Here is a 72,089-nt window from a genome sequence, read left to right on the forward strand (position 1 = left end):
AAGAAAACCATATGAATAACAGAACATGAAAGGGCTAATAAGGCTGTGATGATAGCGTGGCTCATTTTCATTGCCTTTGACAAGAGAAGTGATTCCTTGGAAGCTTCTCCCACCCTGTGACCTTGCACAGTTCCCCTGAGGAAAGGCCTAAATTTGTCCTGCAGTTGGTCTACTCTGGAAATTATATTATTATATCAGGTTTAATAAGGAGGCGGTCATGGTCAGCTCAGCAGCAGACAGGTCTGGGTCAGTCTGATTTCACTAAACCAGGTTTTTGTCGTCCTGCAGCTCACACACAGCCACAGTATCAGGCCTCACTTCACCTCATCTTTTGCTATGACCTTAGATGACTTACATGTTCATGGGGTGAAGATTTTGTTTGCTAAATATGAAAAAATCTTTGTCCTGTTTATTGAGTTGTTTTAGAGACACAGTTGTTTACAAAACTGATGTTCTGTATTTTAACTCATATTTAACACAGATTAAATCATTTCTTTGTTTTCTCCAACCCAAACTTTTTCTACTGAATGCTCAGAGTGAGCAGCTGCCCAAGTGTCTGGTAGAAAAAGTAAGTTTATCAATCCATCAACATCATATCAGGATGTGCTGATTTTCACTTTGTGGCTAAGCTTCCTTTTTTTGTGGTGTTAGGTGCTGTTCTGCTGCACATTGTCATCTGAGGTGAAGCATTTGTTTACTTCCTCAGAGGGTGGCTTTAATTGTCTTAACACTGAGAGGTATTGAGCCCTCCTCACATGAACACAAACTATTAAAAGCGCAAAATACACAAGGATGTAGAGTGTTTAATTTGGGTTCATTCAAGTCTCTCTGGTAATTGAATACCTACTCAGAGAGGATCATTAGTCATGTCACTCATGGCCTGAAGAGGCCTGACTAATGATTCAAACAAGATCAGCATCTCCAAGTCTGACCTGCTTTTAGCATCATGATTAGTATGTGACACATGAAACCAGGGCCAGAGCCAGGATCTTAGACCTGCAGAGGTCGGGAGTCTCACACCCACTGAGAAAGTTTTAGCCAGCCACAAAAAAAATTATTATTCATTGAATTGTTCAGTTTTAGGTAAACAAAAAAATGGCTCTATCTTCCTACGCGATAGTCTGTGTTCTAAAGTCATTTATGTTGGAGAAAGAGTTTATTTCCTTTAGATTATTAATTATATATATTTTTTGGAGGGGAAAAGTCAAATTTAAACATAGTTAATCTAAAACTATCACAGCTTTGAAAACATATCACATATAGCTCTTCCTCAGATCATTATACCACTGAATACTGAGGAAGGAGTCCTCGCATTGGGCTGTCATAAAAGCACATACAGCAAAAAAAATAACACTAGATCATGTAAACACAGGATCCTTAGGTCACACATGCTTGCTATGTTTTTCCTCGAAACCAAACAATTTCATGCCAACTGCTTAATGAGATGAATATAAAACTGACAGTTTACCTAAGCAGGGTTAGCTGAAGTCATATCCCAGCATGAATGTTGTGTATGTGTGTGTGTGGCCATCAAGTACTATACTTTCTTGATCGTCCACGTTGTACATACACACAGCGTGTACATTATAGGAAGACAGGGTCGTATGTCACGTGACAGGAAATGTGTTTGTGGTGCCCTGAGCGGCCTCTTGTGCTGAAGGATGTGTTGTTACTACACTATTTGAACTGCAGTTTAGTTTCGCTGCATGATGATGATACTGTATGTGTAAATAAACTATATGTGTAAACATGTACTTCCGTAACTTGCACCATAATCTATGATACACTGTGAGGCTGCAACTACCAGTTATTTTTAATAATTGTTCAAAATTGATTTCTCAAATGATCAAATTTAGGGTCCAAGGTGACATCTTTAGACAACGTGTTTTATTTAAGTGCCTTAAATCTCTGACAATGATAGGCCCAGGAAAAACATGTTTATTAAGGAGGTTGGTCGATTATTGGTTTAATTTCTAATTCATTTAACAATGTGTTTGAGGACAAAAGCATAAGAGGAGAGTTTAAACCATGGTATTGGTAATCTTCTAGGTTTGTTTGTTTGTTTGTTTGTTTGTTTTCTGAAAAGCTTGATAGCAGGTTGGTTTTTAGTAGATAAGAGAGAATACCATGTGACATGGGCTGTTTCATTTCACAAAACTTCATTTTTGTTTGTTGGATATCACCGCTTTTACAGCAATCTAATTTAAAAACTGAGACAGAAGTGGAGCAATAAGTTGATGAACTGATTAGACAAATGGCAGAAACTATTTTTAATGTTTTAATGAAAAATATTTGGAGTTAATATTTATCAGTAACTGATGCTAGCTTCTGAGAGGTGAGGATTTGCTGCTGTTGTTCAACATGTAACAGGTAAACTAATCATTGTTGGGCTTTGGACTGTTCACACATCACAATGGGCTTTTATAGACCACATGATCAATGAACTTATTCATAAAATATTTGCAGCCTTAAACTGAGTGCACTATTTTTTTTTTTTTTTTAATTTAGGCTATTTTAAGTCATTTAGGGGGAATTGTTCGTTTTTGTGAATGGGGATGACATATAGCAAATGTATGAAGCTGGACTTCCATTGTATCTATGTCTTTATTTTACTTTGTCAACCCATATAATATTAAACATTATGCATGTGAACACACTGACCACTCCCTGTTGTTTTAGATGTAGTACCTCACATTCACCACTAGGTGGTGCTAATGCCTAAGGAAAGCAGCACTACCTTTGACTTCTGAGGTAACTGGGTTCATGTTTGACTGACGGGGGACTTGAGCTTTGAGAAACCACAAAACCATTTGAAAAGTTTATTTCTACCATACACAAACTGTACAACACAGCGCATATCTGTTTATTATGAAATAGTAAAAGTAATAGGAAGTTTCAATTTACAAACTACTTCAACTGAAAAAAGCATTACATTTTAATGTAAAAGAAAAGAAATACAATACAATTTCATATCATACTAATATCGGTCCACAAAAAAGCATTTCACATTACAAAACATCAAATACTAACAGGGAAAAATAAATATTATTCACAAAACTTCCTGAGCAAACGATGTGTGGTATAGGAATTAAATATACGAAATTATAAATAAAGGATTGTTAGGTTTAAAGAATGTGATTCAATTTTTTTTAAAAGATTAAAATTCTTTAAAATGTATTGAGTATTTGGATAAAATAGGGTCTTATTTTTTTCTGTAATTTGGCTCTTTTGCTGTTACATTTGTTTCTTCGCAATGTCCTAGGCTACATGTCTTTGACTTCTTTTTGCAGAAATGAAAAATGTATTGCTCAAATGAATTACTGTTACTTATTTATTTTCTCTTTCTTTTCTTGGGATTAGCCTCATGTTAAATTGAGACATGTATAGTTTGGTTATAAGACTACAGTGTCCCATTTCTCTCTTTTTGTTGAAGTCAAGGGCAGTGTGGTGGAATCTAAAAATACAAAATAATCAAAATATAAAAGTGCAATTGATGCAAACAAACAACTGATTAGGCAACAACTATCATTTGTCTATGTTTTCATTTCTTTTTTTCTTTTCCTTTTTTTTTGTATTTTTTTGTTTGTTTTGCATTTAATGATCAAAACGGAAATGCGAGTTGTAGTGGTAGTCAGCTCGGTTTTTAAATAGCTACTATTCAAATCTGCCCCAAGCGTTACAAGAATATTCAAACTGTAAGACTGGTTGAAATGTTAAGGCTTGTAAAGCAGTGTAAGATAGAACAGAAGAAGATGTTTTTTGTTGTTGTAATACACTCCTTTCTTTCTCCCCTCTCCATGCTAGCAAAAGTTTAAATAAACACCAGACTTTTCGATCTCAGTCATGATATTTCAAAACCTGACTCTGAGATTACAGCTACTGAGACAACGGTATTTAAACAGTCATCAGGAACATTTTCCTCCTATGAAAATAATTGTACTGTATAATAAATTAGACACCATCCACATAATACTGTCCTACCACAAAACATAGTACTTGTATATTTTTATGGATTCATATACATTTAGGCACATACTATATGCACACTCCAAAGTGTGTGCACAGAAGGCAGTTTAATATCTATATTTTAAAAAAGAAAGACATCTTGACAAAGTGGATTCTTGATTTTTGTTGCACTCTTCTTGTGGCACACTATGCAAAGCAGAGTTGGACATTCAGTTCACCGAGTGATGTTGCATTTTTTTCTTTTTTTTTGCTCAGTGTCACCTCCTGGTTGCATTCAACTGTTATTGGTTAAGAAGAAAAAGGTACAGTACAGTTGCATTGCATTTTTTTGATCTCAGTGTTCACTATGTCTTACCATACATTCAGTTTCCAATAAAGAAAGCAAAAGCAATGCTTAAAAATATCGATGCTTAATCGTTTTAGTAAGTTTTTACTTTGAAGGGAGATCCAACTTATGGTCTAATAATAATAATATAAGTTTTTCAACACTAGATGGCAAAAGTATGCCATGAAATTGGAATGTGCTTCTATGTAATTTACAATGTGCAGAAAGTCAAACAGATTTCTCAGATATTAAGCATTTACAATTCCAGAAATAAATAAAAATCAAGGAAATAAATACACTGATGAACAAATATAATAATAAATAGCAATAATATAAGAATGACATGAACACATACAGATTAAAATCAAGCAAACCATACAAAATAATTAAGTGCAAGAGGGGTAAAAATCTCACCAGGATAAACATATCAAGTGAATGCAGAAACAGCAAAAGCATTACAAGTCCGGCTGGTAATTTTCTCAGTGCAGTGTATTTACCGGGAAATGCCAAACACATTTCCAAAAGCCTTGTCTTATACATGCAGCCAAGCCAGCACTCTTCAGTAAAATAGAGCTATCTAGTGCCATTATCCCAAGTCAAAGAAACCTCTTGGTAGCTTAAACATGGATGCCCTTAATAGCCTGTTTGATATTATCCAAGAGGGCCTTGCACTCTGGAGAGTATTCATGCTCCGAGTTGTTGTACATATCAGTTAATGTGTTCACATAGGCTTCAAAATTATGCTCACTGATGGGTCCCTGCAACAAAAACATGTGGAACTATTAGTGAAAGCAGCACAGAAGAAATGGCAATATATATACTGTATATATATATATATATTTATAGAAAATGACATCTTTCCAGGACAGGTTATATATAATAAGTTGTGGTGGGGTCTGTGGTCAAGGCTTACTGTACCATTTGAGGCAGCTGAATGTCTGTTAGACTGTTAATGAGAGCTTGGCTAAGGCAAGCAAGCTCCTTCAGAAGGCTGTCGTTGTGCTGTTCGATCATCTTGTTCTCCTCTTCAATTGTCTTCAGGTTACATTCCATAGACGAGATCTGCTTTCGGGTACAAAGGAAAAAAAAAATCATCAAATTCAGCGAGCAAAGATCTCCAGCTGGTGTCCATAAAAACCAACTCGTGAGAGTAAATATTTACCTGGGTTTGGAGTTGCATCATATCTGCTTCTATCTTCATATTGGATTCATTCAATTCCTTTATTTCATGATCCAAATGTTGAATATCTTCTTTGTTTTCAACGCCTGAGTTAAAACAGATCTCTTTTATTATGTTCAAACGATAAATACTGATACTTTTTTTTGTAAGCATTGCTACACCACACAGCATGTCAAGAGTAGCTTACCACTGCTGGCCTTCAGTTTGATAGTCATCATCTCCTCTTCAGAGTGTTTTTTCTTGATGCCCTGTGCGTTCAGTGGGCAACCCGACAAGCTAGTTCAGCAGGTCACAAATGACAATGTTAGGAGCGAGAACATCCTCAAACTTAAACATCTACAGATACTGTGAATGGGAGTGCAAACGGTGCCCATTGTACAGTAAGAATGCAACATGTCGACCAGCAGTATTGTTTAGAGATAAAATGGAGGACAGGCGACCTCACCTTCTGTGAGTGGCAAACACATTATTGGCATGTCCAAGGCCGTTGCAGCCAGGCAAGGGACAATGGGGTAGTTCCTGTTTATTGGCCTTCCAAGCAAAGGGCAGCCCATTGATGGACGACTCCTTCTGTCTTTTGGCAGCAAGTGGACAACTGCCTGCACTGCGGTGGGATGTGTATTTTCCCGATATATGGCCCTGTCCGTCACATCCAATAACTGGACACCTACCAGAGAAACAAACAAAGAGTCGCACACGTTCTGAACCTGCACATACCATGGTCCCACATGGGGGAAAAAACAAAGAAATTAGCATCTCTATGCTCCGGACAAAACAGAGACGTTCAAGTGCACGTAAATAACAACTACTTCATTGTTAAACTGCAATTGGGAAAAAAAGAGCGAAAACTAAATCATTCTGTGGTATAATTAAAAAAAAACTCCCTTTCAATAACTAGACCGGAAGATTTGTTAACCATTAAGTTGATTAATCCAGTCAAATGCTGATTAAAAATGAAGTCGCCAAAACTAGAGATGGAATCAAATAATCGCATTAACTATAAGTTACTAATCCACCCAAACTTGAGTGAGAACGAGTGCTGTGTTCGGTGCATACATTTCGAGGTGACTGATATTTGTGCTTGAAAAACATAAGCACAACTCGCACTGAATATCATTAAGAGTTTGTCGGTTGTATTTCCAGGCCTGTTTTCTGCAGGTCAGTAATGGAGTGACATGAATTACAGATAATTGTCATGTATCCCCTCATGCGAAAGAATGTAATTTGAAGGTGGCTAACCCTTCCCTTATTGATAAAGGTGAAAGGTCACCTGAGATGATACAAATGGCACACATGCTGTAGAGTGCTGCTGCAAAAAGCCTGTTTCAGCATTTTGTTGCTCAACAGCACAGCAGCACTTAGAGGACAAAACAACACCAGTGCCATTACTTGCATCTACCACAGGTAGGTAGCTTGATGCAAGGCACCAGGACAATGGAGGCATGCCATATGGCCTACTATTTACAATAATCTAGGGACATTTGCTACCCTCCCCCTGTCTCTCCCTGTCTCTCTTAATGTGTATGAGATCTATTCCAGTATAATTCCTAAGCTCATGCCCTTGCATTAGTAATTAAAAAGAAAAAATCAGTGTCCAGATGTATAAGTAAACAAGGGCTCATATATCTGACTTTGGATTTAACCTGCAAATCAATTACATTATTTTTTTTTCAATAACACTTTCACAGACAACAGTGATTAAGCCGCAAATGAGTGCAGTGCCATCGGAGCAAGCAATTCAGCATTTTCTTAGTATACTATAATTATAAGGAAAGCACTCAGTGAAGAGTGATAAGCCAGATATTCCATTCAGAAAATATGAAAAATACAAACCCTGGGAAAAAAAAAATCCCTCAAAAACATGCTGCTAATCCTTGGAAAATAATTCACTAATGTTCTGACAAGAGAAGTATTATTTTTCTTTGTTTAACTTAATGGCCTCCAGGTATAATGCCCTGGGTACAAAAGCATGACGCATTTCAACAATGTTTTCTTGTTTTATTTTTGAAACAAAAAAACATGACAGCATGGGATGAGAAAAAAAACAACAACTCTTACTTAAGCTCTTGCTCATCTTTGTCATCCTTGTTTGGTGTGAGCTTCAAACCTCCCTTTCTGGCACGTGGACATCCTGACAAGCTGGAAACGGTTGGAAACAGTATGGGTTAACTTGAAGGGAAACTATAAACTGAATTAAGAGTGAAAACAAAGGCTAAAGGCGAATTAGCAGCTACGAAGAATGTGGAGCTTCAATTACCCTCATTTAATTAAGCAAATCTAAATTTATATATAATTCAATGTTTCCATAGTGAAAAGTTGTACTCTATGGGCATTTATCTACTCTAGCTCAGTATTTACTTATTATATAAGTTGGACCTGGTGTTAGCACATAGCAGCCTGACGTAAACTTGGACTAAAACCGCACTGATATGTGAAATAGAATATGAAACAGACAGCCTTCAAACTGCATGTAATTTGGATGATAAAATAATAAATAAATGCATAGATGAAAGGCAGCCAACAAAATCAGTAAAAACAAGAACTCAAAAAGTGCAGCATGTTTGCAGTATAAAGTGAGACTTTCACCATCTGTTTGAATGTCATGCATCTGACAAATGTATTTCATGCTCAGTTGCGATGATTTTTCTCTGCTACCTTCTGTGCGAAGCATAGTTCCCAGTCACGTGTCCAGATCCATCACAACCAGGTGTTGGGCACCTGCAGGTTGGGAGACACAGAGACCAGGTGCTTTTTACAGCAAAAGACTGAGAGTAGAGAGCAGTGAATTCAGACTGATATGTAGAGATGTGGTGCAAATAGCATACAACTTCATGTGGAGCAGATAGAGACTGTGCCTAACGTGAAGCAGCAAGGAAAAAAGAAGAGAAGAGAAGAAAGGAAAGGAAAGACAGGAAAGGAAAATGAAAGGAAAGGAAAAGGGAAAAGGAAAGTGTTGACCTGAGCTGATCTCCACTACGGCAAAAACAAACTGTCTAGTTTAATGTGTAAAATCCTTTTGCAACAATAACAGTTTTCAAAACACATACTTTAGTTCCTGAGAGTTGGCTGCCATCAGTGATTTGAGTGTTTTGTCAGCCAGAGGACATCCAGACACACTGAAGAGGATAAAGAGCTAACAGTCATTTTAATGCACTCTTTGATCACAGCTGAATTAAATAATCTTAATACAATGTCTCAACGCATATTTATACAAAATTGTTTGAAAACACAATTCCACTTCCTCCTCATAAATAAAAATCTTTTTCCTGTCACCAATACGGGGGAAGAAATGACATAAAAATCTATCCATACGAGCCGTGGGACTAGTTTTCAACTGTAAAAATAAACATTATTAAACAATAAGCACAGGTTCCCTTGTCTGTATATGCGTTGGCTGCGTCTAATGAGAGTGTAATTAATTACAGTACCTCCGATGTGAAGCATAATTCCCCGTCACATGGCCACTGCCGTCACAGCCTGGGGTCGGACAGCTGCAGGGGAACACAAAGCATTTAATACACAGATTACTCTATTTCCCACAGACTCCGCAAAGCTCCAACTGAATCTTTCTTTCACATTGAGAACCTTTTTTTTTTCATGTGCATTAAAGAAGTTAGTACAGCGGGAAGTTTAGTAGAAAATTATTATTTTATTGCTCAACATTCAGTTTAAAAATGTCTCTGAATGTCGGAGGGGGGTGCTGTGCTGTGGAAACTAGAGGGTCCTACTTTTCTCGTGGTGTGATTCTCAAGAGGAGACCCAGCAGAGCATGCACTCTAACTACAAGAGTCAAGAGTTGTAAGCTTGTACAGGACATACAGGGAGACAACTCACTTTTAAATAGATACATTTCTTCTCCACATGAACCTGCAGACATACCAGTTACAGTCATAGATGTAACACAGTGAGTTTCATATGTGTGTTTTGACTCACTTATATCAATCTGTCCTACTTAAACAAAGGTACAGTTTGGAGTTACACTTTTTATTATTGAAACTGACCATCTGCCAACTCAGCGGGAGGCCCACATTATGCACGGCTGGCTGAATAGAGATGCCTCGAGAGTTTCGGTCTTTAACGTGACATACCTCAAAAGCTCTTTCTTTGAATCTCGTAATAGCAGCTTGGTTTTGGGGCTCATCATGCTGCCGTCTCCTTGATAGTGCTGGTCCTCCAAGGAGACCTGATCGTAATCCTCCTGCGGAGAAAGAAAAGATAAAAACATGGCCTTAGCTGTCCAAAATATTGAACCTGAACACAATGTGCAATGACCTAAAAGTGAATAATTAATGAAAAATCCAGTATAATACTCTTAAAACACAAGCCCTCAGGGTTAGAGTGCAAGGAGAAGAGATTATGCTTAAGGATACTTAAACTGTAGTAAACCATACATCCATTTAAAGTCATACTTAATCCAGATAGTATTTATGATGTATGGCCATGACGTATGGATTTCCTTTTCCTTTTTTTTTTACACAGACTAGACTGGTGCATGCAGTCACCAGATGTTGTGTATGATTTAAGAAGCAGGTCAAATGTGACAACTCCTGATATCAACTACAAATGAATACCACCTGTGAAGTAATGAAAAGAAAACCCTTTGAAGTCCAGATTAAGCTTCACTGAGGCCCCTGGGCAAGAGTGATATGTGGAGACTAGATTAGCACTATAGTCCTCAGTGTACTGTATATTTACTACATGATCTAGATGCACAGATCTGACTGCACAGAGCTTTGTTATACGAGAATTGTTATTATAACGTTCTTTGTTATAGAGATTGCCTACAAATTACAACATCTGTATTTCATATCAAACTTCTCTAATCTGAGTCAAGTGCCTCTAAACCACATTTCACACCATAACAATTTTTCAAATGGTAACACCTCATTACAATTCATTAGATCCGTAAAAATCACTATCAGGTTTCCTGGGAAGAAGTCAGACAACTATTATAAAATAGAGTTCTGAGATTTAGGTGAGTTCAGTTTAGTTTGATGTGTTGAGTTTATCAAGCAGAAGTATATTTGTAGGGCAATCTGAATTATCACAATAGAAAAAATGGTTTCAACGTTTCAGAAAATATAATGTAATAATAATATCCTCAGTATTTATAAACTCCTCTGAAAACCAGTCTGTCAATGTGTTTATTTGTACTTTACTGCACTGAAATGTCTCAGTTTGGTGACTCCAGAGAGCCTCAAATCAAGTTCTCCCCATCCATCTCTAAACATTTCTCATGTTTTTAATGCAAATCTTACATTTTTAGATGCCATGACATTACAGGTGTCAGTTGTCAGTGTTTTCTTTTTACCTCGTTGTCCTGTAAGAGATGTGCTTTGCTGAAGTTGACCGGGATGGGGCTCTCCCAGCTGTCTCTCTCAGACAGCGGCTGGTAGAAGGCGGGGCTGATGAGCACACTCCCGCCTTTGGCCACAGCGGACTCGGGGGGAGAGATCGGGTCGTCTGAAGGTGCCTTCGTCTGGGCTTTCACATTCTCCTTACATTTCTTCATGCTTAAGTCCAATGTGCCATTTTCATCCACTTCTATAAGCATGTCCTGAAGGGAATAAGTTCAATTCTTACATAAAGTAACACGTATGATAACATGTTGTGGAAGAGCACCGTAAATAAAGTAATATCATAGCTGTGAGTGCTAACATATGAAAACAAGTGACTCAGAGGATAAAAATAGAAAAGATATTTTCTAATTACTCTTGAAGGAATGTAAATAAAACACCATGATGCCTCATTATGTGACAGCAGCAATATGGTAAACTTAAATCCAGCAACACTTCACTGTAAACGTGAAAAAATACTTTAGAGTTCAGAGCACACAAATAATACGTACAGTGGTTATCTCACACTAGACAAAGTACCAAACTAAGCCAGCGTTAATTCTGCTGAACACAAAAAAAAATAATCACTGGTGTGTAGTTTTTCAGTGACAGCTGTGTCATCTGTTTTCTAGGACACACAACCAAGATGGCAGCTGGGGGTTTGGTGGGGGTGGGGGCTGGTTTTAGGTCATCATTATTATAGCAAAAATTAAAAAGCTTAATGTGGCATAAGTTTCCCCACTGACAGATGTGTTTGTCGTTTTTGCGCTGAAACGCAGTAGCATGATGACTTATGGCTGTTTTATGGTATTAAAAGTTTTACCTCATTAAATGCTGAAATCCTTTTCCATAAATGGAACCAATTATTCAACGCATATGTTTCATTAAAGCCTATACATCATTATTTTTCGTAACAGAGGGGAGCCTTTCAAATTAATTAAAGGGGATAATTTTCATGAACGTTGGATGTGGCTGTCCACTTTAATTATTCAGCCATTTGATGTGTGTGTACCGAATCAAAATAACACCAGTGTAAAACTATGGGACCGGCGAGACTTTTTGTGATTTACTTTGATTTTTATTTGTTTTTAGCTCTGACTAAAAACTAAGACTAAGGATTTTTTTTCTGTTTTGTTTTATTAATTAATTATTGATGTAATTGAAGCTGTTTTGTACTGTTAAGCACGTAAAATCAGCTTGCTTTCACGCTTTGAAGGCCAGCTTTTGGGTGCTTTTTTTGTGTGTGATATTTCAACGTGTAATATACATATGCAGATAAGTTAAAGCATCCAACACCATATAACACTCTAAATATGGCCCCTTATTTCAGACTTGAAAGCTGTTCTTTATTTTGTACGTCCCTCCAAGACAACTAAGCTGTAAATGAGAACAGATGATTAACTTGCTAACACTGTTTTATTCATTCAGTGGGCTGGTACCTGGTACAGGGCCACATTCTCAGCTCAACAAGCTGGGAGACAAGGATCTGTGCTGTGTAGGTGTGGAAACCTTGAATCATCTACAGTACAGTGTGCACGTATGTAACCCACAGAATGTGATCAATATTAATCACGGAGAGTTTGGAAAAAGTTGAACACAATGCCGGGTTGCAGATAAAGACAGCTGAAGAGATTTTGGATCTGTGCACATTTCCAAGAAGAGTTTGGATTTTGTGTGTGAATTAAACTTTTCAGATGTTAACTCCTTTAGCTGATTGGCTTAATCCATTAAAATGCTCTTAAAGACTATCTGGTGTAGACACACAGCCTATGCTGGATCATATAACTAAGCAAAATATCCTCTGCCATCTGCAGCGGGCAAGATGCATTTTCAGACAACAGTTCAGGGTTTTTACATGCCAGCTGATGTCAAAACTAAATACAATACCACATGTTTTACAAAAAAAATAGACAAGTATTCGTAATTGGAAAGGAAGGCTGATTGTATTTCTTCTTTTGATGTGATTACACAAATTTTCATTTGTGTACATTAAAGCTTTATGAAGTGGAAACCTCCTTGTTTTTCTGCCACCAGAGTGCCAAGCTCCCTTTGCCAAAATCTGTCTTTTGATGTCTTCCCTTTTTATACACAAATCAGAGTTCCTTTAAAATGACCACATTAAATACCTTTCCAAGTGGTCTAATTTGATTACCTTTGTGGAGGTTGCCAAGGGCCGGCCGGCGACAGCCTCCATGTTCTTCCGGTAGCGAGTGGAGAGGTTAAGGATGGCGGCGGTCGCTGCTGTGGCTTGGAGACCATCCTCTTTTTTGAATTGACTCGGCGGGCTGTGCTGACCAGGGGTGGGCAGGCGGCCACCTGGAGCACCAAGGAAGCCAGGATACTGCTGAGGTGCTAAAAAACAAATAATTAGCAAATAAGTTTGTCACTTTGACACCAGGTGTTCCGCCTAAACTTAATAAGAACGCAGGTTGTAAGTTGATTTTTGATGATTTTAATGACAAACCCCTGAGATAAAAAAAAAAATGCAGACAACTCCCAAGCCAAAACAGCCTCTGATATACGATGAATATGGCAAAAAATATATATATATAATTCAGCAGCTGAAACAACATGTAAATGCATAAAACATATGGCAAAAAATGCAACATTCACTCGTTACTGTAGATAAAAAATTACTTTTTTCTTTGGTTAAATAAAATATGTAAAGCTTACAGTCAGGGAAATGTGACATTTCCTGGTCCTGGTTGGTTCCCATCAGAGGCTGTTTGCCGAAGACCTGTGCATCAAAGCTGGCGTAATCAAAGCGGATTCTGCTGTACTTGTCCATGTCTTTTGTGAGGCTCGTTTGCAAGGCTGCTACTGGATGAGAGAGCCTGTAGTTCAGCTGGTTCAGCTCAAACTTCTTTATCAAGCCGATGGCTCTGCAAGGAGGAAAATGAAAAGAGAGGGGGAAAAAAAGCTCAGTTTTATTGTGTAAAACTTGTGGAATAAGACACTACACAAGTTCATATTAAGCAGTTAAGTGTAGACATTGTTTTAAACCATCAAGGGACGCCAGTGCTTTTGCACATAGAGTCTGGGATCTGATGTGTGTTGTAGATCCACAGCCAGGTTGCCAGACTAATTAATATAGTAGGAGTGGGCACCCTGCCCATGATATATCCACGGGGAACAAAGAGTTCTGCTCTTTTATCATCTCTAATAGAAAAGAACTCACAGGACCAGCAACCATTGCTTATGTCTGCTTGGAAAGCTGAAAATAGACTGTGTGTTCTGCTGGGATCACTGAATAAAAATATCCCACACCCTCTCCTCAACAATAATAGTGTTTATCACTTTTTTGCATAACCTCAGTTAGGCTTTTACAACTTCAGTCCACTACAGAGCTGAACATGGATTTCTGGGTGCTTGATGCAATTATTTTTCTGCACATGTGACCACACTGAGAGCAGTGAAAATCCCGAGCGTTATCTGGCATTATACCTCGGTGAGCGGTCAGGTGTTTGTCTGCATTTCAGGCTGTCGTCCTGAGGTTTGGAGACTTTCACTGCAGCAGCGATGGGGCAGCCTGAGAGACTGGTTGGGGAGGAAATCAAACACATTAGCCTAATACTGTAACTCATCTATGAACAGGGTACAGATTTTCTAATGGCTTTCTGCCGTGGATGTACCTCCGGTGGGTGCTACGGTTGCTGTTGACATGGCCTCTTCCTGTGCACCCGGGTGTAGGGCACTTGAGGACGTTCTCATGCATGGCCAGGACTGAGGGGAGACGAGATAAGCTTGGTAAGAGAAACATGTCCAGAAATATTTCAATGTGTGAGATAATGCAGAACAGAGCAGGAAAGATTATAAGATGGTGAAAAAATATATATATTTACTGGGTATTTTTGTAAATAAACCAAATTCATTTTCATACATTAAACATTGGTTTATGTAACTGGCTGCTACATTAGAGCCTATAGAGAAAAGATCCTACAGAGACAGAAATAGGAGAAAAAAAGCAAAAGGCTCTCTCATTGTGAGGAATGCTGTAATGTCGCTGAAATGTAAATAGCTTAGTGCAAAGAGGAGCGTAACAAGACAGCTGATTATATTCTTCAAAACAAACGCGTCGTTAAAGGTCCGCTCTGTATCCTTAGAAACTTCTTTTCTGTACATATTCTCCAATTAGTTTGTTGGAGTTGTCTATTTATTTTTGAATACTGCGTTAGCTAGCCCTTTGATTTGCAAATACTGCCTCCAGTCTAAGAGCACACGCTTTTTTGAAAAAGTTAATTACTTTTTCTGTTCCTTTTGTAACATTACTGTTTAATGTTGAATGTTTGTTGAGTTATATTGAAATGACTTAACAATCGCCAATGTGGGGGGAAAAAAAAAAAGAATTCAATATTCACACATTACAACGCATTATGAGAAAGAGAGAGGGAGAAAAAAAATCCTTTAAGTTTATTTGAAAAGTTTCATGCACATCTTTGAATTGAACTAAACATATAAGCAGGTCTTTCTTGTCTTTGGACTTGTGCTAAGAGGATTTCAATTACTGCGGCTGATTTTAAATCCTGAAACCGTTTTTGGCAGTTTTTATGGGTAGAAATCATCAATTATACCGAATGTATACATACAACTGCTGGTTCAACTTACTCTCAGGAGGAACTCGGACTTTATGAGGACAACCAGACAAACTCCTATGATGTGGGTACAGGCCGGTCACATGACCAGTGCCGTCGCAGCCAGGAGTGGGACACTTTATATCCTTTTTATCTGTGCGTGGAGAATCTGTGGACACAGAAAAAACAAGATTTCACAATGAAAAAAAACCAAAAACAATACAACCACTGTGCTGATGCCATGACGTGCTAAATCTCCTCTCCTATCTAAGAAATGTGGACATAAATGAAACATACACATAATGCACTTGTCCTTTATTGTACATAGGTCAACAGATTGAAATATCATGCAAGGCCACACACTTTTTTTCACAAAACGCATCTATTAATCTGTCATTTTAGTTAAGGCTGCAGTTCAACACAGAGCATTCACTTCTTAATGCCCATCCATCGAAAGATTACATCTAGGATTACACATTTAGCCGCAGTCATTTGAAGAATCAGAGGGAAACATGAGAGGCACTTTAGGAGGATTTAAGACTTATGGTCATGGTTAAATATCCAGTTGATTCCTATCAAAATCCAATATTCTGAGTAGTAGCAATTCCATCAGAAAATTTTGTTCTTCTTTATTTTAGTCTGTTTATTTATTACTTCACTTGTTGCCAAAATGTTTTTAGTATTTAAGAGGATTTCCTCCCTCTGATCCCTCCCCACCACCGTGCGTATGCTTCTTTTATTCCTTTTAATGTTTTTTTTTTCTTTTTTTGAGCACCCAATCATTGAAAATCACAAGTGGCCAATCTGATTTACACCGAATGAAGGTGCATCTGTTTGTTCTCAAACTGATCACTATTTTTTTTTTCTTAAGACTTGCACACTCTGTATTGTTACCTTTTCCACCATGATAGTTGAGTCTGGGGTCCATGTCCATCATCCTGTGCTGCCTCCTCTCATTGGTCATCTGCTCCATGAGGAACCGGTCCATTTCCCTGTAAGCGTGGTGTAGGACTTGCCTTTGCTCTGTCTGCAAAGCTATGGCCTGCTCCAACAGACTGAAGTTAACCCTCCCTCGGTTCATTTCAAGGCCCCTCTCGTGGAGGCCCAGGGCCCAGCCGTCAAGCCTAGGTGGCCTCTCCACCTCCGTCTCCCCCTCGCTGTCCTCCTCTGCAGGCGGAGGCCTGTATCTTAAAGACTCGGCCTGAAAAATACTCACTCTACCCACTTGACTACCTAACTCTGACTGAGGCTCTTCTTTAACATGGCCGTTCCTGCCTGAAAGGTCTTCAGAGGCTCTGGAGGGACTGCGGCTCAGGCCGTTCACCTTGGCAGACAGAGACAGAGGCTCCCACTCAGCTTCCCTCATGTCTCTGTATGGACTCTGCGGCGAGGATGTAGCGCTCATCCTCTCTTGACTTTGGTCTTCTTCATTATTAAGCAGCTCCTCTTCATCTTCATCCATCAGAGGTTCAGACGTGTCCGGCTCACGCTGTGGAGAGTCATCAGATGTCACTTCCGACCATCCAAGCGAATCGTTGGACTTGGCTGCTGCATCGTGGCAGCCATTTCTGTTGGCCACGCCGTTGATTGTATTTAAGTTTCCATCTAAAACAACAAGAAAACACATATTATTCTCTGTGTTTTCAAGTGTCTTAAGGCCACATACAGTATGTTCTCTTTCTGACCATTCACTTACACACAGGATAAGAACGGTATGTCCTTGGTAATCTTCTACAAATCCTTTCAAGGTTTTAAATTTTGCATTACTTCTCAATGAATAATATCTTCAGAAAAACATGTTTTTATTACCATCTAGAGGATTTATATGAACACATGTTACAATGGAAATAATAATAATGAGGTTGCAAGATTTCCAAGCAAGTATATTTGAGAAAACATAGTATATGACCCTTCTCTCTGCTAGTTTAACATGAAAGCAGGAGATGAAGAACACAATTGTTTTCTTCTTCCTTTAAGTCTCCAATTGGAGAAACAACCCAAAATAGATTTAGGACAAGATTATGGGGGGATTTACAGTGTGTTGGACAGTGAACATCAGCTTTTAATTAATGATGTGTATTTTTAAGTGCAAGCTAAGCAGCAACATGTTGTCATCTGCACACACACAAGAAAAAATGATTTTAAAAAACACATAATTGTTGTTTCTAAGGACGGGAACAAGGAAAGTGAAGAGGATTCCTGAAAACACAGATGGCAGAAACCACAAACACGGAGATAAAAGAGAGGAATTTCTGTGAGCTGCTGCTGTCTGTGTGGCAGGACTTGGTTTAGGAGAAGCCAGCCAACCTCAGTCAAAAAATTGACAATAATTTTGTTGGATAAAAGTGTTAAAGGCACAGCAGCCACCAGCTACAGCAGGACTGAGAGGCCTGCCTAGTGAACGTGACACAAGGTAAATGCACAAATACAAGTGAGATTAGTTCTGGTTAGATTTCTTTAAAAAAAAAAATCATAATAAAAATCAAACTGTAGAAAAAGAAATGAAAAAGTATTAATTCAATTGAAATGCAATTATTGCATTGTTATCCCTTTAATTACAACAGGCTGTTTTTTTTAAACTTGTAATGATACCTGTGTATTATACCTGTCGGCCATGGTGAGGTAAAACATTTGTGGCTAACAACACATCTAATTATCTGAGAGTAAACAGACATTTAATTTCATTAAAGAGTTTTAAAAGCTTTTGCAATAATACAGCTTTTCTCATAGAAAATAAATTCTAGTAATTTTAGGTTAAGTCTTTTTTTTAAATGCTAGTGAGTGTAATAAGATATTATATATGATATATGTAGTGCTATTAATGCAGATTAATACAATTTATATGTGTTTCTTCTTGCAAATTTACACTCATTTTGTATAATCTCTTTTCTCCAGCTTATTTTGCTGAGTGCTCTCAATAATTTAATTAGCATTGACCTCTGGTCCGCCATCTTTTAGAATAAATCCAGAAATCCCGGTCACATGTGCAGAAAGCCACAAGACTGAGTGAAGCCTTACGCACGTCTGCTCAGTGGAGCAGACAAAGAGGGTTAGCTTTATCTTTCAAAATGCATCTGAAACAACACTTTATTAACACCACTGCTAATATTAAGTCATGGTCAGTGATTAACAATGGAAAGCTGTCATCTGGATTGATTCAACAAAATCTCCTTTGATCCTCCAAAACCAGGCAAACTTATGCTCGATTAAGGCTCTTTGGACTGTGAAGGTTTTTACTTTCAGCAGGCTGGACTGTATATCCTCTTAAGTGGCCAGACATCAGAAACCAAACCAAAAGAGAGGTTGAGGAGATAGATAGAGATGGATTGTTAGAATCAGATCACACAGTGCTGAGGATGATACAGATATAGGCATTATCAGACAGCCACCACAAAAACTTAATCCTCACTAAATGAGCTTTAGAAATGACAGAAATGATCAAGCACTAATAAAAAAAGGTAACTGCTTGTGTGATGTATTAGTTTGCGGTGGAATTTGACATGTCTGGTTACATGTGTGTTGTACTCGGGCGACATTACAATGTGTTACGATGTGTTCCTTGTTGTGAAAAATATTTGAAAAGAGGCATCTAAAGACAAACCCTGTTGAATGAGAAATTAAAGCCAGTTACACGTATTTACATTTATGAGGCAAGTAACAAGGGTTTTGTTTTTCATCCAGATGGACTCCCTGGCCTGACACAGCCGCATACAGTCAGACAAGCACACAGACATATATACACACACAGACAAAGACACACACATAAGTGCAGTAAAAAAAAAAAAAAAAAAGGAAAGAGATGGAGGAAAAAAACTTGGATCCCTCCAGTGGTTTGTGTGTTGGAACAGGTGAACAGTTTGTACTCCAGAATAGCCATTACCAGCACTCTGCAGCAGGGCTGCAGTTGGCTAGAGTTGAACACAGTGTGGCTCGACCAAACGAGAGGCTTATTTTTCTCCCTTTTTGTTAAAATGCAGATATGACTAGCTTCCCACTGCAGAAATTCTTCCTGCCTCCAGTCCACTTTTTTAAAAAAACAACATTTTCTTTGTTTTCCTACAGAAAATAGACCCTAAATCTGATCACAACAAAATATGCTCTGAATATGTTTATCACTATCTGTATTCATTTGACACCTCTATACACTTTGTTTTTGTTATCTGGCCAGATTTTTTGTTTTTTGTTTTAAAGCAACAGTCCACTGAACATCAGGTTCAAATAGGGAAAAATATACAGCAGTCAATCAATGTGTGATGATAAAAAGAAAATGTATCTAGAATTCACAGCAACAAAAGGAAAAACTGTTGATACACAGTGAATTACTTAGATAATTGTAATGTAATATGAACCCAGGAAACAAATAAATTCCATTTCCAATGAATCCACACAATTCAGTGAGCTACTCTCCTGGTCCATTTAACTACACACATGTGTACTATAATGAGCTGTAGACATTATGCCTAATTATGTATTAGACTGTGTTAGAGGGCCTAACAAAAGCTTTTGAAAGGGACAATTACGTTTGTTGCTTAGTTACATCGTTAAAAATATACCAAATCAGTGCAGATTATAGTGGGCGAGAATGCACATGTACACCACGAGCATTGTTGCCAAAATGCACAAAATTCAATTCATTAGGAAAAAAGAAAACATTTTCGCGCCTGAAAAGGACAGTGGTATAAGTGAAAATAAACACTTTTTAACTGTTGTTGATTAAATTCTCCTTTTGTTGAGTAAAAATCTTTGTTGAAATAAATCGAAAACAAAACATCAAAACACATCAGCCTCTTAATGTTGACGACTCGTTTGATTTTCACAAAAGGCAACTTGGAGGAAGTTTAATTTGAAAATCAAAGTGAACTGGTGCACACCGCCATTCAGTTGTTCATTCTATGGATTCAATGGGTTTGGACTGGCTATTCAAAAAGGACAGATGAGGGGTCTGAAATCTGGCCTCATCAAGAGAGGCTAAAGCCACGCCAAAAATATCATGGCAGATCAGCTGTCAAAACTTCAATTTGTGGACGTGAGACACAACTAATGTGGACCCAGCAGTGTAGTCTTTCACTTCCACTGCACAATGACTGCGGCTGCTGGCTGATGGCAGAGGGAGGGAAATATGAATGCAACAGATGGGATTTTAAAATTCAGCGTCAATTGTTCATCAAAACAGACAAAACAACAGGACATCTGTTTACCTGCTGGAGTGTCAATGTTCCTCAGCTCTTCTTTGTCCTGTGGCGGTGCCAGGTCCTCGCTCTCCTCTTCACATGCCTCGCTGGGGCTGTAGTGGCGGGGCTTCATCAGCAGGGACTTTCTCTTGTTGACGGGGGCGCCCTGCACCCCTTCCTGAGCACTCCTCTTCCTCGCCATGGACCCATATGGGCTGAAGGGACGAGGGGGGAAGGAACAAAAAAGCACAGCAGGGTCAACAGAGTCTTCTGCTGGTTCCTTTCAAAGGTCCAGCTACTAAAATTTCAGACTTTTTTTTTTTTTTTTAATAATACATCATCAAGTGAGAACCCTAACAAAGAATCACATGTTTGATCTGGGAAGAGAATACTTCCCATCTGGCTTAAAGATGAAAAAGGTGAGAAAATTCAAAGTGTTCACATCATAAACTCGTACCTGTGCGTCTCAGTGATGCAGTCGGCCAGCCCTGTGAAATAAAGGCCAAGAAAGAACAGATAGAAAAAGTCATGTTTACATTTCCACTACAGCAGTGGAGCATCTGTCGACATATTCTTCATCAAAGGTTCAAGGCGACTCACTACTTTTGGGGAATAGCTAATAAAATTTTACGACGCTCTGTAAATATTTGTTTTGTAGATACTGTTTTAGGGATGACACCACGAGGACGACTACTGCTTCACGCAGCCTTTCACCATAGATTTTATTCTCTTTTACAATGCCATCGGGTATAATCAGCATAAGGATGGAGAAGTGGTCTCTTCATTGATCTGAAAAGCTTTTCATTCAGTCTGGCTCGTTCTCTGGGAGACAACACTGGCTCATCCTTTGACAGCAACGACAACATGATCTAAAAGGGTAAATCAATTTTCCCAGAGGCCTGCGTCAATCTCATTCACAAGTTCTACCCATACTCCCATGAAGCACGACCAATAATAACACTTTTCATGAATTTCCCCAGATGTAGTAATAGCTTCGATGTGAGCAGGCAGGCCTCAGAGGCCCCGAACACTTGCATAATGACATATCCAGTCTAGAGGTTTTCAATCACACAATATATACACACTCCTTAACTAATTTGAGCCAGTGTTCCAATTTAATGAAGTTATTCCCCTCTGAATAATGAAATGGCAGTGCAGTGCTCTTCAGAGCGGTAAGATAATACATAAAATTGACAGTTATAAAGTTGGATTGTTGAACTGATACCCCTAACCCATGACGATAAGTGGAATGTGTGTGTGTGTGCATGTGTGTGTGGTTAAAAGCTCAAACTAAAAGCTGTACTCACCTGTGCTACTGTTACATGTTTTCAGGGTTTGCTCCTCACCTTCAGAATCCATCTGTAAATAAAACACTAGATGTAAAGACGAGACAGTAGGTGACAGATTGTAATGTGTTGCCCGTTTTCATTAATTTCTTTTATTTAAAAAAGAGGTAAACAGGTTCAGATACTTCTATTAGTATTGTTGATTTTTGTCAGTCACCCAGAGCCAGTGAGGCTTAAAATCAATTTGTGTACACAAAGAGCACCTAAAACACCAGTAATATGCAAACACATGAAGTGTAATGTCAGGGGAGGAAAGTTTCAAAGGTGAGTAAAAATGTAATGACACTAAATAATGACATTAAAGCACGGACAGCACCTCACTGTGTGTGTTTAGACAAAAATAGTTGCTAAAATCCATCCACTCTCGCTGGCTGTTGCTTGTGGGTCCCAAATAAAACCTATTAAACATAATTATTCCAGGCTGATGGTGGCGTATAGTGGTCACAGGCCAGTGAAATCTGTGAGTCATAGGATATGCTGTTACTTTTCCCTGGTAATGGGAAACATGACTCCTCTCTCTCGTTTGCTGTTGTGATTGAAGGCACTGACCTGTCATACATTTATAATAGGGGAGCAGGTGTGGCAGTGATGGACCTTAATTTCCTTTAATAAACCTTTTATGTGCCACACTCTTAATGCCACGCCGGGCCCTCAGAGGTCCTGCTCATAATAGGTTCATTACTTTTGATTACTACAGCCTATTGAGACAAACAACTCCCAAACACTATAGATTACATTCTGTAAAAACGAATGTACCTCATTAGTTTGTAACACTTTTCCACACAGACGTGTTTCAACATTTTGTATAAATTTGTTGTTCAGAAGGCAAAATGTTGCTCTTACATGCTGCAATCTGTAACGTGGACATTAATCAAAGTTCAAACAATGTTATCAGTGAATCTAAATATCACCACTGAGTCACACATGTTTATTACCAAGCTGTTTTTTTCATGATTATTTACGTGACATTTTGGACATGCCATGTTACACTTTTTCATACTATGCTGAGTTTGTTATAGTTATAATTAGTGTAATAATAATAATAGATTGATAATTTAAGTTTAATTTAAAAAGATTCGATGTTCAGCCGTGTGACTGTTTAACCACTGAAGAACAACCAGTTTCAATGGGGCTTAGGTTGTATCATGTGTCTAGCCATGACTCCATTTTCTTCCTCATTACACTCTGTACACTATCCATATTCACACATTACAAAAGTATCACAGCATTTAAACCTTTTCTTATGTCAGCACTAACGTGCATGTGTATTTCTGACATAATAGTAACAAACATTGAGGAGTTTGAGTTTATATCTAATTCACATAACAACGTGGAACAAGACGAGGAAAGACTTGCTAGATGCTGCGGTGTGGAAACAGGTAGTCCTGGCATGGCAACAACATGGACAAACATGTGACGCTGAGTGTTTACAAAAGCAGAACAAATAGATACATTCAGGGTGAAACAGGAGATGTTGTTTAACACTCTCTGCATGATCTAGCTGAAGACTTACATATATAATTTACTTTTCTATTACTATTGTATGACAGCTCTTTCTGGCAGTGTATCATGCATTTTTCAGACACTGTTGTATGTCATGAATTTGATCATGGATATTTGAATGAACACACTTTACTCGAACACCACACATTTAGCAATTACTCACAGTAGCCTATATAAACATTCAATCAATTATTATGAAATGAAATGTGTCCTAATATGATAAGTTTTAATTTCTGACATTTACTTTACATTAAAAATATTTTAAATATCTATTTACAAAGATACTACTATTTATGTAGGCTACTAATAATAGTTTCAGTATATGAATATGCTGCAACAATTGTATTAAATCTTGTGCAGTATTCAGTTTAAACACGGGAATAAGGCCAATGAGTTCAATGGTTAAGCTACACACAGTGGTGTTTTTGTAAGTTTTGCTGTTAAACATATTCACTTTGCGTCACTGCTGAGTATAAGGTTTTTAGATTTCACACTGTACTTTCTGGGACTGTCATTGATTTCCATTAATTTCAGTTTGAAAAACTTGAATGTAAAACAAACATTGCATATGTAAACCACTGCGTCTGCTTTTTGAAAAAAAAAAAGTAATCGACTGTCAAACCTCAGAAACATGTACTGTAATGAAAAAGTACAGAATAAACATCTTTCTGAAGTTTTCTCATTTTTTATAGGTACAAATCCAGACAACATGACATCTAAAGGCAACCATCACTATAGAAAAAGCAGACTCAGCAACACGTTTTTTTTAAGAGTACTATATTACAGTATCTGCCAACCTCCCACAGCTCTGCATAAGTCAAAACCAATCTCAGGTTGTGATCAGTGTGGTCAAAGGAGCTGTGACACTCCACCACTTAGTGTGCTACTTATCCAAAACACTGTTACACAATCACTGATCCCCAGGGAGGTTTTTTTTTTTGGTCCCTCACAAAAGTTATTTTTCCACCTTGTGTTCAGAATTAAAAGCTCCCATTCGTGTGTCAGCTTATTTACCTTTGACTGTAGTTTTCCAAGCGCTCTGTAGGATAAGATGCCAGATCCACACTGTCCACCCTGGTTGATGCTTTCACACTTCTTATCTCTCAGGAGGCGATCGTGTAATTCATTATCTATAACAGAATATACACCAGACACAAATACGTGTAAACTTATTCACTCATAAGCTTATTGGAAATCAAATATATGTCTCTAAACCAGCTTTCTGGAGCTTTTTAATTATCATATCTCCATATTCTGGGACGAGAATATGGAGTCAGAAAAAGGTGGAAAGAGCATATTAATACCTCACATGGAATACGGAGTACAATACAAATTGATTGCTTGACAGAGATCAAATTGCTTGCTTCTAATTAATACAAAACATCCAAGAGGGAAAACAAGGATGAACACAATGAGTACATTAAGCCTCTTCACTTCACAGATCTTATTATGGAATTATTTATTTCTGTTAGCTTTGAAAAAAAATAAAAATAAAAAAAAAACAGGAAGAAAAAAAACCCAACATCTTCTTAATTATAGCTCACAGAGCATTTCCCCGGAAAAAAAAACAAAACTGGGTGGAAAAAAAAGAGAGAGTGAGGGAGGGAGGGGTATTCACTCAGTTTCATTAGCATATGAAAAAAGACTCACTACTATTTGAGCTGGTTCGTCATCTGCTGAATCATATTTATGCACACCCCCCCCTTCCCCATAAACGCACATACACAAACCCCAAGTCCAACACAAATAATGCTTCTCAGAGGACTGTTTCCCTACGTCTAGGGCAGATTTCTCAGGGGGGAAAGGAGGCAGCCTGATGCTGAGGGTCCATGAGATTTTCTATGTGTTAATCTGGCTGCTAGGTGTCCTTGAGCCCAGCCCATTCCCCCCTAACCCCATCTGCCAGCATTCCCACCACAGAGGAGAGAATGGGCTGCGACTGGGGGTAGAAAAAGAGAGAGACCTTCCCAGTCCAGCAATCATGAATAACCATTGCATCGCACCATTATCAGAAAAGGGCTGGATCCAAGATGAGATGATGGAGGGGAAATATCTGTAAAACACCCCAACGCTCCTGACATTACTCTAACCACACTCTCGCATTTTGCTGAAAGTGATGCTATTATTATTATTTTCATATAATGCCTTATTAATACCGTGCAGCTGCTGTGGATATTCATCACTGACCTTGAGTCTTTGTGTCCCCTTGTTCCCAGCTTATCCGTGCACTTGGGATGCTCTCATGTAATTAACACAGACATTATTGTGATGGAGTGAAAAACTCTGTGCTGATACCTCATCTTGAAACCAATAAACCAGGCCAGAGTAGCAAAGTAAGATTCTGGAGACCATAAAATTAATTACATTATTTACTTTTTATTATTTCCTTTAGATAGGTTGTACAGGCGAGATGATAGAGGCAAATGAGATTAGACAAAATAAGATTTCAAAATGTCAGTGCTGCACACTCAACCAACCAACTGTTATGATTAGATTACTCTTTTAATATAATTACTGTCTAAGGCTGTGTGTGGAAACAATGCATACATAAAAAACAGAGGCTGTGTCTTAACTGATTCCCATCCTTTTCTCCATGAGCCTTTTTCTCTTAACCTTTCTTCAACAGTATCATTTTGAATTATAGGGAACGGATGGGTGCTCTGTGCAAGGTCACTGTCTGGTGTGTACTCACCCCTCCACCCTCCCCTCTCTCTCCTTGTTTTTGTTTCCTCTTCCAGAAGCACACTGAGTGAAGGGTTAAAACTGGAATGGATTTAATTATGGAATGAATGGAATTATAATGCGCCTGCAGCAAGTTTTCCTCCTTATTTATTAAAGCAGCTGATGGGCCAGGTTTGATGAGCCACTTCTGGCATAATTGAGTCATCACACAAAGAGGGTTCCTCGCATTCAGAGTGGTTTTATCAGCAGCAAACAGACCTGATTACTGGCAATTACACTCTGATCTAGGGGAAGGAGAAAAAAAGGGTAAATGTGCGGGGTAACTTCTGTGTTTATAGTTTACCCCGGGAATAATTTTCACATTAATTTTACATGCTAAGTGTATTCTGTTTATGTACAATAAAGAGCAAACGGCAGGAGATAGCACCTTTTACTTTCATATTTCCTTGTAATGAATGTCTGAGGATACAGCAAACTGATCACAATTTATATTTACCCCATAGGGGGTTCGAGGTGTGCAGAGAATCAGCCACACATGCAGCCTGAGACTAGCTGAAAGGGAAAGGGTGAGCTAACAGTAATGTACCTGCTGGAAAAGTGTTCACACCTATTTCGTAGACAGCAGGTAAAACTGTACACAGAGAAAGCAGGTGAGTGCTTTTACCGATTTTCATTGAGATGCAAATGCTTCCGTGGTGAGTAAATTAAGCTCTGCTCAGAGATTAAAATCAGCTTCTGTTTAGAGAGTATTTAGATAAACAACTTTTCTTTCTTGCCCTTTTTTTCCCCTTTTTTTTGTGAGGTGACTAGGGAGCCATCAGTCCCCTAAATACCAGCTGGACATCAGAATAATGGCTGGGGTATAATAAAAGAGGGGGGAGGGGACAAAAGAGGTCTAAGATGTCAGATTTATGGCTGAAACTTGACCTAAAACCTTTCTGTCTTTTTCTTTCTTTAATTCCATGATGTTTTTATTGGTTACCTAAAACCTAAACCTTAACAACACCGGATAATTAGCTCTTTTACATAAAAGAAAATACTACGACAGATAATATTGAAATCGCTCTTTATAAATGAACTCCGTTGAATGTGTTAGATATCAAGATGACATCTCAGTGAAAGAAAATGCTGGGCTTTTATATGCACTGTAACGTATATGCCCTTGAAATTAAAGAAAGAAAAAAACACACTGTATCTCAAATAAAATTATTCTGCCGGCAATTTATGAGCATTCCTCCGACTGATGGAGGTTTCTGGATTCACGCAGACAGTCAAAAATCTTGAAGTCAACTGCGATTTCAGATATAACAGCCTCACAGCTACCCTGACGGCCAAGCAAAGTGTTTGTGCCTTTTGCCAAAGAGTACTTTTATAGAGGAGCGTATTGGCATCTTATCACTTCTCCAAGACAGAGATGCTTCAATAAAAGAACACAGCTCACAGAATTCTTAACAGACAATTAGGAGCCTGGCTAGCCACTATCGCTTCAATGATTTGTTATGATGGCATAACTACAGGGGAAACTTGTTATTGGACGGAGTTCGCAAGAGTCCCATAAAAGAGTCAGATGGTGACACCTTTGCCGAGGTGATTTATGAATCTTGTAATCGCTTTCCAAAGTCATCCCAAAGCCTTCCCTCTAAATTGAGTTCATCTGGAGCCGGACCACACAGAGGCACCAAGTCCAGATTGTTTCTTCTGACATCAAAGAGCCAATTTCTGTTTTTGACCAAATTTCTGGTGCTTTTAGTTCTCTTATCGTATGAAAGGGGCCCAGATGATATGCTATTTTATTTGAGAATTTCAATCCAATTAAGCACACCAAAAATATTGAGACAAATAAAATTAGTATCTTCTTGCACTACAATATGCATCAATAGCATAATAAATGGAGCAGCAGACAATTCATCCGTTGGCAAGTCTCCAGCCGGCCAAACCACTCTCATGTTAGTTTGAATCTTTGAATTCTGTCATGAACATGGTTTTTCAAACCTGTCTAATTTAGGGGACAGGTGTTTGGGGAAAAAGAAGTTCCAGCCCTGGTGTAACAATGAGCAGAGTAATCCTGCTCATTGTTCCTGCCCAAGGAGGGCCTTTCATGGAGGAGGTTGCATGAATGCTACCAGGTGGTCTGCAATTTGGAGAAACGTAGTAACCGTTCCAGCTAATCCCCCGTCACAAAAGGCAGGTCTCCAGTGCTCTGGGGCTCTCTGGGGCAAAGGGAAAAGTTTACCTCAAACACACAGTGTCTGAAAGGAGTCAGGGACTCGAGCAGTGATTCCTAATCAGATTGCGCTGAAGTGAACAGCTCGCATGGCAGCTGTAGTTTTCCCAGGGTTAATTACCTTTCACTGCTCTCTCTAAATGAGTCAGCTGTTCCTGTCATTAAACAACTCCACTCTATCTCTGCTCCTCTGTCCTCCACACACATGTGCACATGTGCGTGTAAGCACACGCGCGCGCACACACACACACACACACACACACACACACACACACACACTAGCACACACACATCACAAATCATTGTTTTTCACCCAGTATTGTCTACATTTTGTGTATGATGATCAAGCTAAAGTCCATTAAAAACATCAATTATTTGGATATTATAGCGACTTTGATCAATTTACTTATGAGTCAGTGGCTATTGAAATTGAGGTTGCTGTCTTTTTATTTATGCTACTGATGTTTATGCAGATAGAAGGCAGTATTCCCCATACACCTCCCCTACCCTGTTAAAGGAAAATAATACCAATCTGTCAAGGTCTTATTCTAAACAGCCCCTTTAGTACTAATTGAGTATATATAGGAAGCAAACATGTTCACATATGCGCACACACAAACACAGGCATACGTGCATACACACAAACACGCGGATACACATACATGCACACACATACACAAATACAGAGTCCAGCTCCGATATAGTTGTTCTGTCATCAATTCTGAACAATCTGTCTGCTTACTGAGCTCAGTGGCTCAGGATGTTGGGGGAGTTTTAAGTGATTTTTGCCACTGTATGGTAAAATCCCTTGGCCACCTGGATTACAAACTCTAGTCCTTTAACTCATGCCAGTATAAATCCGTGTTAACTCGGATTTACCTCTGGCATATGAATTCTCAATCTGCGTAAGCTTTGTTTGGAATGAGCTGAACATAAGTATTTCATGCAGTAAGGATGCCCAATGGTGAATTCCTATTTCTGTGAAACACACAGTGGGAGATACTTCAGGACTAAATCAGTTATTAGAACAACTAGAGAAGCCTTAAGCAGTGTTTTTAGTACACTCAAGAGGTGAGGCCCGTCGAGCCGTTCAAAACCAGGTGGAAGTGTGCAATGCTGCACTGTGAAATCCACGTAACCATGGTGACAGATATAAACTCAGGGCTGTACGCCGTGGTCAAGAGTTTAATCAGATTCCTTATACCGAGATTTCGCCTTGCTTATTGTCAGACAAACATTATTTGCTCAGTTGTTCAAACACAAGCCGTGCTCTGATACCAAAGCGATCATGATAAAATAAAATATGGCATGAGCAGCCTGGAGGATCTAAATTAAGTATTATCCAATATCCATACAATCTCTCACACTCACACACACACACACTTCTGGGCTAGCAGAGTTAAGCCAGACTATTTTGTACTTAAAAGGTTAGCAGGGCTGTTTTGTGAGTTTGATCCATGCTTGCCAAATCAGCAGATGGTCCATGAATATGATTATATGCATCAATAAAAGGAGTAATCTTTAGCAAAATGTAAATTTGACTTAAGTCCAGGGTTTAATATACGCAATGGACTTTAACCCACTTTCCAGCCTGACAGTAGAGCATGATAAGCTAATGCACTTAATTTTTTTTTTGTATTACAGCAGTCACTACTGACGCTTCAGCGCCACTATCCAGAGATCAAAGATACAAGATATCTGCTCAGCGTTCAAAACGTGAACGATTGTGTCGAAACGTCATCTATTCACTTTTAAGTGAGTATCTAAACAGCCCAGCAATCGATACAAACTGAGTCTAGGTGCTCAACGAGACCCTTGAACTGCCATCCTTTGCTCTGTTACACATTTCAGTGCTTTTTTAGATAAATCCTTGTATAACAGCGAGTCAAGCTATGCTCAAGGATCTTTGAAGAACCACAACGGTAACAGGCACAAGCAAAGACGAGCAAAAAATAAACCTGTCTGTGAGTAAAAGCCAAGTCATGGCTCCGACACAAACTCCAATGATAAAATTCAAGTTTGAGGCAAGAAAAGTGTCTCAGAGAAAGAAATGGAGAGAAAAGTTTTAGCAGCACTGCCAAAGTTAAGGACAGTCAAGTGTGTTGATCTTCTTCTTCCACACAAAACAGCATCAATGTTAATGACCCTTCTATGAATCTACTTATCTGAGCCTGAGGCTTTCACAGCACAGCACATCCTCACACAGACAAACACAATCACTTGTCTCCTACATCTAAATGTACTTCATGTTAACATGTCCGACAGGGCAGAATCGCAAGCTCGACTTACCATGCCCCTTTTAGCCTTTGTTGTGCATCTCATAGTGTCATCGGGGAGGAGACGGAGCAGAAGGATATCGAGGTGGGGTACAGGGTAGTCCAGAGTCTCGCTGCTGAGAGAGTGTCTTTGGTTGGTGTGTGTGTGCAGGGACACTGTGATATTCACCCGAAACGCTAAGCTTTTTTTTTTTCCTCTCTTTTTTTGTAGCCTTTGTGTCATTCACTTAACAACCAATCTCATTAGCTGCTGGGCTACAATGGGCTGAATTATTTTCTGTGTAAATACACCACATGGTGATCCTCAAGGTAAGACCTCTGAAGGTCTTTTTAATCACACAAAAGATAGTATAACCCAGAAAAAAAAATCAACGACTACTGCAAAGAACAGACTGCTCCTAAAAAGAATTGAATGAAACACTCATTTAGAGTGATTTTAATTGAGAAATGAGATTTATATTCCTCAGGGTCTGTCATGATGAGAGTATAAATGTGCAATTATGTGACTGTAATTAATATAGCATGGTGATATATACATGCAGGCCTGACACTGTATGTGTTGGGCACGTATAGGGTAATATGAGAAAGGATGATTGGATGTTTAGAGATGCTCCTTATATCTTGAAGGTAAATAATGTGATGAGAAGTAATTAACACACATAAAGAACTCAGTGTTTCAAAATATTGCACAGGTTTAGTCCCCCGCCCCCCCCTCCCAAAAGAAAAATAAAAAATAAAAAATAAAAAATAAATCTCTTGCTGCTGTGCTTGTTGGTGCAAAACCATGAATGTAAAATGTAACTATTGTAAGTACTTGAAGTCATGACAGCTGTCTATAAGCATCAGGGACATGTCTATTGGCCAACTTGACCCTTGTTAGAAAACAAAACAAATACAAAAAGAGAATACTGCAGCCTGGGACTGCCGAGCCGGGTCACTGGAGATTTTCCAGACAAACGCCGCACAGGGGAGGGGAGGGGAGGGGAGGAGAGGAAGAATAAAAAGGACAGGCTCAGAATCTCATTTTAACAGACCGCACACAATCTGGGCTCCCACAGAACTATCTCTGCCTGACCGCTTTCTATTTATCCCTTATCAGTGTTTACCAACCGCTAGTTTTCTTTCATTCACACTGTGAGGCAGTTCTCTTACTATCAGTCAACAGCTGACACCGTGGAACAGCCTCAAAGGCAAGAGGAAGGGATCAAAACTAAACCAAAGCTGTTTAAACAATACAACAGAGGAAATAAATTCATAAATCCTAATTCTTCCCAACCCACAAGGGTATAAGCAGATCCTTTATAGTTAGGCCAACAAACAAAACCACAGCCAATGAGGTACATTACAATCAAGGTAAATTCTGAAATATATTTAGAAAAAAGAAAGGCGGAAAAAAATCCCATGTAATATTAATTGGGAACATTTCATAGTCTTGCCCTGTCAAACAAATATAAGTATTCACTAAAAGGGTTTTTCTGTTGTAGAAAATCCCCCCATGATCCTACCTTGTTAACATTTTACATCATTTTTCTTTAAAGTAGCACTAAGATAGAAAATATGACTGACATTATAGATAGTACTAACATTTGATTAACATTTGTTTTCTTATTCATGACTAGTTTTAACATCAGCCCAGAATTAAAGAGAGAACTATAATGAAATAATCAAAATTCAAGTATATGCTAAATTATTATTAAAATGAACATTAATGTTATCTAGATTCTATAAGCTTAATCATATATTAGTATATTTAATTTACAATGGGATGAATTAAAATGTATTAAAAACGTTATTTTAAAGTGATATATCTCAGTATCTCAATTGTAATAAATTCCTGACAGTATATGTGTGTATGACATTATATATTTACACAAGATGAATTTGAAACAAAACTACAATAAAATAATATTTAAATTTAAAAGATAAAGAATTGAATAAATTTGAATTTTTATTGTTCACACTGTTGCTTTACTTTTTTCCAGTAGGACACAAACAGCACAATTTTTTTTCTGGAATACTGTTCAAAAGTTAAGTAATTAATTACATTTATCCTTTCACCAGCTGCTCAACAGCAGATGGATCATTTCTGAGACCTTGTTGAATTAAATCCACATAATTCATTTTCCTGGATTAACTAACTGAAGTTTGAGTAGGGCAAAAACAGGTAACATAATGTGTGTGTAAGTGTGTGTGTGTTTTTAGACTGACATGTATGCTTGTGTTTTTTCATGCAATTTCGTTGTTTACATTTTGTTTACCCAGCGGCAATTGACTTAAAATTAATATGAGCTATTTAATTTTTTTTTTAAAAGATCACAGAGCCTGAGTAACTTTATTTTGACGTCTGGTAACAGAAAATCTAATTTTCCATCACAGACGACGAGTGTTTTGCAACTCTGTGAATAAGTTTGTACATCCAGTTTTGTTGGGCAGCAGGTACCATGGACAGTTCCTGGAGGCGAACAGAACTTAACATTAATGTGTTGTGTAGCAACTAACATCCCTGTCCTTTGAAGAGGAGGGTGTGGAGCAGAGAGGAATAATGCCTCTTACTTATCACTGCTCTACCACACATCCCTGCCACAGCCTGCACTGCTATTGTAATTAAAACAAAGCGAAGGAGAGCAACTTTGTGACCTCGCTAATGTCTCCTGCCTTCATGAGTTACCATCTCCAAACGACTTGCAAACTTTTCAAAGGGTTATCATCGTGTGACAGAATTACACAATGCTGTGTTATCTAATGTCTTTTGTTGCTCTTTTCATGTTTATTAAGAGATGCGAGCTGACTGAAATAAGCTGATGGAGTTGATTAAATGGAGGCTAACAGACAGAATGACAACTGGCATTTCAATTTATTTTACCCCCCCCCAAAAAATGTACACACTTCTAACAGGAATTCTCCGAATATAAAAATGATTGAACACCTCAGTCACAGAGTAGAACAACACTGTAAGACATGGGAATAGATATGACAAGCAGATATAGGGAGATGTTAGTTTACATAAATATTTTGACTGCAGGCTATACTGTTTATTTTCTGTTGTTCAACAGAATAAAGAACAAAATCTAACACAATAATATCAGGAGGACTATACGTTTATCCTCTAACATGGGCTCTTGTTTAAAAAAAAAATCCTACTTTTATTTAGCGATGATCAGCTTAAAGTTGGGTCATACAAGCAGATTTGAGACACTGGTGCGCCGCAAGTTACTGGTAAATGATGAACTTTTCTAACCAGCATCCGTCGTCCTAAATCAATAGTTGCTCCGGAGACTGTCGAGTGCTTTGGCCCCACAGCATTTGTTCAAAGCTGAGACTTATCCACATATAACACAAAAGTTCATGGTCGACTGTATTTACTGTCACACCACATTCAGTATTAACTGAACTAGCTTCCAACTTTAACACAGTTACCATGCAAATAATACACATATACAGAAATTCAGGAGACGACGTTCAGATGTGGTCCCACTGAAATTGTTCTAATCTAAGATTTACCCACGGAGTTTAACACAAAAAGCTGATTAGTAAATGATTCTGCTGCCATGGTACGTTCAACGTTCGCCTGTAGTTTTCTAACTTTACTGGAGTTGCGATGGAAATTACAGACAGCCAAAACAGGATGCAATAAAATACTTCACTGACTGTTCAAATATGTTACTGGAACACAGAGTCAATGTTTAAGTGCATTAGGCTCAGTGGTCTTGTATGTACAGCTGTCACTGTCAAAGCCACAGGCAACCTGACAATGCTTTGTCTCTGCACACAATACAAACATGTGTTCTTCTAAGACAAGCTTATACTCCACACAAATGCCGTGAATTTAATCTAGGTAGACAGTATCTCATGTTATCTGGATGATCAAAAATAGGTCATGCATCTCAAAAAACAGTTTGAGCCATTTAATCTCCTCTCAAACTGTCTGTCTGAAACCTGGACAGAAGCTACGCTCACTTTCCAGCAAAGATTTTAAGAACACTGATTTGTGTCAGACAAACAACGTTCATCACCAGAGAGAGAGAGATGGGGGGGAAAAATCTAAATACCCCCTGACACGGTTCAAAACAGATGCCAGCAAAAAATCTATCTCCCATATTTCATCACGTAAAATCCACAGAACGCAGAAGTTTAGCAGCTGAGTAGAATCGAAGTGTAAATCTCAGTAACTTTCTACCACTTGCTCGTATCAGCTCCTCTTTTGAATTCCATATGACAGCATCTAACAGCATGAGCTAAAAGGCTTGTCGTTCACATATGCGATACAGAGTATCAGTGATGATAAATGCTGACCAAACCAGACAGTGTATTAAATAAAAAGAACTTTGACACCAACCTAGTGCTGTGATCCAAAAAGTTTGATTTTCTCCCAGTTTCTTGATAGCTGAGCTGGTGCTGTGGCTTTGAAAGGTAGTCCCCAGGAATATGACATACTGTGCCTTTGACAGCCTCGAGATAAGCACCTGCGTTCGGGTCCCTTTTTACGTCACACCTCCCCATTCACAGCCCTTCAACATGATGCACATTTGCACATCAACAGCCACCAACCCCCCTCCTCGCTCTACTCCCACATCCGCAAAACACACAAACAGGCACACAAGAAGGCAGATGCGCACTAGCCTCTACTCATGCGCGCGTGTACACTCGCACAGACACATGCACCACAGATTTGTGTGCGCTCACTGAAGATGCGACATACACGCAGGCAAACACACACAGGCACTCACAGGTGATTTAGTCCTTTTTTTAACTCATTCATCCAGGCTTATTCATGTATCGATCCTCATTCTGTGGGTTTAAAAAAAAAAAACTTTCACTTGCTTTGTCACAAGACCGGGGCATATGCCCTCCCAAGCTCCTCATACATCACTCATCATGCAAATGAGAGGGAATGTCACTCCTCAGCAGCAGATGGCCAGGGATGATAACAATGGCTCAACAGACCAGTTTCAATGTCTGCGACTTTATCGCTACGGCAACAACAAAAATAGATGATATGAAATCCTTGTCTGTTAATTTGATTTCCCCCCTTTTTAATGTTTGTACCTGTCAGTCTGTTTCATTTCTCCTGGACCATTTGAATGTAAACGCTTTGTCCAGGCTTTTCTGTCACAAGAAGTCTGGCTATCAGTAAAAGGCAGAGACCTGGAAATGATTTTTGGTGACTACGGAAGGCTGCTGCCTCGCAGTTATTCAAGTAATTAGGTGTAATTCCTCCCTGTAGGCCATGTTAGCCTCCTGGGTTAGCTCATGCGTTCGACAGGCCTGGATAGAGACAAGGAAGAATAAAAGAAGAAAGGGGCCCCGAGAAATCACAAATGCAGCTTTTCAAACACCCCCCTAGCCAAAGTGATGTCACCCTGCGTCCTGCTGACTCCTGTTCATACAAGCCCCCATAGCAGAGAGTAAACAGTGCAAGCGTTTAGCAAACAGGGCCAGATTACAATGACAAAGGCAACCACACTTCTGGGTGGAGCCTGGGGCGAGAGGGGCAAAAGAGGGGGGTGGGTTGGTGTGGCTCAGGATTTAAAATAAGTGATACCCATGAGGGGGCCCCCCCTCAAGATCCAAGCGTAGCCCTTCCCCAGCTGATGGTAGGGGCCACCCAAACACGCTTATCTCTCGGTGATGTCCCCCCAGGTCCCTGGAGATTGACGTGTGAACACAATATGTAATAATAATGTATTTTCAGTTCTTTTTTCTGTGATTTGTGCATCTGGTTATGCAAGGCTGGGGACTTGAGGATGGAGAATATCATTACTTAAGGTTTGGCAGTTGACCATCACCTTGTTTAATGCCTCATTTGAAAGTCTAATTTCAACTGTCTTCAAGAGCCAATTCATGGTACACAGTGAAAGAGACGTACAAAGAGAGCAGACCTGCTACGTCCCCCTCTTTTCAGCATCGCAGCCGGATAATAATATACATATAATGATACAAACACATGAAAGTAAAGAATCATCTGTCTAAGCATCTTATCAAGTAACATGTTCTTTGTTTTCTGATGCAGACAATCTCGCTGTGGGGACACTACAAGCTTGTTCTGGGGATGATTATTTCATGTCCTGGACTACACATCAGTATTGCTATGGGGGAAAAAACAAATGGAATTAAGTCATGTAACGCAATCTTGACAAATTGTGAGAAAGCAACATATTGAGGATGATGCTAACACCACTGTAACAAAATGTAACATTTTTTTTTTTTTTTTTGCTCTAACATCTGTTCTCAAAAATGAGAGAGACCTCAGTCAGAGTCGACATAGAACATAAACTAGTGTTTTGTCAAGCTATTTCATCAACTGAAAATGTGGGCATAACTGGAGAGAGCTGATGGAGAAATGAAAGAGGAGTGGGTTGGACAAAATTACATGTCAAACAAGGGTTCACATTTAAAAAGTCCTGCTCATATTTGTAGAAAGTGTTTGATTGCATTTAGAAAGGTATTACAATGGGTCACATCTGTGTCTAAAAGCTTTTTGCATTCTGCTGCAAATTATGTAAGCAAAGTGAAGTGTCACAGCACCCTGTTGTTTTGAGCACTATACCTTCCTCCTGTGAAACCTACACAAATATGTTTAACTGAATTCTTCTAATGCACTGCAGGATCAAAATGTCAGCAGTATAACTTCAACAAACCCCCTCACTCTACACCCCGCCCCGTAATTTCAACAAAGCAACGCGACTAATTTCGCATGGCAGCCCGTACACCAAAACAACAATACACATTCACACTGTGCCATTGAATATGATAGACGTGAAAAAATCTATATTAAACTGTGGTTAATTTCAGCTATAATGCTTTAAGCTCGGTCTAAAATGGCACAAATGCCTCTTCTTGGTGGTACTGAACCCTCATTGTGCAACCACTTGATGCCGCTTGTTCATCACAGAAAGTCACATAAAAGGACTGAATTAAATTTTAAAAAAATTATTTGCATATGCAAATACGATGAACCAAACATAAGTACATGTTGTTGATATGGCTCCAGGATGTAGAACTATCTTTATGTTAATGTTAGAAGACAGGGAATATTCTTTTGAAAATATAGTACATTTTTCATGGGGATCATTATCTACACTGCATGTCACAGTGTCTCAGTTAAAAGAAATGATTAGATTACTTCCCTGCAATTCCCTTTGGGGCAGTTTCTGTGTGACAGTGGGCAACCTTATAATATGTTTATTCAGTGTCCTTTGAAGATACTTCAATAACATTTGAAATGTTTTATGGACAAATATAGGATGCTTTCTGTCTCTGCCTTCAACTGATACCTTTACAACAAGGACTCCGGATATGTTTGACTTTGTTCTCCAAAAACTAACAATATAACACTTTCAGGTCAAACTCACGAACACACAAAATGACTACCCAGCTGAAGACAGAGGTTTACTTGATGTAACAGGTGACCAGAGATCTTCTGCTGGGTAAAACTCACACTTAAGGATGTACATAGTGTGCAGGGAACCACACGTTCACTGATAAGTCGTAAAACTACATGTAAGTAGATCTATTAGAAATGTAGAGTATTTAAAACAATTTCAGGTCTTAATCATTAACTTTATCAGCAACAATGGAATGTTTAATGGTCACTAACAGTTTTCCTATATGTACAGAATGACTTACATCCGAGAAATCAGAGCTTTTTGGTACCAAAAAAAAGCATGGGCCTGCGCTGTACCAGTAAAAGTGAAAAGCAGCACTCATTTGTGGTCACGGCTTGTTTCCTACACGCACAGTCCTCAAATCAGACCATCTGATTGCTTACATCTAAGAAGCCCATGCTTGACTGGTCAGTTGATGTCTGCCTTTTGTAGTTCAGGGGCCGAGGACACATTGTGTTGTGTCATTGAGAGGTTAGGGCCAGATCTGGGTGTCTCTAGGGTTCCCTGCCCATCTTTTCTACTCAGGCAGGGGAGACAATGAAGCAGACACGCCTATAAATGGCCAGATAGGAGCATGGGTGTTCAGCCAAAACGAGCATCTAAACAATGGTAACAGGTGTGTATAATGTGTGCTTTGATAATGACCTTGGTGGCTGTAATAGTATGTCTAGACACAACTAACAGGAGGCATCTCTGTCTGGTCTCACAAGTCCCGCGGGTGCTCAATTGGAAGATTCAAGGGAGCTGATACTGGTTAGCTCTGACCCGTTAAAACTAAAACAGAACTGGACATATACTATTTACTAAGACAATGCAATGAGAAGCCTCAGAAAAGTTAAGTCTGCCACTCATCAGTAGTTTTTTTTCCCCACTCTGTCTTTATTTTTGTAGGGCAGTTTGAGTTTGCATAATAAGCTAAAATCATCTTGAGTATTCAGAGATATGCACTTGAATAAACAGAGAAAAAAATTCCATTAATGTGGATGGCTTGCGATTTTTTGATTGCGCCAGATACAGGAAGCTTGCTGACATGAACTAAAATGCAAATGGCCTTTGAGCAAAACAAAGAAATTGATTATGAAGTAAGTTTCTTCAGCACAAGTAGCTGGTTTTGAGTGATTAATGGGGGTGGGTCATTGATTTCCTTTTGTTTAGATCTTGGTTAACTTTCTGGAGACACAATTATAATTTGTTTCCAAACAATAAATCCAATCTAGCTTGAGCAAATTAAATTTCCCTATGGCCTCTTCTGTGTCATTTTACCTCTGAAATGGGTGGTTATCAAAAGGCATTGCATGTAAATGTGTCTGCTGTTTCTGTTTATATTTGTTACATTTCTGATTAGATATTGTTTTTCTCTGTATAATGGAAGGTGAGCACCTCCTAAGATTAGAAAGAGCTGTTTACAGAGATCTGCATGACTTGTCAGCCACAGTGCCAAGGGTTAATCTTCCAAATCTTACATCAATAGCTGTATGTCACACACATCAACATTTATGATGAGCCATCTATCTACAGTATATGACAAACGGTGTCTATATGTTGTGTGCAACATGCCAAAATGTTGTGTATTTGTTGAATGAGCACACATTGTCTGTTGTTACATTAGCTCTGCCAAAGGTAGGTGAAATGTTTTTGACTTATCACAACACAATGTACTTTATATTTCTGTACATTTGCAAGTCAAATCGCAGTTGTACAGACTACTTTATTGAAAGGCTTTTGCCATATTCCTCAGCTTTACAACTTTGAAAACTTCTACAGATCCAGACATTTATACTTCCTGATTTCTCGCATCATCTCTCCAAGATAGTGATAATACGATTTCTGTGTTTTTCGCTGTTGAGAAACAAACTGGATTATGAACAGATCACTACATAAACAGCTTTCTAAAAGGAGGCAGCTATTTTAAAAAAGGCTGAAGAAATGCAAAGAGGGATTTAAATTTTAATTTGAATTTATTCCAGCAAGTGAAAGGTTCTTTTGAGAGGGGATTTCAGCAAAGATGATGGTATTTAAAAGTGATAAACAAGCATCTAAACCTCCAGTGGAAAACAGTCATTTTGCTCCTTTCTAGTGTAGGGGAGGAATTGGGCTTGCTATGGCCACATCCAAAAAATAAGAATAAGTAATAGTAGTAATTAAAATGTAAATAAGCAAGATCCATGGAGATATTTCAACTGATTTCTGTCATAAATTGTGTAATTAACATTTTGTCTTGACACACCTTGTGACTCTGGATGTATAGCTATATGTCCTCAGGTGCAAATTCATGTTCTCTGTGTACTTGGCATAGCGTACTTTATACTGTATATGGATGCTTAAAAAATCTTTCACACTTATCACATGGAATTTAAATCCTGTGCCTCAACACCAGAGAGGAACACCAGGCAAAGTTCAAAATTAAATGCCTTTCAAATTAGGACTTGTGTTAATTAAGGATTGTTGTTGTGCCGTTCGAGGCAGTATCTGCAAAATTCTAGTGAATTTGTGGTTGAGTGATTCACTCTGGGCAGTTACATGTCACATTTGTGTGACAAAGGCTGTGATTAACCGAGGCTGTCATCTATTTTATTTGTAATATATGGATTATGAGGATGTGACTGGATTTCAAATGTTTCTATTCTCTTGTGGATGACCACTAAACTTAAGCAGAGAAACCTATGCCACACAAAAAAGACAAAGAGTTACATCATTTTGTAGAACGGTTAATCCGATCATGGACAGTGTTTGTGCATTTGCTATCTTCGGAAAATGCCAGCAAAGGCGCTAAGTAAACCTATTTTACAAGACTCCCTCACAAGGATACAGTGCCAGTATCGGGATAAAATTTCACACAGCGGCATGGCTCAGTCACATAACCTAAGCAGGCTTAGGAAAATGGAACACTACAAAGTATTGCACTTTCTTCCTGTATGTCTGTTGTGGCACAAAATGTTCGGATGACTGATGTGAGTTTGAGCATGAAAGCCAAAGTGAACTAATGGCTGAATAGCACATAGATACTGTTGTTAATGCTCTGAGTTGTTTAAAATGGTAGATTATGGAAGTGTGCACCTGGCATTCTGCAGGCTAGCCTGGCAACACTCCTCCCTTATAATTATAATGAACACACAGTAATTCAGGGTTGAGGCTGAAATACGAATGATGTCCTCTGAGACAGCTTGTTTTAATGGTTATGCAGAAGAGTTCCTAGAAGTGCAGATGGCAGATGCAATGCCTTTGAAGCTATTTACAGATTGTACATTACAAGGTATGGAAAGACCCATAGTGTGAGGCCATATTGCTCTTTTGTGCTGCTGAATTAGACATTAGGCTGGCTCATGAACCACTAATGAAAGCTAAGATATATTTTTATAGAGTATATTTATTGTAGTATCAATACTAACAGCATAGTAGTAAATAGAGACAATGGCCTGATGAGGACTGCATGGCCTGTGTGTTCCATCCAAATACCACACTGTTCTTACTTTGACCACATAGGGGTGCATTTGCTTAGAGCTCATGTAGTCTTTCATTACAGGGTGACAGCAGCCTAATTTTAGTTTTTTGGAGAGATACAAATCCTCCACTGTAAGACATTACACTGTACTGAACATTTTACACAACACGGGGCACAATAGGCTACAAAACCAGATAAGAGCCAAATGCGACATGAGATAAAATTATCATTAAGGAGTACATATTTTGTTTGTATAGATTGATTAGATATCAATCTCCACTTCAACACTAGGCCACAAAAACTGGCACCTCTAGGCATTACAGTGACGGTGTTCATATACGTTCACTGTAAGAATCGTGTTTCATAATCATACTTTTAACGCACATTGTGATCCGTTCATTTTCTCTGTCTGGTTCATGAATTTAAAAGCCATATGTTTGGACCTGTTTGCACTGAAAATATTCCACCAGTCTGTCTTTATGTACAGCATGGTTTGCATATATCTCTATCCCTGGCACGTTCCCAGACTTATATAAAAGAGTGCGGAGCCTTTGAATCAGCCCACTACTGTGATACAAGAGCAGGTATTGAAACAACAAAAATGTTAACTCCAAGAAAAAGTTTTACCGCATTAAAGTCACATAGGAGCCACATTAGCATGTGAAAAGAATAAACAGGAGCATTCTCAGTTACACACTCCACCTGGCTGCTAACCAACGTCCTTGTCAGAAGTCCACCCACCGCACTGGCTAACACTGAAAGACCTCCTGGGGACCGCAGTGACCATTCACTCGGTTCTCTCTTTTTCCCATGCACCTGTGACTGTTTTTGTGTTTGCTATTTTTTGCTTTGTCTTTTTCTGGCAACACTGTATCATCGGAGACACACTTTCCCTCAAAAGGAATTCTCCTGCCCAACAATGTGGTTTGTTTGTTCACCGGATATGGCAGGCCAGAGAGTCAAATGAAAAAAAACAAAACAAAAAAAAAACAAGTCACCACAGTAATAATTAAAATTGCCACAAGAAAAATAAGCTGGGAGACACAGCAGTATGAACGGACTTGAAATAAGAAAATAAGGTACTTTTACCAACTGGTTTCTTGCCGAGTTGGGGGGCTTCACAGGTGCAGTTGGATAGGCTCTCCTCCTTACTCTCCTCGGACGGCTCATCCGGCTTCTCCATGGTCCTGGACCTTAGAGAGCTGCTTTTCCATTTTCCAAAGGACTTTGCCACAATCGCTTTGTCCGCTCCTTTCATTGTTTTCTGTAAAACACATTTACAGCATGACTTCCCAGGTTTATCCCTCTTGTGAGCCATCTGCCCCCTTTTTTGGCTCTCAATAAACCTGTGCTCATCTTTCCCAAACCCAAAGTAAGAGAGAATTAGGGCATTGTGTGCATATGCATTCTCTTAAGCATTCCAGAAAATTTCCTGATTGCCCTGGCATCTTTTTTAGAGAGCGCTTGGACATTGTTTTTCTCCTGACATTTTGCAGTCCTGTGTGGAGAGAGTGGTACTGATTGAAACAGTATAAAACAATACTTTGCAAAGTACCCACACAGTTAACAGTAGAAGGAAACTGAAAAAAAACAAACATGTTTTCACATTTAATCCAACTTAAAGGAAATAAAAATAGCACATTATGCCCTAATTGAGTGCTGTACAGTCCGCAAATACTATTACAAGGCCGATCAGGATTAGCAGTGGAACATACCTAGTTATCTATTTCTGAGTGCCAAGACTGCTAGCAGTGGGCAACTAAATTTCAAAAGCTGGCAAATCCAGTTGTCTCCTAAATACAGAAAGTACTTAAATCCAGAGCTAACAGAAGAAAAAGACGGATAAAGGGTGCTCTGCATATCACCGAAAAGCTTGTGCACTTTTCAGAATCACTGGCTAGGTTAAACAAATATGCTAAGTAGAGATCAAAACAATCCTTTGATCTGCAGCCTAGTTTCCAGAGGAATGGCTTGGCTGTTGTTGTAAATAACTTGTATAAATCTATATACCATTTGCCTTCAGGTAATATCAAAAGTGCCAGGGATTCGCAGGCAAATACCTTGTGGTTAGGAAATAGATCAGATAAAAGCATATAAATATTTCAGCAACACTGCACTCTGTCATTTTCTGTATTATAGCTGAGTTTCTAACCCCATATGACCAGTTTACTTGTTTAGTTCTACCACAGAAACATGACTGAGTAATATCTGATAGAAAAATTACATTTCTACCCGTTTCTATTCTGTAGTTTGTAAAAAATGTCCTACCTCCAGCACGCCATTCAGGTCAAACACAGTGTAAAACATTGTGCTAAACTTCATACAAAAGAGGCTTGAAGAATCAGAATGCAGAAGCTATGCAACTTGCTGACTAACTTTGCCCTCTGTTTTGATCGGGCACACAAAGAAAAACGCTGTCCATTCAAAACAGACAGCATAACTCTTTTCAGAGAGGGGGGACTGTGAACAAACAAGGCCATGTCCTGAGCTGCAGTCAGTTTCCCGTCAGGCTTGCACAGTGCACGGTGAGGGCTGCAGGGACTGGGACCGGCTGTCACCACACTCACAGGCAACAGTACAACTTTTGTGTACACTATCCTCCTCTTAGCTTCTTCTTTTTCTTTCCAAATTTGGTTAAGTGTGCTTTTTGATTTAAAGCTCACTTTACTTCAACCCCTTTGGTCATACTTCAAAAACATGATAGCAAATTTGTCATGTTAATACCTTCAGCAAACTAAATTACGAGTAATATATTCCCCTTTGGGCAGCAGCTTCACATCATCATGATAAAACATGAAACAATTCAACAACGACTAACTTATGTTCTCAAACCACAAAAAAACCTTTTGATATTCACCACATAAAGAGACAGCTACAAAATATCAGTAACTATTATAAATATGAATTCAGCTTTGGGGATCGTTTTACACGCTAATGAAACATAAGAAGTTAACCCTTTAGCCCACTCACAGAGATGATGATGCTAACTATCTTATCAAAGCTAACTATTTACCAAGCTTTGATAACATACTGGATTTATAACTATCCTACATTCAACTGAATTGAACTTAATTCAAGACCTGCTGTATCCTTACCATTATCAGATCTGATAAATGAAGCAGAGCAGACAGGTACAAGGCTGAGGTGGTTGTAGGCCACCGTACACCACCGGCTAAACTAGGTAACAGAGCAGATAACTAAAGATGCTAAAAGATGGAGATGTTTTAACTGAACCATTTATCAAAACATGCTCCAGTACAGACTGAACTTCATCTTCAAATGACAACATGTTAGTAAAATTCTCATGAGACTGTGTTTCCCTTTATTTGCAATAGCATCATGAACAGGCAATAGCCTATTACCTAACTCAGCCAAACACATAAACATGGAGATGTTAAACTCAGCATATGAAAACTTGCTGAAAAACAGACTGGTCTTATTACAGTTTGACATTGCTGTTAAAATGATAAATGTTCTTGTTTGACCAGTGACAGTCAGGCCCAGAACGTAATGTCTCGATTGTATGTCCGCCCATCCACCTGCCTCATTTTTGAGGAAACCATGGCTCAGCTACTACACCTTGAGGGAATTTTGTCAAATTTAACTCAAACATTTCATTTGGACCAATAGGTGAACTTATTAGGTTTTGGTGGTCAAAGGTCAAAGTCATTGTGAGTGCACAAAAGCACAGCTAGAGCTCAAGGTTTCACATACATTATAACACAATGTCACACAAATCCTTTAGCCTATATTTATGTTTTATATGATATGGATAAAGTTTTTTTTTACTACATTATTTTTCAACTTTATACTTCATTAGAAGTTCAGCACCCAGTTTTTGTTTTTGTTCATGTGAGTTGAGCGCGTTGTCTCCCATATGATATGGATAAACAGGGATGTAACCTGAATCTTGTCAGTCACTTGTGTTGGAGATATCCAATCAGGAGGTGGTAATTCTTGTTCATAATAATTAATAAGAATTTCTTGTTCAAAATTTATATTTTTACTTGGCTATACACAATGCAAATGGGAAAGTTTGGCAAATCCTTATAATAATTTATGAGATAAACTTGGAAAACTCCACATTTCCACATTTTATATAGCTTACTCATTCATGCTCTCTCTCAGGAACTATCTATCTGTATGTGAACTATTTGTGTGTATTTACTCTGTGTGATTAAATGCTGCTGATTTGACCACATTTCTCTTGCATAAGAGACAATACATATTTCAGACTAACACCCATGGAAACTAGACACTAGACAGGTATGAATATGAAAGGTAGGAGATGTTGCATAATATCATTGCAAAAAAATATTTTTCATCTGATGAGTGTGCGTTTAAATCCTAAAACCTCTTCTTAGGTGTTTGAAGGATATCATGGGAGCTTTATCTAGTTTAGTCCTGGAAAAAGCAATTTTAGAGAGAACAGAATGTACCATATTCTTGACCCGTCTGCCTCAGATGCTTGCTGTATATGGAACTGAATACTGGACGTGAATTGTATCATTCTCTGTGTCAACTTGTTAGATGGCAGTTGCTGTAGTGGAGTGGTGAGAGCGGCACATATGCATTATAGGAGAAAATTGTGAAATGACAGATTCCGGGTGTGATACTGAGGGAATGACTAACTAATAGGAGGGGTGCTCCAGGCTGTTAGCTTTGAAAAGCAGTTTGCACATTACTTTATCTTGTCAATCAGATTCCTGGAATGGAAGAGGTGACTGATAACTTGAATTAATTATTTTCTTATTGCATGCATGTGTTAATTCATGTTAATTTATGTCCCTTACAGGCCCAAGCCAGAATATCCAGAGTAAAGCGCCACCTCTGGCACCCAGATCACCACACCACTCTCTTTGCATATATTTATATCAAATGAAAGACTTTTTTTTAATCCTGTTGGAACAAGGACTGACTGCCAAATTTGATTTTTAAATGTACTTTTAAGCTGTTCATGGTTTACGTTTGCATTTTTTCTTAACAACTGAACAACATGGAGCAGTGTTTACGGCTGTGATGGGATTTGAAAGTTACAGATTATTTTCTATAAGCAAATCCTGCCTCTTAAAACATACCCCCTTTCTCAAAGAACACAGCAGAATAATGTAGTGCGAGGTCAACACTCAGAAGGCATACCTCTTCATTCTCTGATATTGTATGTATCCAATATAATTCAATTGGCGGTTCATCATCCAAATCAAGGTTTGCATTCATAAATTGCTTTTTTGCCACTGAATTTGATCACAAACAAGACCGGCAGCTATTCTGAAGAATGCACAGAGCATCCTTTAAACAATTGCATTTCACTAAACATCTTTAAACATTTTGACAAATTTAACTTCCTCTGAACACAGAGGATAAGAGGAAAAACATTTCTCTGATGAGAACAGAAACAGCAAGAAGTTCTAACAAGGAAAAGCCTGCCAGGTGGCGAACTGGCTGCACCAACAGAACGCACAATCTGTCTGCTTCTCCTTCCAAACCATTGACAGCTGCCATCACCAGCCTTGCACACTCGCACTCAGTGGCTCCTCAGCTCCCTGCCCATCCCTCTTTAGTGTTTCCTGCTAACCTCAGAGACAGGGTCACCTGGCCCCCTAGTTGCCCGTCTGTGGGGCCCTGCTGGCCCCCTGGAGACCTGCCTGCATGGGGATGCATGGCTAACAGAGGTCTAGCAAAGCCTCTTTAATATGCAAACCAAGGGGCTATTCCTTTGACCCGAGACCATAGCTTTTCTAACAGTGAAATCCAAAAATATTCAAGTGATGTACAACGATGAGATCTGATTAACAGTTTTTGATCTCCTGGTTATTTGATACTGAATATTATAACAGACAGGCAGTAGCATATTCAGGTATTTTCTTCAACCAGGTAGGTCATTTCCAGCTTAATTAAAGTGATATGTAGACACGATTGAATCTGAACACATTCTGTTCGCTTTATCTGAAAAAATAGTCATCTGCAGCTCTAACATTTTTGTTAAATTGGAACAGCATTTCTCCTCTGAGTAAAACCTAAGCACACAGATGCACAGAGGCTAAACTGAGGAGTGTTCCACAAAGCTAGCATTGCAACTGGGCTAAAAATAAAACCTGGCAAAGTTATTCTGATCCCTTATTGGTCCCATAGTTTGATTTCACATTTAGCATTTGCATTCCCCTCCGCATAAACATTTCATTCTTCCCCTCCTGCAGTACAATGAGACTTGAGTGACTTTGGCAGCAGATTTTGGATCGGTGCTCCTGAATCCACCAGTGTATGTTATCAGCAGGTAAACAAGCTTTCGAACAAAGCCATAATGGAACTGCAAGCGGCATAAAGAGGCTCATCTCAAAAGCTATACAACCCATCAAAGCTGGTGTCATTTCCTCAACACTGCACTGCAGCTGGAAAATGCATGGCTGTTAGTTACAGTTTAAATCGCCTGTCTATTTTCAGACACTTCAGAACTATTTGTATTGATTATTTACTTGTCAGTAAGCAGCCAGATTACCAAAATAAGACAACAGATTTTAATGTTTACTGGATTCTTTTCCGTTTTGTTTTGTGGTAGAAAATCAAAAACTGTGTCATGCACTAAATTAATGGGATTTGCACTATAGGGTATTTGAATAATTATTTTCTACTGAAAATGAAATACTTCTATCTATATTTGGAAGGATTACTGATGGCATTGAACTTAATGTGAAAATAATTTGCCCTTTAAATACGTAGTTAAGCTATATCCTACACTTTCTGCTCACCAGATGCAATCTTGTTAACCACACGCCTGGATGCTTGTCACCAAACTTTCCACATATTTGCCTTTTGGGCACAGCTCAGATGCACAACTAAACCTACGCACTCTCCTCCCAGTGAGTGGAGAAGCCTCAAAGCTTTCCTTTCATATGCTGCATTATCTCTATGGCGGTAATTATCCATAAAACTATGCCATCAGATGTTGATGATTTCCAATATGAACCCAATAAATGTGTTTAAATTTTGAATTATCATATTTATGTGGATATGTGTTACTAATAGTGATTATGTTCGTCATGTGGGTAGAAAATCAACCATCCTTATATTGCGCATTCTCACATATTTCTCAGACATTTCATCACACATTTAATCTGCCCCTGTCTAAGATTTTCTACTGAACCTGTAGTCAAGGCAGAGAGAGGACAATAACGGATGAGATTATGAAGCATGTCTGTTAAAGCATGTCTGTTTGATCATCATTCTGTTTAGGTGAAGTTCTCCACTTGGTCTCTTCAGTCTCTGACAGCAGATATATAACCTAATCTCTTTCCCTAACCCTTTTCTTAGGCATGAATAGGGTGGAAATGTGATGGCATTAAGTCGATTTACTCCTTGGTTTGCAGTTTCAGCCTTAATGCCTCTTGGCTCTTCTTCAACACACTCGTCCCATTTAGATTTTGAAAATATAAATGTTATGTTAAGGCTTTCCTATTTATTTTCATTTATCCATCATTTGAAGTTCATGCATATATTTGCTCTACAAATAATGCTTGTTTATTTGCAGCTGCATCTATCTAGTATAATGTCAGAGATATTGGAAAATCAAATACAACTTGTGTATTATCTTCAAATGCAGGAGATATCAGTGACAAAGGGCAAGATCTGAGACTGTATGACATTCTTTGTGAGCCTCCTCTGACATCATTTTGATATTTCACATTTACTCATCTAAACCTTAATTTAGTGCCTCCAGCACATGTTGACATGCAAAGAAAAGCTATTATAATGTGTCTTTGAATTTCAGCTGATGGCATTTGAAAGCTGCATACCTGTCCTTACACAATTACTGTGAGCATATTTGTGATGAAATTATGCTTTTGTACATGAAAAAGTTCAAGTTAGTTTTTGAACTCTTGTATGGCAGCCATAAAAGAGTTGAATTTGAATCAGCCTGTGCATGATGGTATATTGTAAATACAGCCAGCATGTTGTGTTACATTTTAAGACAGTTTCCTCATTAAACCATCTTTCAAAGGGTTTAACATATAGTCACACCACTTAATTATTAAGCATTACATATTTGTTCTTAATAAACATCACATTGTACGACCCTCTCTATATATTTTAAAGGTGCAAAGGGTATATTTATACATATATATATAGTAAATTTTATTAATGTGTAAAATTGTGCCGTTAGTGGACTTCAACTCAACTTTTCTTTTATATTACCCCTGAAAGCTAATTTTCAACTCATGATTTTTTTTTCTTATAATTTAAATTTGGATAATGCATTTCCATGTGTGTTTTAAGGTACATAATACATACTGTACGTAACACATGCGCTAGTATATACTGTATGACTTGATCTAAATTTTTTTCACTTTTTTGGTATTTCATTGCAACATAATTGTTAATCAATTTTTTAAATAATTATATATATTTTGTTTAAGTGTTGTTTGGTTACTTTTTCTGCTCAATCAAATGATAATTTTATGCTGAAATAAATATTACAAAACAAAAACAAAGATGCACCCTACACTGAAAGTTTATGTGCTTGCTGCTTAACAACTACCAATTTTATGACATAGTACTTAAGTTAAGTAGTCATGTGTTATAGAAATAAGTTTGACAGCAAGTCAAAAGCAGTTTTAATGATGGAACTAGCAAAAGACTGCACATGGCAATGTTAAATCCCATTCAGCCTGATGAGAGTGACTCCCAGCAGCACTGAGCTCAGTGGGGGGTTGTAAACATTTACACTAAGAGCCTGTCCAGTGCACATGGTTGGTGCTTGCCAGCCACCTCGGTATCGAATGTTGTGTTGCATATTTTGTCATTCAGGCCTGTCCCGAAATTGTAGGAATCACACCATCAATTTATGAAGGAGCCATCCAAATGTGACAACAGGCTTATGCTAAATGGAGAAAATAGAGCTAAACATTGTTAAAACACCCCTAGACCCACATGGAAGAGAGTGCTCGGCGGAGAGCTGCTATGCTCCCCGCTGTGAACTGGGAAAGTGATGTTGGTGGGCTTCCTTCTCCATGAGGGCCGCATCGTTCTTGGGCCCCGATTTGAAGCCTTTTTGAAGTCTGTTTCCTGCAGCAGTGTGCCAACATTAATGTTTCCACAAAAGCAAAAATGCTAAATCAAATGAATACACTATACTGTCCTATTCCACAATGACTCCCGAATCCCCCAGAAAATTTTAAAAGCATCATTAAAAAGATATTTATTACATATGCCTTAATAGTCACTGTGTATTATTTTTGTATTATGTTTCATAATAATGAGCTATTATAAAATGCTTTTTGAGTTGATGAGAGAGAAATCTTCATTTCCAGCAGGTGAGCAATTCTCCTTACAAATGAGCAATTGTCTGCTGGTGTAGTTAATGTGAATAGGCGTTTGTCTGTGAACCAGGAAAAGTTTTGACTTCCTGTCTAACGTTATAAGGGTGAGTGAAATCGTTTGTTTACATTTCTTGGTATCAAACATAATAAATAAATAAAATATAATCGCTAAATATGGAAGAAGAATTTGCTATAACAAAGAGAGCAGATTATGTTTGGGATCAATCCTTTATTGTTTCAAAACTCTATCTTTTACAATACAGTCATTTATTGTTACATGTGTGATTTGATGGATAATGTACAATGTCTTCCGATAATGAAACACAGTCACAAAGTATTCCTTTCTACATATCAATATTCTATGATAGTGAGAAGTTTGTGCTGATATATTTACTTAGTTCTGACAGCTCAATTACTTCCCTTTTCAAATCAACAAAAGCATTGTTTTTGAAAGTGCATTTCAAGGATTGCAAAACTGACTGTTTCCATCAGTCAGCCGTAATGTACATTTCAGTATTGACAGAGGGCCATACTGCTTTGTGAGTAACAAACAGCATTAACTACATTTCCAACTACAACATTTATCTGGATAAGTAAATCAAAGAAAATATATCAATATGCATGCCATGAACATTCCTCCATAAACATTTATAATAAATGTATATTTTCATTTAATTATGTTGATAATGACACAGTATTTTCCACAAAAGGACAAATGCTGATAATGAGAACTAATATTTAACATCCAAATTTTGTTCAATTTTACACACAGGTCAAATGGCATAATGCCACAGTGTATAGGGCAATGCCCTAATAAGGTTATTAGCATTTGGTCCACAATAACAAATCTGGGATTAAAAGAAAACAAAAATGTGGTAGCAGTGTGGGATTTTGAACTGAAACTCAAAATTGAATGATAATGATCTCTTAATTCTCTCAATTTTTAAGGTCTTTCAATTTTCAAGTTATGAATTATGATGTGAAGTTTCTGTTCAAAAATTAAGCAATATAAATATACATTTTAGCTCATTACTTGGCTATTATACTTTTCTGTTCCAGGGAACAGCTTTCACTCTGTAGAACTTGGTTCCTAAAGGAACCTTGAACCTGTTCTGGGCCTGGTGAAGGAACAGACACAAGGAAAAAGAGCTTTGTAAGACCGGGAGAAGGTACAGACTGTACATACATCAATGTAACAGCATTACTGACACGGATCAAATCAACACATCAGGGGGAAAAAAACCCAGTGTGGAAACTGTAAAAATAAAAGAAAATAAAAAAAATAACAATACTTCCAGGACAACACTTCATCCATGTTAATATATATTGTCTCTTGAATATTCATTAAAAATGATTATATATTCTTGGATAAATTCAGTACCTTTTTTGCCTGGCAATATTCCTTCTCCATCACCTTTCCGAGTACCCACGGCCGTCTTGAGGTCCCCGATGCTAAACAAAACAAAACCAAATGAGTTATGTACTTACCACGTACATACAGTATATATTGTCACCGTTTTAATTCATACTTGACTTACGTGCCACATGTTTATTTTGTTAGTACATCGCAAAACAAATTCAAATTGTACAATTCTCATCATAATCACAAAAGGGTTTGGGCAAAGCTGACCTGGTTTGAGGTCCAGTGCAGTGAGAGACTCTGAGTGGAGGAAGTAGAGGGTGGGACCGACTGTGAACAGCACGTAGTTATCATGCCTTTCATCCAGGATGATTAGAACCAAATCGCCTACCTGGAAGCTGAAACATAAAAAAGATGGACAAAGAGACAAAAGGATGATGATACACACACACACACACACACACACACACACAGTTCTACTAACTGCTAACAAAAACACAACACATTAATGGTAATTATATAATAATATGTATAATTACACTGCACGTAATAATGGTCAGAGTTTCAGTTAAAAATCACATCAGCAAGCACATGTTAAGGCCATGTGTTGTGTTCTCTTCACTTACTCTCTGATGGCGATTTTGTCTGAATGCCGTGACGACACAGACGACATGCTTTGAGACATCTACAAAGAAAAGGATTAGGCCGACATTACACATGTTACAGACAAGTGTTAACAATATTGGCTACAAATGACTTCCAAGAGGAACATCTGTCTGACTAGAGATTTATAAGAAATAGGCTGTGCAATTACTGCTCGTACTTTTACCCCATTGATAGAAATATATTAAAACTAATCTCAGTTGTGTTCTTTTAGAATCAAGTAGTGTCAGGCCTGATTAAAACAACTTTTTGACCAAACAATTACATTTTTTTTTTTTTACACTTTTAAATGGTATGTTTGTATTTCAAGCATGCAATTTCACTAAAATTCATCATCTGTGTATTCCAATGACACTCTCTCTAAAAAAATAATAATTTGTCTACACTGAGCTCTTTAACCTCCTGGGTCAGGATTTTAGGCTTTGATGCTACTGCCACCTAGTGGAGCAGGTGTTACATAACCTATAGTAATGACAAGTAACTGACCAGTCTTTGACTGAGGCGCTTGTTTTCTTCTTCCTTCATGTGTAAAGTCTGCAACATATATTAGATTGATTTGATACATGGAGGCATCCAGATACACAGTATCATAAGGTAAATACAATGTGAAAGATATGAAGTGTCCACTTACCCTCTCAAGTAAAAGTATTCGCTGCTTCTCCTCTGACATCAAGATATTATCACTACAAAAAGAAAACATCAAGATATTGATCACCCTCTGTGAAATGTCAACAAAACTGTAAGGTGTTGAAATGAAAAATCATATTAAATTGAAATCTGTCATTTTCAAACTTAGTAGTTCTCAATCTTGATAATGATGAATGAAACACTTACACTGACTGATCCTAGCCTGCCTTCCTTCCACTGTCAAATGTCCTCTCTGTCCATCCACTTTTAGTAGTGTACAAAATGGCATGGTTTCCTGACATTCTTCAGTAATGCCTGTCTGTGACTAGCAACCAATTTTATATCATCCTAACAAAAAAGGATCTTGACTGTGTGTAATTGCAGCCTCCTTCAGGTCTGGTCTATCTTTGCTATGGGTGTGTTGTATAAGACCAACATGCTGAGAAAAACCAGAGAGCAACTTCATAAACAAAACTCAAAATCAAGGGTGATGCATACTGGCGTAGGAAAACATACTGGAAATCTCAACTTATAGGTGTTTTCCCACTAAGTGGAAAAAAATTAATATGTATGAAAATATGCTAGATATTTGCTGCTAAATTCACTTGCTCCTCAGAAAGCATTTAAAAAACAGAAGAGAGCTGTATTTAAATTCTTACAGGTTAAAAGGGCATGTCAGTTTTAACATTAGGAAAAGTGAGAATGACTGGATGCAGTGATTCACTGCCATTGATGTTTTGACACCCTCCCCTCTGGCAGACTCAGGATCATGAGGGCACGAACTGAGAAGCCTGAGAAACAGCTTCTTCCCCAGGGCAGTGAAAGCCCTGCTGGAAGCCTGAGGTGGACTGTGGCAACACACTGACACACTGCACTTTATATTATATATGTTTTCTTGTTTTTATTGTTGTTATTATTTATTGGTTGGGCTTTTAGGATGAATTATTATTATTATTAACATTATTTTAAATGCTGCTATGGGTATCTGGGAATGCCTCAAATGGAAAATTCATTGTATGATATAAATGACAATAAAAGCATCTTAATCTTAATCTTGATTGTACCATGTACCAAGACTATAAAAGAGGTTTACATATACACAACAACGTCAGCTTGACTTCTTGTACATCATGTGAACAAAAACACGGTTTCCTCTGTCGGGCTCAAAGAAAGAGAAAATTCATATATTTCTACATAAAACATCTGACATCTTGACTGTGTAGTTGTGTAGTAAATGTCCTGAATGTAACAGAGTCCTAAGGAGATGAGCATGTACAGGACAACCATGGGAAGTGGGAAAGGACTGTAGTAACATCAGTGCATAAAAATAAAAAATGAAGGATGAAGTGAAGACGAGGCTATTTGAAAAATTCAGGCCCGCACACACGCACACGCGCACACACAAGGTAAGGTAAAATTGTGCTTCCCCTCGAGACAGATTGTCCTTTCAGTGAGCTGTCAAAAACACTTCAACCTTAAAAAAACATCTCCTTTGGCGTCAGTCTCACATAGTACTAAACAGGTTTCTTATATAACATTTAATGCACTTGTTATGTGTCAATTTTGGTTCAAAAATGAGGTGTGGAGGGGGGAAAAAAGAGAAATGTAGTGACTGGCCAAATGCATGTCATCACAGGACTTAATCTGGTTAAGAAAATGCATGCAAATGTGTTGCTTTGACCTGATTTCTTCCCAGTAACCAGGTGAAACGAGCAACCACTACAATATATCTTTGACTGTCAACAACACAATATTTACTGGAGAGGGGATGCTTACTGGACTGTCACCATGCTGGCCTCCACTGCTGAATCGACATGTTCGTCATCTCGAATGGCTGCTACTGAGGCCAGTCTGTCAGTTTCATCCATGAGCTCAGAAGTACAGGCCCCGGCCACAGGCAGAGCTCTGGCTGCTGCTGCTGCTCCTCCAGCCTCTGTGACCTCCTGAGCTGATGGGTTTGGAGCGAAGAAGGCAGAGGAGACTAGTGCAGTGCTGCGCAGGCGGTTCAGCTCTTCTTCCAAGTGTTTCTTCTCCTGCATGACACTGGCTCGGTCCTCAGAGAGCGTCTCTATCAGAGCTGCAATGAGAGAAGATAAATAAGGAACAAAATGCCGACCTAGAACCTACGACTTCAAAAGCTGGCCATTCTTAAAATATGGCAGTTAGGAAAAGAGAAAAGATGTCTGACTCTTTCTAAGGTATAATAATAGCAACATCAAATTACCATAAAATTTGCTCCATGAAAACCTCTAATTAAGAAAACCTGTGTCAATAAGTGTGAGCAGCATATCTAAAGACACAATTTGCAACAATGAGTTCTTTCATTAGACCAATTAAAAATCACTACCCTCCAATCAAAGTATAAAGAAAAAAAAAAGCCCAGCGCTCACCTTTGTCCTTTTCCTGTTGTTGTGTAACTTTCCGCAACTTCTCTGTGAGGTCATTGATGATCTGCTCCTTCTTCAGCTTCTCTCGGGTTAGAACAGTGTTGAAATTAGTCTGTGAAAAAAATATAATATTACTAATCATTTAGAGTTTAAACAAGCTTAACATCTATTTTGGTCACATGGGAGAACTCATATCAAAGCACAAATTATTTGTGAGAATGCCTTTTATTAATTGGTAAATTTTAAGGATTCAGATCAGCTTGCAGCCATGGGAGTTTTATAATCTGTTTGAATTTCCGTATTGTTCCATATCTGATCTTTTCTCCATTTATTACACTCTGTGACAAAAAACAAAGTGGAATTATGCAGGCTAAAACGTTTTGCAAATAATAAAACGGCTGATTGGTGCAATATTTTATGCAAGACAAGAGTCCTATTAGAGTAAACTATGGGGTGTTATGAAACAGATATGCCATAAATCATTGTAACCCTTAAGTGACAAGAAATACAAAATTAACACAGAAAAAAAGGTTTATAACTAAAGCCAAGCTATTTAATATTAAATTATTAATGGCTGGATTAGATTGTGTTACTATGTAAATGGAAACTCAGTGACTAGACAGCCCATAAGCACCGATACAAAATATGAACATTACACACATATTCAGTTGGCACTTTGTTAGGAACATCTATTAGTTAAGTCATTATTTTAAGTGGATTTTGGAGTCAACCTTTTACATTATTAGAAACCATATAACATCAATCATAGATGATCTATCTTAGAAATTCCCTTCCAACGCAATTAGATAAAATAAGATAGGTTTAGTTAACCACTACACATGCCAGGGTGGAATATTTTTCCAGCCTACTTCCAGCCTGACTACAAACCTGCTGTTCTGCGATTAGTGATGTCTTAAGGTTCTGCATCTCCTCGTTCTTCTTCTTCTCCAGGAGCTCCATCTGGGACTGCAGGGAGGCCCTCTCCTGCTGCAGCCGCTCTTGTAGTGCCGAGTCCAGAGACAGGGGTGCTCCGGCATCTGCACGACCCTCAGCATGCAGCGACAACCCCTCATCGCTGAAAGGCACACAGTAAACTTTCATTCTGACAGGGTAATTACATAATCTGGACATGCAAAGGATGGGTGAAGGATAGTTAACAGTTCGCTCTTAATCAACTGAACAGTAGCTGCTCAGATTTTCTTTCAGTGTGTCGTTTTAAACGTAAGCAGATTCAATGTAGGCAAATTAGTTAGAACCCCAAAGTTAAATTTCTATATGTGGTGCACTGGCATTTACCTTTTTAAGGATTGTCTCTCATGAAGCTCATTCTCAAGTTGTTTAATTTTCTCTAACAGCCTCTTTTCCATGTCTTCCTTCTCCTGCTCTAACTCTTTATAGGCTTCTGCTGTGGCAACCTTGGTGGCCTCTTCTTTTTCTAAATCTTTCTTGACTGCTTGTCTGTCCTGCTCTAGTTTTTTAGAGAGCAGGTCATTTTCTGCCTGCAATTTGTTGGTGACTGTCCTCAGCTCTTGCTCCAGTTCTTGGAAGCTCCTCAACTGCGTGTCTTTTTCTTCACTTAGAGCCACTTGCTGGTCTAACACCTGCTTAAGTTTCTGCTGCTGCTCGGCGTGGTTCATCTCGGCGTCCTGGGCTTTCTGCTGCAGGGATGAGATCTCATTGCGCAACAAAATAGTCTCCTCCTCGTGTCTGTCCACCAGCTCTGAGATGCAGTGGTCCTTCTCGATCCTCATAAGAGTCCTCAGCTCAGCTAGGTCCACTTCATACTCCTCATTCTTTGCCTGAAGCTGCTTTTTGATGCCGTCCAGCTCTTCGCTCAGCGCTTTGGTCTCAGCCTCAACCTGGGACTTCACTGCCTCGGCCTGCTGAATCTTGGCCTCCTCGAACAGGAGCCTCACCTCCTCTGTCTCTGACTCTTTGAGGGCCAGCTCCACCTCCACTTTGCAGCGGAGTTCTGTAAGCTCGGTAATACGAGCCACCAAGTCGCTGATTTGGTTGTCCTTTTCTTTAAGAGCAGTGGTATGGTGATCAGCTGCCTCACTTAACTTTGCACTGTTTTCAGCAACCAGGTGGGCCAGAGCATCCTGGTTATCCTTGATAAGGGCCTCTCGTTCTGCATTGTGTTCCTGCTTCAGTCTGTCCTCCAGCTCCTTCAAATGGGACTGCTCAACAACTTCCAACTCCTGTCGAATCTTCTGCTGGCCACGTTCGATCTCAAAGTGCAGATTCTCCAGTTGGCTGGTCAAGGAGTCTCTAGAGGCTGTGAGTGTCTTGATCTCTTCAGCTTGATCGCTGATCATCTGCTCCAGATTTTTGATCTTATCCATCTGGCTACTCTCCGTTTCAAGCCATCGCTCTTTCTCATTCTCTAGCTGAGTAAGTTTATTCTCTTTGCGCTCCATAAGGCCCTCCAGCTCCAGCATTGCTCGCTGGACGTCTCTGACAATATTCTGGTTTACTTGATTTTCCTCCGTTAGTGTCTGAACCTGCTTCTCAAGCTTCTGCCGAACAGCGACGTGCTCGCTTTGATGCTCCTTCAACTCCAGTTCATGGATCTGGCAGAAGTTGTCCACAATGTTGCGCACCTCTGTGGACATATTCCTCAGGACAAATCCAAAGTCATTTTGTTCTTTCAGCACTTGACCTCGTAAGTGATAGAGGTCGTCCTTCACACTTCTTAAGTTAGAATGGGACTCCTCTGCAGCAGACTGGTACTTGTCAATAACTTGTTTGAGGACAGTGATCCTCAAGTTCTCCCTCTCTAGTGTTGTGGTATCCTGCATACGCTTGTTGTCAATGGCGTTGATCACCGAAGAGTACAGAGACTCCACCATCATATCAGGGCTCGTAGGGTCACTAATAGGGTTTGGAGACCTCAAGCTCTCTTCTATCACAAACTCATTGACAGCAGACATGAAGTCGGACTCGGGGCTCTCTGCTAGAGAATCCAGGTCAAGGGAGCCATGCTGTAAGACTGGATCCATGCTTGGATGGCCGATGGTCTCAAAGTCAAATGTTTGCGCGTCGATGCTGTCTGGGGACAGGTCCTCTAAAGGAGCTGGAACAGGAACATGTAGAGGTTGGCAGCTGGGTCCCTGAAGGTTAAGAGAGGAGGGGGTTTTGGAGGACATCGGTGAGGTGGTCCCAGGTACACCTTCAGAATGTGGGGTCAGCACGGTTGATCTCTGGGAATAGGATGCCTTGGAAATAAAAACAAACAAAGGGAAAGGAAAAGAGGGTTATTACAGTTTTCTCAGATTGGGAATAAAATAGGATTTAATACTGTTGAAAAATAACTATGTTTACGAATTTCTGTAACCAGTTCATATCATGAAGTAAGTGAAACTAAAAGTTGCTGATGAAATCATTACCCTTTGTTCACTTAGCAGGTCAGTGATAGTTTGAGACATCTCGTCCACACTCTGTGCTGCTTGGACCAGCTGGTGAAGCGTCCCTATGTGGTGATTTAAGGGCTCAAAGTCACACATTGCGGGAACCCTGAGGAAGAAAAATGAGGGGTAAGGGGAAGATTGATAATAACCACACGTATTTTTCTGGGGCAGAGGTCTGCAAGTTAGTGCAAAAATGGCTGGGTCTCAGGCTTATTTCCACACCACAAGATAAGGCAGAAAACAATCAATACAATCTTTTTGACTTCATTTAGTGCTTTAATTTCACATTAAACAGGCCATATGTACGGACCATAGATAACATATGCCACATGTGGGGAGCACAGCCCTTCCTCACCCAACATATCTAGTACAATTTTTCAAAATGTCATAGTCTATCATAAATTGGATGTTGTAATCTAAATTATGGTGTTCATCTACTATGGTTTCCATTGGCTTAACTGATTATTTATTTTTTGAAGCAGTCCTTGCTTATGAAAAGGTTTTAGAATTGGCTGGATAACTGTCCTTGCTCCCCTTTAAAAATCAATTGGGATTACTGTCTTTTCTTTCACAGAAGTGGATTACTTGTGAGACACAGATAACACAAGCAGATCAATCAAACAAAAGTCGAACAAGTTGTTGTCTGTCGTGTTCACTGTTTAAGACATGTGATTATTCTCCAGAAAACACATTCATTTGATTGCATTTGATTTAGAAATGGACACTTCCAAAAGCACCTGTTTTTATTGCCTATATCCAAGGAAAATTCTAGTGGGCTTATATAACTGACACAGTTATACCTAAAACCATTTCAATGACTGAGGGCAGTGACTTACATAAGGAAAGGCTGCACCTCTACAGGACAGCAAGATTTCAAGTACTGCAGGTCCTCAAGTGAGATGTCTGGAAGTTCATCATCAAACCTTCTGGGCTTACGTGTCTGTAAACAATAACCAACACGGCAAAAGCACATGCCGCTTAAAATATAGTGGGAATAACAATAACAAGTTAATACCAACATGGTCAAAAAACGAACACTCTCAAACTTACACAGAATGATGTGGGGGGCCATGAATCAAGTCCTCTGAACAAACGATTTCTGAGGAAAGATTTCCCTGAAGAGACAAAGAATCAGATTAGTTTGAGAATGACCATGGTTATTGCAAAACCATATAATGTGTTGTACCACACAAATGTAATTAATTTGGTTCCCAAAAGACACTCACTGAAGAGTTTCCCAAAGGATTCCCTTTTAAACCTCTCTGCCTCGTACAGTCGTTTCCCATCCTTCACAAGCGCATAAGCCCACTAAAAAGAAGAAATGTGAAGACATTACTACAACAAAACAACAGTTGTGTTTCTTTCGGTCCACTTCCGGAGCTTGGTGACACTCCATCACACTTTAATGTTACTGTGCTGTCATAAATTATTGAAAAGTAACACACACCAAGAGTTGTAGTGAGGTTCTGACCACTTGATACAGACTTAAGTGCAGGAAAAATGAGTAGCACACAGATGATCTTTCAGCCCTCAGGCATTCTTCAAGATCTTGAAGAAGGCTTCAGGGCTAAGACTTCATCTGTCTTAATAAAGGGAAAATGCATAAGATGCCAGAGCCAGACACTGACCTTCTGTAAGGCAAAAGCTTTAAATGTCACAAAATAAGATAACTTGGTTTCATCCTTGTTCAAAACTGCAGAATCAATCTTATCATCTCAGTAATCTAAAAAAAAAAAATGTTCCCAGGCTCTCAAAAGGAAACTTATTTCCTATAATTTAAGAAAAACAGAAAGAGAAAGCAAGGAGAAATGAAATACATGTGGCTCCCTGTTGCATCAACCACTGTCAAAAAATAAAATGATCTCAACATGTGCAAACATCAAGCACAGCAACTATTTTCCACTCTTACAACGCATACGGACAGCAATAAAAACAGGAAAGATGGCAGTTATCATTAATTGAGGCTTAATACAAACATTGAGTATTGCCTCTTTGTATGACTGTGGCTGGAAACACAATTAGTGTCCAAAAACGGCATTTTTAGCACTGACCTCTCTGTAGTGGCGCATAAACATCTTTCTCCTGACGACTTCCACCACCGCCAAGCAGTACATCTGGGGTACAGTGCTGAGAGCCTCCACCACTCGCACTCGTTCAATCAGCTCTGTCAGAAGTCTAAGCAGAGCCTGAAGCTTCTCGCCATCCTGGTCTGCATGAAGCATCACGTAGCAGCACCATCTAATTCAACACCAAGGCGCAAACAGGACTTTAGCATTTTGAAAGCAAGAGCCAAAATCACATTATGAAGACAAGGTGGTAAATATTGAGGAAGAAGTGGTTTTTGTTTGTTTGTTTGGTTTTTTTACTTGAGTCGGACTTGAAGGTTGTTTGCAAGTTCTTGTTTGGCAGTGGTGCACTTTTTTTTTATGTCTAGCAGCTTTCTGTGGTTGTTCAGCATGATCATCAGCTGGTTGGTGTGACTCAGACACAAGTCAGGCAGAACAGATGTATCCTTCAGGTTTTCAGCCCGCTTCTGATTGGCCAAAAATCCCTTCAAGACACAACATGTAAGCACAGTTTAAAAAAAACAACCTAGAGAACAGAGAAAGTAATTACAATATTATTTATGTCTTACTTCTCATACCTGAGCAAGTTCTTTCTGTTCATTTACCAACTTCTTACAGCTCGCAATCATTTGGTCAAGAGCATACAACCTGTCCTCAAGCCCTTTAATGGCTTTCATGTTTTGATTATCGAGCTTGGCAATTGTGTCACGACAATCTGTCAGGAAAGGCTGAATGATCCGTGGGTCAAGCTGAAAGACATAACATTGTAATGCAGACTTCCACATAGTTTTCCTCCACAAAATGTATGTCTATATATTTCATGCATGACTGACTCACCCTATTGATGGAGTCAAAGCATTTCCTCACAACGGATTCCACATCGTTGGGTCTGTCTTGCACGTTGATCCAGTCTAACAGCGTGACATTGAAGGAGGACGGGTAAGCGAAATATGGAGTGTCTTCATCTAATAACGCAGCTCTCAATCCACCACTGTCAGTCATTTCATTTGTTTCCTGGTCACCAGTTGGCTCACATGTGGCTGTCCCCGAAGCGGATGCTGATGATTTGGAGGGTTTCTGTGCATCACCAGGGTGGAGCACAGAGTCAGTGGATTTTTCTTCTTCTGTCTCATCTGAATCCTTCTCTGGGGTGGAACTGGACTTCTCCATGCTCTCTCTATAACTGTGTCTTGTCAAACTTTCCAGCAGTGGTATCCTTGCCATTACGGCAACCGCTGTCCCTAGCCTGTAATTATAATAAAGACATGCGCATTAGGAGGGAAAGTTGATCAAGCTCATTTCCTTATAGCACAAATATATCATTTTTTAGTCATTCAAAAATTTCAAAAGGTATATAAAGATATTGTTCACTGTAATAATTTAGGAGCAGATTATATTTCAATTTCCAAACTAGTGCATAAGATTGAGTGTAATGCAGTTCTCCTTGGCAATACTTACTTTGTAAGTTTCACCTTTATTTCTTCCAAGTCATGTTGATAATTTGCATACGAGGTGTCAAATTTAACAAGCAACTTCTGATACGACAGAGTGCAGTCATCCAGATTAGCCATAATAGCAGCCCAGCCTTGGTGTTGAAGGTGTTCATCGTGAACCAAACGTTCACAGAAAGAGCAAAGTTTCTTGGCAACTTCAAACATTTCCTGAAACAGCATGAGAATAATGTCAGGCCAAGTTGCATGCATTCCATGATTATTGGATAAGTCACAATAATTGAATTAGTAGTAAGACAATTTTAAATGCACAAATACAAATGGTAAAAAAAAAAAAAAACTAGCTTAAAACAGTAGTACACATATGACAGGCTAACATTTTGAAAGGAACTTCTTTGGCCTGATATGCACATGCAATGAAAATTTAAAAAAAAGAAAAAAAAAAGTAAGTAACTACCAGAGCAAGTTGTGTTCGTGAGGCAACGGTGTGAAAGACAGCTGGCATCAGTAGAGACTCCTCCACCTTGACCTGAATCTCACTCTCAATGGAGAAGGTTGTTTTGGGGATCGTTGGATCCCGGTCACACAAGATCATCTCTTTGTTGAACAAGAATATGGGGTTGGTTTCCTATAATTCAAGAGTAAGACACCAGTCATTAGACTACTACATGAGCAAGCTTTACAAACTAACAAAAACACACAAACACATTGCATGGACTTACAGTGCCAGCACTGTAGCTGCAGACTCGTCTCTCTGCAGCCATACATTCCCCTCCATTGACAACAAGGACTTGATGTTGAATTGCAATCTTATATTTGGCTTGGATGGCATGTTTAAGCTCCAGGACACTACAACAAAGGAGGAATTTATTTAGGTCAAAACAGCCATGATGTACTGCCCACGGTTTCTTTTTGTTATTGCTGAAGTGTTGGTTTCTTACGTTTGGACAGCAAGATCAGTGTCAAATGTCAAAGTGCTGCCATTGTTGACCTGGAACACATACAACTTCATGTTGAATCTCCCAGAGTTCTTGCCACTTGCCTGTCTTGCTCATTTAGTCATGCAAGGTCACCCTGTGAAAAAAGCATAAACATCAACATGAGCCACCTGAGAATTTCACATTTACATTTTATCAAAACAATTCTTTGTGTTATCAATAACTGTGTGTGACACTGCCACTAAACACATAAGGCCATAAAGTTTCTGGAATCACAACCATGTATGGCATTTTCTGTGCTACAACACTGGCTATAATTATGAGCTAGGTTATTATTATCACTGACCATCTCTTTAGATAACTCATACCCTTGATGTTAGGGGCCATGTCACCATCCGCCTTACAACAAAAACTGCAAGGCTCCAAGAATGTATTGCCTTCTAAATAATTTAGTAACCATATCGGCGGTTGCCACCTACTGCCAAGTGTGTGATCTGTGTGATCTGGTCTGATGTTACGTGTACACCTAATACATAAAACTACTACTCCACATTTGTTGACATCCATAGACAAAGAGGCTACTCGGAGAGATTCATTAAAAAACGCAAAGTTAAAGACATTATAATCGAGTTGGCGCTGCCTAACGACCCAGTGTTAACCGTTGTTAGCGTTACAGTACAAAGCACCTTATCAAGTAAGTTGCCCGAAGAGACACAGACAATGTGAACGTTGGTTAACGTCGGCTAATTGCCATTAATAGCGATTTACACGTCTGTGGGCCTCTTGTCGTTCAGGGTTACCCAGGTCCAAATGTTCATGTTTGTTTGTTTTTTTTACACGGAACACTTATTAACCGTTGTTATTAACCTCGAGGCCTCCAGTGAGTCGTTGGTACTGAACAAGAAGCCACCAGCAGCAGCTGCTAGCAGCCTGACTGGTCAATAATAAACCGCTGACTGCGCTAACTGGCTATTAGCTAACACAGCTGTCAGGCTAGCGCTGGGTAGCTGTTTCTAACGTCGATGATTTTGACAAATGTAATAAGATTACGCCGAATAGCTCTCGCCGCCCGCTCAGACATATAATGTTATTATAATAAGGATGTGATTCCACACTGAATTAATCAAATGCATGATTTCAGTCTTCTTACCTCACTTTACTCGCATCTCCCTGTTCTTGGTCTCCACCTCGCCTAGGCAAACTGGCTAGCTAACAAGCTAGCAACTGAGCTAGCTAGCTAACCTGTTTTAGCTTGGCATACATAGGGTTAGCTTAGCGAACCACTTAGCAAACGTTAGCTAGACTAAACAACACTAGAATAAGTGACAATCATGGTTAGTTGTACATATTAACCATACTGCTGTTTAGTAATTTTCTGAATTGGCAAACCAAGGCCGAGATGGTGTAACACACGGACTACACCAACAGTTGTTTATCTCAGGTAGCTAACTACGCTAACACCCTCACAGTAGCTCTGTCTGTTTTGTTGTTGTCATCTGCTGGTGGGCGGTCCGTGGACGAACCGTACAGTTGAGTCTCAACTCATGGACAGCAAACAGCTATTTTACAAGGTAGATAAATTTATGGCTTTTACATTTTCTTTAAAAAAAAAAAGTTTCAACATTTGTTCTGAATAAGGTAATTACATAGTCTATGAGGTATTTAAGAAGGTATTTTAAGCCTTCATATATATTTACAGTTATCTTATTTTTTTATTCTGTCCAGTTAGTTCTTTGGTTTGTTATAACTTCTTTCAGCAAAGAACCAAGTCCCTTTCCCCAGTCATTTTCTTAAAAAAAGAAAAGAAAAGAAAGAATGACAATCTCAATTCCTAATTCAGTATACATGTTATTATAACATGTTGGCTTCCTATTAACAGTTTTACTTTTTGATCATTGTATTTTGTATAGCCTACATAACCTGCAGCTTCCTACGATCAATGCATTTAAAAGACAAATACATGTTACTGAACCGGTTCAAAAGATTCGGCTCTGAAAACAGTGTTTAATTTCTCATCAGTGCATGCGTTCGTCACTGTACTTTTCCAGGTGTATTATGGGAAACTGAAGTCGAGTGTTTTGCTGCAACATGAGAAGGGGTGTGGTTAATGTGGGGCTGCAGTGTGTGGATGATCCTATCCTGCTGCAAAGAGGAGGTAGTTTGGGGGTTGCACTGGTGGGGTAAGCGAAAACTTTTGATCGTCGTTTATGTTTTTTTTTGTTTGTTTGTTTTTGTTTTTTTTTAAATCTGGCATTTTAGTTAGTTAATATGTGACAGCTGAAGAGGACTATTCTCCAGAAATGTTATAGGCTACTTGTGTAAAAACCTGTTTAACCTGTAACTTGTGTAACTTGATTTGGTTCATTTGTCTTTTAGTGATCTGAAAAAATATGTTACTTACTTAAATATTTATTACATGAATGAATAAATAAGGTACCCTACTCTATATTTGCCAAACCTGATTGTTTTTCTTTTAGACCGGGATGACAGATAATATCATGCCTCTCAAAAGACAGAGTGGTACAGTCATTATAATGTTATAATTTTACATTGTGAAGGATACTGCATTGGCAAATTGATGCTGGCAAGAGGGTAGGCTACAGTGGTCGGCTGTTAAACAAACTGCAGGATTTTCTTCTGTTTAGTGTAGTTATTAGTTGTCATTTAGCTGAACTGTCCCTTTAAATCCATGTAAGGTTTCATTGACCACTAGAGGTCACTGTAGTATCATAATTTGTTCGCCAGAAGCATATTGTATTAAGGCCTGAAGGCATAAATTGCAAACAAATTAGTTTTTTCCTTTTTCTTTCACCTTTTATTATTTCTCACACCATCAATTATAAGTTCACTCAAAATATGTAAACAAAAAACATGAAAAATGCCATCCTCTGTGACCTAGGCTATATGAGGTCACCTTTAGATCATGTTCACTTTGTTCACTTTGAAATTTTGAGCAATGGGGCAATGGTGTAAATACCAAAACAGACCATTAAGTAGAAGATCAGGGTTCACACCCCCTGTGGTTGTCCTGTTTCCTAATATCCCTAAATATTTCCATATGGTAACAATGTAACATTTACAAACTAAGCTTGTGCATTTGATGAGGGTGACCAGAATAACTATAAAGAAGTGTTATTATGCAAAGAGAGTGACATTTCCTATATTATATGCTAGATAGGCTGTGCAGGGGTAAATATTGCTTGTGTAATATACACGTATATTATGTCCTACATAGTGATAATATTGTATTTGTGAGGCAGTTTGACCCAACAGAGGCTCAACATCCTGTTGGATCTCTTCTAAATTTAGTGTTAAAAGGCTCCGGTGGAGGGGATACAAACCCCAAATGCAAGTAAAGCATCATTTTCTGTTGTGGGTTTCTGAAATACACTTAAAAACAATGTTTGCTTTTTTAAATTAGTATCAGCCATAACAATGTTGTTATAGGCTATATATTTTTGAGCTAAAGGGACAACGAGGAGTTTCTATTTGGTTATAAAAAAGTCTCATGTTAATGTGGATGAATCTACGCTACCCACACTTGTTAATGGGCCCATTCTCCATTTCACTATAGTGTGAAAATGCTTCGCTTTTCCAAAACTCCTCATTGTCCCTTTAAAGAGGCTCCAGGACCCAAACCAAAACATTAGAGGTCACATTGAATTGTCCTTCATACCTATCGATTTATCAAATATTACCCTAAGCTATGATTTAATTTTAACATCTACAGTGACTCTGTTCACTGTATAACTGTAGTCAAATGGAAATTGTATTTGTATTGCTACCATTTTTGTGTTTTTTATGTGTTGTTATAGTCCCCAAATGCCCTCCCACTTCATCTTTTAGCATTTAAGTACTGCACTGAGTTTCAAAATATCACTGTGAGCTGGGAGGAAGGTCAGAGACTGGGGGTGGGGGTGGGGGGGCTATAACAAGTCATTCAATCCTATGAACTAAATGGAAATTATTGGCCAATTCTAACTGTTATCAGCAGGCCAATAACAATTAGTTACTAGTTCCCAAGCCTGCTGTAATCAAACAATGGGAATAGTCATATGTATCTTGGAAGTAAAAGATTCCCTGAGGTGAACACAGATGCAATCTGAAATCACTTATTTTTCTTGCTGAAAATAAACTCTATTACAGTGTGGTAAAAGGATGACCTTGGGGTTGTGTTTGAATTGGGTTGACAACTTGAACCTTAGCAATAGAAAAGGAGAGAGGATCTCTGCCGGTCCAACCAGAAAGGTCGCTGGCCTGATCCAGGCACAGCTATCTAAAATCTCTAAGAGGCCTCTGTTCACTGTACTGCACTGGCTGCACCCTTAGATGGTCGTTAAACTGGTGTGTCTGGATGGCACCCAAGAGTGCCTAAACATAGTTGAGAATCATATCTTCTCTCTGCAATTAGCTCAGTTTGCTCATGAAATGATGCTGTCTCTTGTGGATGCTAATATTTAAGCTTTTTGCCTGACAAACAAAGTATTTTTACCATTTATTAAGCTGCTGGTCGCCTCTTTTCTCCCATAAACTCATGTCTGAACAGTTTCCGGTGTTTGGAATTATGTTATTATGTATTCTGATTTTAAACTCTCTTCGAATATTGTCAAATATCACCAACAATAAATCCTGTGTGAGAGGCACAAAAAGCACAGAGCATATTTAGGGTTTTAATAGGCTAGACTTAAATGTCCATGGGAGACAATAGATTTTAAGGCGTGTGTGTCTAAAAGCAGGCGGGACATATTAATGTTGGCCTTTCTTGCCTTCCATAGAACTGAGAAACTGAGCTAGGGCTATCTATTACATTAAAAAGTAAACCAGTAAATGGGGTGATATAAACATAAGAACATCAGTTTAACCTACAAAACGACTTTCCACTGTTCTGTCAGAACTAGTTTCAATGAAATAGGCCCACATTCAGTTATGAATGCAGCTTTGAGTCTCCATAAAAACATGGGTTGCTCCTGACCAGTTGTTAATTAGTTAGACTACATAGAGTGTAAAAGCTTAGACAGACTAAATCAATTAAAGCACATGTCTTACACACACTAGAAACAAATTAGATCCATATTAAACAAAATAACAGAGCAAAAAATTAAGAATAATTAGTAATTTAATTGATCAGTCGTCCCTGTTTTCATGATGATTGTTCTTGTTCTTCTTTTTATTTCCATTGCACAGCGGCCTCTATGCATTATGCACAACTATGGCTATATTGTGCAATCTATAATAATATAACTCAATTTCATTCTGTATGGCTGGTACATTGCCAGCAGATGTTTCTACTGAGTCATCTGTGGTTGGTGGATGAAAAAGCAATGTGTTCGAGTGGCTCCATTTTGTCTTCAGTCAAGTAATGTCAGCAGAGTTCAAGTGTAACATTCATTTGAAATGAAGTTTGGTGAGGACTTTGTAAAGATTCACATGAAGGGTTTGGTCACAAGTATTCATAAACACAGGAGAAATTTCACCAGAAGTTAAACTGACAACCAGGAGGACCAATTCAGACAAGTTTCATAAGTAATGCTCTTCTAAACCTTTCCTCACCAGGTGTAAATGAAACCAGACTATTCGCATATTCATGACAACTTCCAGTGTCCTGGGGCTGTTCTCAGAGGCTCTTGCAGATCACATGGAGGAGGAAGCTCAATTATTCAGCTATGAGATATAACACTTTACTTGGCAATGTCATTTTGCTCTAAAGCAGACCTAAGCTTATTGTTTAACTAAAACAATTTAAACTGTTGATGATAATGAAACACACCAGAGCCTCTGGCATATTGTTTGCAGACTGTCCATCTGTCTGGCCTGTACACATACACATCTGACTGTCCCTGCTCCATCAAGGTTTTCCTCCTTACTGAGATATCATGTATGAGATTCTCATACATGATATCTCAGTAAAACCTCGATGGAGCTTCCTCAAATTTGGCACAAACATTCACTCAGATTCAGTGGTGGATTGATTACATTTTGGTAGTAAAAGGTCAAAGGTCAAGGGGATAGCGACTTCAACGGATCACAATTTGTAACCTGTCAACACAATATCTCTGTAACAACTTAAAGAACTTCTTCAAAATAATCACTTACATTGACAGAAACAAATAAAACAGACATTATAACTTTCAAAAGTCCTTGAATACACTGCAGAGATGAGCATGTTGTCCTAAGATATTAGTTCCAATGCATCAACTTATCAACTTAACCCTCTATGGTACCATGTTGCCCTCAGGCAACATACAACTTTTTGGCCTGTCACATCTCCACAATTCATCCCATTTAATGCTGTAATACTTTAAAAAAGAGAGGAGACCTTAGAGAACCAATAACAATGCTTTAATTTATCACATGACTTTCAAGAAGCCATACTGAAATCCTTTTTTGCAGACTTTTTCAAAGGAAACAGGTTTGCCATTTTGCTCCACTAAAACGGTCTGAAAACATAACTTTCTGGCCCTTTTTCATCTGGAAAAGAAAAAAATCATATATATTAAATAATTAAAAAAAAATTCTTTAGATTATGTTTATTTAGTCTATTTTGAGACATAAAAACACTCCAAACAATTTTTCCCCCACTGGCATCATAATGCGTACCATAGAGGGTTACATTTTTTTTTCCCCCCTCTAATGAGGTTATATCTTAAGGTGCACAAACATATTTCACCTCTTAGTTTATCCAACCCAATAGCTGTCTCCAATTTCTTGTCTTTTTTCTTCTTCTTTTTTAAGGCCTAGTAGTTTTACCTGAGTTCTGTGTTGCCTGAAAATAGAAGACAATCTGACTTTTATTATGTCCACTTATTAAGGCTCAATTCTCCATCCATCAATTACCCCTCTTTTAGGAAGGCCTTTCTGCCGTTAAGTCGAGCTTCCTCCACTTTTGGCCACAGCTTTGCCCGAGCCTCTCTGTCCTCCTTTGAAAAGTCCTCCTTGAAGTGGATGTTCATTTCTTTGCGGACTCTTGCCTCTTTGAATTTCCTCAAGACTTCGTTTCGGGCCGTCCACATTGCAAACTGTATGATAATGGGCCTCGGCATCTTGTTCTGTGAAGCATAATTTTTTCCCCCCCAGGCGGATGGACCGTGTCGACCATTTCACTGAGTTTGTCAACAGCCACTGGGGTCACCCTTGTGACCCCTTTTGTGTCTCTGTTTTCTCTTTCTTTCAATCCCAGAAGTCTGAGATCCCACTGTCTCTTACTAGGCACATTTCTTTGAGAGAGTGGTTTTCATTTGTCAGAGCCTCAATTTGTTTCTGCATTTTTCCAATATCCTCCTTGTTCAGTTTGACTGCTTTTGAATTGGCCTCTATGCGAGATTCAAAGATTTTGAGCTGCTTGTCCAAAGTAATCACTTGGACAGATTTCACTTTTCTGGTCAAAGGTCAAAGGTAAAAAAAAAAAAAAAAAAATACATTACGTGACATTGCTACATCATGCGGAATAGTTACTGTTATTGTTACTCCTATTACAACTTTTTGGGTGAAACATTTGCCAACAAGGAAAACCCCATAGGAAATTCTTTTGTGTGTCATACCCCTCAAAACAAGGTACCTGCAAGGAAAGATAGCCCATAAGAGCACTGCCGCCATTATCATGTTTCAATACATACACTGAAAGAGCCAGAGAATGAACTGCATAATTCATGCAATTGAGTATGAAGCACTCCTGCATATAATCAGACGCAGGAAGTCACAGCATAGGGTATGAAGTCATCTATCTGAATATTAAGATATTTTCTGATCCACCAAGTGTAACTTGCAGCATCCAAGCAGGACAGGTAATTGTCAATGTCATGCAAATAAGTCACCAATTGAACACTTCTACACTGTAAGAAATGTCCGTAGAAATTACGGTAAAAAACTGTCAAATAGCAACAGTAAAATACCGTAAAATCAAAAATAGTATATCACTGTAATAAATACACTGAATTACCGTAAATCAAGATACAGTAAATAACTTTAAATTTTACGGTCTTACTAAGTAGAAAATATGGAATTTTACTGTGAATGTTGTAAAAAGTTCGCAAAATTCACGGTAAAATACCATAATGTCACAAGCGTGTAATTACCGTAAAATTGACGGTATCATTCTGTCTGAATTACAGATTTTGCTGGTGTTTACGTTTAAATTTACGGTACACAACCATTAAATCATACCATCATTTCTATAGAAAGTAGAATGTTAAAAAGTATGGTATCAGGACAGGCTGTGGTCACGTGGGCATTGTTCGGGTCGATGTGAAGCACTTAATGCAATAGAAAAACTACATGTTGTCAAAACAGAATTAAGATAAGATTAAGATACTAAGTCAAAATAACATGTAATAGCCTATGTAACATATATTTCAGAATAAATGTGCAAACATGGAGTTTAGACATAAATATATATTTTTTAAAATACAAACATCTCTATTGTACAAACATGTAGTCTCCATAACATACCTACACACAGTAAAAAAAAAA

General features: G+C 38.6%; 2 protein-coding genes across 3 annotated transcripts; both read right to left on the reverse strand.

Moving 5' to 3' along the window:
* Positions 1-3,133: 3,133 nt before the first annotated feature.
* Positions 3,134-24,516, reverse strand: st18 (ST18 C2H2C-type zinc finger transcription factor). The gene is made up of 21 exons (XM_083992214.1): positions 24,413-24,516; positions 21,857-21,908; positions 21,007-21,037; positions 20,577-20,764; positions 16,273-16,983; positions 15,413-15,547; positions 14,440-14,530; positions 14,252-14,344; positions 13,481-13,689; positions 12,960-13,159; positions 10,783-11,028; positions 9,560-9,669; positions 8,900-8,962; positions 8,519-8,587; positions 8,127-8,189; positions 7,530-7,610; positions 5,917-6,138; positions 5,659-5,747; positions 5,454-5,557; positions 5,210-5,356; positions 3,134-5,049 (listed from the first exon to the last, which is right to left on the reverse strand). Exons 2-21 carry the CDS (start codon positions 21,906-21,908, stop codon positions 4,909-4,911), a joined length of 3,045 nt encoding a protein of 1,014 aa, XP_083848340.1. The 5' UTR covers positions 24,413-24,516; the 3' UTR covers positions 3,134-4,908.
* Positions 24,517-50,936: 26,420 nt separating this feature from the next.
* rb1cc1 (RB1-inducible coiled-coil 1) lies at positions 50,937-65,109 on the reverse strand. Of its 2 annotated transcripts, XM_083991729.1 has the most exons (23): positions 64,774-65,109; positions 63,627-63,759; positions 63,408-63,534; positions 63,143-63,313; positions 62,693-62,895; positions 62,072-62,480; positions 61,813-61,983; positions 61,535-61,719; positions 61,220-61,406; positions 60,395-60,476; positions 60,219-60,283; positions 60,005-60,108; positions 59,148-59,274; positions 57,055-58,976; positions 56,647-56,833; positions 55,762-55,870; positions 55,148-55,448; positions 53,376-53,427; positions 53,231-53,278; positions 52,708-52,766; positions 52,352-52,479; positions 52,103-52,173; positions 50,937-51,839 (listed from the first exon to the last, which is right to left on the reverse strand). In XM_083991729.1, the coding sequence occupies exons 2-23, from the start codon at positions 63,695-63,697 to the stop codon at positions 51,762-51,764; spliced, it is 4,857 nt and encodes a 1,618-aa protein (XP_083847855.1). In that variant the 5' UTR covers positions 63,698-63,759; positions 64,774-65,109; the 3' UTR covers positions 50,937-51,761. The 2 variants fall into 2 exon arrangements, with proteins under 2 accessions (XP_083847855.1, XP_083847856.1); XM_083991730.1 differs by lacking the exon at positions 53,231-53,278.
* Between the last annotated feature and the right edge of the window lie 6,980 nt (positions 65,110-72,089).

Source organism: Trachurus trachurus, assembly GCF_905171665.1.
Source record: "Trachurus trachurus genome assembly, chromosome: 17".
NCBI lineage: Eukaryota > Metazoa > Chordata > Actinopteri > Carangiformes > Carangidae > Trachurus > Trachurus trachurus.

What these genes read in the sequence shown, in the direction of transcription:
- st18 (XM_083992214.1), bottom strand. Translation starts at nt 21,908, where the DNA reads ATGGATTCTGAAGGTGAGGAGCAAACCCTGAAAACATGTAACAGTAGC. An exon ending in GTGTTTGCCACTCACAGAAG is followed by an intron (nt 5,748 to 5,916) that starts GTGAGGTCGCCT and finishes CTGCTGAACTAG; the next exon opens with CTTGTCGGGTTGCCCACTGA. An exon ending in ACATTCAGCTGCCTCAAATG is followed by an intron (nt 5,050 to 5,209) that starts GTACAGTAAGCC and finishes TTTTTGTTGCAG; the next exon opens with GGACCCATCAGTGAGCATAA.
- rb1cc1 (XM_083991729.1), bottom strand. Translation starts at nt 63,697, where the DNA reads ATGAAGTTGTATGTGTTCCAGGTCAACAATGGCAGCACTTTGACATTT. An exon ending in ATCCTTTGGGAAACTCTTCA is followed by an intron (nt 60,284 to 60,394) that starts GTGAGTGTCTTT and finishes TTGTCTCTTCAG; the next exon opens with GGAAATCTTTCCTCAGAAAT. An exon ending in GAGGTGCAGCCTTTCCTTAT is followed by an intron (nt 59,275 to 60,004) that starts GTAAGTCACTGC and finishes TTTCTTCCTCAG; the next exon opens with GGTTCCCGCAATGTGTGACT.